Source organism: Ciconia boyciana, chromosome 6 (assembly GCF_034638445.1).
Source record: "Ciconia boyciana chromosome 6, ASM3463844v1, whole genome shotgun sequence".
NCBI classification, from domain to species: Eukaryota; Metazoa; Chordata; class Aves; order Ciconiiformes; family Ciconiidae; genus Ciconia; species Ciconia boyciana.
The window spans coordinates 41,623,366-41,695,454 of record NC_132939.1 but is presented as its reverse complement, the minus strand read 5'-3'; the positions used below and the strand labels follow the sequence as shown (position 1 = coordinate 41,695,454).

The 72,089-nt window shown below is 37.3% G+C and overlaps 1 protein-coding gene across 2 annotated transcripts; it reads right to left on the bottom strand.

Moving 5' to 3' along the window:
* Positions 1 to 16,658: 16,658 nt before the first annotated feature.
* On the bottom strand, positions 16,659 to 64,607 carry ARHGAP5 (Rho GTPase activating protein 5). 2 transcript variants are annotated; one of them, XM_072864342.1, is made up of 8 exons: positions 64,330 to 64,607; positions 56,648 to 56,754; positions 48,712 to 52,610; positions 37,254 to 37,401; positions 30,750 to 30,827; positions 29,440 to 29,571; positions 27,585 to 27,690; positions 16,659 to 21,781 (listed from the first exon to the last, which is right to left on the bottom strand). In XM_072864342.1, exons 3-8 carry the CDS (start codon positions 52,432 to 52,434, stop codon positions 21,451 to 21,453), a joined length of 4,518 nt encoding a protein of 1,505 aa, XP_072720443.1. In that variant the 5' UTR covers positions 52,435 to 52,610; positions 56,648 to 56,754; positions 64,330 to 64,607; the 3' UTR covers positions 16,659 to 21,450. The 2 variants fall into 2 exon arrangements, with proteins under 2 accessions (XP_072720443.1, XP_072720444.1); XM_072864343.1 differs by lacking the exon at positions 56,648 to 56,754.
* Positions 64,608 to 72,089: the final 7,482 nt, after the last annotated feature.

Sequence of the window (72,089 nt, the reverse complement as noted above, 5' to 3'; positions counted from 1 at the left end):
AGTGAACTTCATTCCCCTACAAACTCTAAAGACAGGGATACAAATACTTCAAATGATCCACAGCTCCCAGTTGTTAAGCTGAAAAATCTGGCCTAACTAGCCAAGCTTTGCAATAACGAAATCAGCTTAGCCCTGGTACATACTTGTTCCAGTTCTAATAACTAATTGTCTTTTTGCTTTCTTCTGTACACAAGGTTTATGTGGACACCCTCATAAATAAACCAGAGGATACTGAATCTCACCACCTAGTAGCTGAAAAATTAATCCGTATGCAAAACTGCTCAGTTACTGATCACTAAAATTTTTAGGAAGTCAGAGATACCAAGCGAAAGAAAGAAATACACAAAGGTTTCTGTGTACCTTTTCTCCCATCCTGCCAAAGAGAGAATCACAAGGTATTCATTGTCTGTTTTTTTCTTTTATGATTGACAGAAGTGAAGAAAGTCTCCCAGAGGAACATATAAATAATTTAAATAACACGCAGTGGTTGCCAGTACCCAGCCAAATTCAGTCCGGCTGTAATTCTGCTTGGCTCTGTAGCATTCCATCTCCAAAGCAGATAAACAAATGCATAACAGAGAATAAAGAAAGAATAAAAAATAGCAGCCCTCTCCAGTAACAGTTATAATTGTCTTGATATAGATTTAAAATCTAAGCTGTATTTTCAGAAAGGTTATAAGGAAATTATGTGTTGAACTGCTCTGGGATCTTTGGATGGAAAACACTACATATATTCTAAGTCATTGTTAACTACCACAACTTGCATGCCATTACTTTGAACACAGCCAATCCAAAGTACATGTAAAAGATGTTATAGGAGTATTTTAAATCAGGGCACCAAGCCAGAGAATATTAAAGTATGTAAGCTGCCTTCCTGTCTCTAGAGGTTTTAATATGATGAATGCTTGAACTCCTGTTAGCCTTGTTACAGGAGTTATGATGTAGTAACTGCTCATCTGAGCACAACCAGTCCATTGTAAACCTAAGTAAAATGGATACTACCCTCCAGTGAAAACTAAGCGTTGTTTTTTCTGCTTTGTTTTTTGTTTCTTTCTTGCAAAAAAACCCATTTGAGTTAAAGTTTTCATTTCAACACTACAAAGAAGTTAAAAGAACTTGGTTCAACTGCTGATTTAGAAGACTACATCAAAATGGCTTTTTTTTGGTTTTTTATATCATTAAGGAGTTAAAGGGTTCTTCTTCTTGTGAATATGCTAGAGAACTAAATATCTGCACAAATTAATTTGGAAACAGAAATAAATTTCATTACTTCAAGTAAAACATGGTTTGCTACAGCAGCCCAAGAAAAAACTACATTATTTATTTTTTCCTTTGAACATCATACCAGCTACAATCTGAAATAAACCTGTGTTGGGGGAGACAAGAATAGATACAGTTTTGTCTATCAAAGTCAAAGCACAAACATCATTAAACTTTCCAAACCTTTGTCAGAGGTAGAAATGTTCTTTCTGAGGGGAAAACCAAAACAAAAAATGAAAAATTACTCCTGTTTAAATTCATTCTATGGGATTTTACCTTTTAAGTCTTTTGAAGCTCCTTCCTAATCCACAGCTATAGAGGCATTTCAAACAGCAGCACTCAACGACTAGATGTTTTGTGGTTTATTCTACATATGGAATCATTTACTTAACAACCAAATTGCTTGTGATATTAAGAAATTATTGTAGGGTTTCGTAGCACTATCTTAGGTGTCAAGAAACGTCCTTTTCCCATGGAAAAATACTGCAACCTATAATATGCTCCACTGCTGTGGGTCTTACGAAGTTACCCAGATGTAAGTGTCACTCCTGAACTTGAATTAGCTGCACATAAACAAATTAACGTGGCAGTCCTTAGCCATGGTATCTACGGGAGGAGCTGGCTTTCAGAAAGTTCCAAAGAACACATCTGCCTCTGAACCAGCCACTGCTAATCCTGATATTTCCTAAGGCTATTTAGGGAGAACAGCATCCTTCCCACTCCGATACATCCACACCAATCTGTGAACTCCATTAGAAATCATCTTTGCTGATTCTGTGGCTCAGTAAGATCTTACCTAGGTCTCAATTGCTGCATTATTATTTGTGTCATGTCTACTGCCTCAATATGTGTTCAGTCTGCTCTATCATTGCTCAAGCTCTTCACATGTGTGTGTGTGTGTGTGTGTGTTTAAAATTCAAAAAAGGATCACGAGTGACATTCACATTCTAAAAGTGCGACGACACAGCTCAACATGGACCTGATATGCGCATATGGTAAAAGCTTGCAATTATGTACAAAACACTGTAAAAAGTTAAAATCTAGCACAGATAAAAACCACTAAGGACTTTAGTGCAAATTTTAACCCAGCAAACTCTACAGAATTTTCTCCTTTTGAAAATCTTATAAAACAAATACTAGATGAAACAAAAGTTATTTTATAGCATTCATAGAACCTGCTTTACAAGTATAAAGAACATGTACTATTTATCTGCATGTGAAAGTAATTAAAATTCAAAGCATTAACATGAATAGTAAGAATAACAAGAACTTTAATGGGTCCCCGTGGAGCATAGGCTAAGCTGGTTTGTTTGGCTAAACTCTCTTTCATAAATATAACTGCAGTGGAATTGTGCACACAAGAACAATAAAGCAGAGTAACTGCCTGAAAAAGAGAACCAAATAAAGGTGAACAAAGCAAAAAGTATGAATAAGTGTAAATCCAGTGTACCAAATATTAAAGACGACTGTATCAGCATGTAGTGAGGAAGGCAGCTAAACAAGCATTGCTGTGTCTCAGCCACTACCTTTATCTTCTGCTTCCTGCCTGGTTCATGTCACAAAACCAAGACAAAAGCAATAAAAGTAACTTCTGAAAAAATATCAGATACATACCACAACATCGCACTGAAGCGTCAGCATGTACAAACTGCTTTTTCCAGATGACATCTGAATAGACAGTCAAAAGAAGTTTCCCTGCAGTCCACCTCTCCTGATGCTGTAAACGGACCTGAGTTGGCTGCTTGTTAGACAACTACTTTGCATCAAAGCAAGCAGTCCTCCCTCAGAGGAGTATCGTTTAACAACCTCTTAAGTCTTTTAAGCGCCAATTTTCCAAATATGCTCCAAGGACACAAAAGAAGTCAGTCACTCCAATCCCTGCTTTAACTGAAGGATTTGATTAACCATCCAGAACGTATTACCTTGGGACACATGACAAGCTTACATCTCTCTATCTCCACTGCATGGATTTTCAAACTGTTTGTGAAACAGCTCCCAAAGGGCTGTATTACAGTACGGTTTTAAAGCACATGGAAATGAGTGATGGTTCTCTGTAAAATGTTACATTTTAACATAAAACATAAGCCCCTGAGTCATAAACAGCTTGGACATGGACAGAGTAGGGCAGGAAACTTGGAGAAGTTACTGCAAAAGTTGTCCCAGCGTAAGCCTTTCCTGCTTAATTTCAGAGGCCTGAGAATACCCTTCGTTAATCAGGCTAAATCCACAGTTGGCTTTCAGAGCACCTACTTTTTGGCACTTCACGGTCTAATACAATGCACAGCCTTTAATTGGGACTTAGACTTCCATTATGATGCGTGGAAAGATTTGATAACGAAAAGAGGATCTGCAAAAAACACAGCCTTGGCAGAAGAAATATGGACCAAACTGAGGGGTCATGTCTGCATGGAAGTCACAGTCTTGAGCCTGCTCCTGGAATTTGGTGTCTCCAACAGCCATTGCTCATAAAACAAAACCAGGAGACCAAGTGGTGGTTTTTCAGTTTTATTCTCTAGTTAAATGGCTGCAACATTCATTTAAGACACACAGAAGAGTTGTGTCTGGATCCACTCTCCTCTTGAGACATTTTCAAAAGTTTTGTCCTACCTCCAATGACAGTGCGGGCTGCTTTAACCGCTTTTTGTAAAACTGTGCTTTGAATCTTTGCTTCAATTAACATTTACGTACATAACATTCAGTAGAGCACAGACAGAAAGGAAAAACAGCAGTGACTTGGTATTTTTTTTAAATGTTAATTATTTTAACTTGTTACAAGTCAAAATATTCAAATCATTTCAACATGTAGTAAATGTGTATGTGGGGACACAAAGCCGCAGTACCAACGTCTGCACCAACAAAACAAAACCCAATAATATTAATTTCAATTATTTGTGGTGAATTGCACTGATGCGACACTGCAAATCTTCTAAATGGAAATAATGTGCTCAGACACATCAGTTTATGCTTCTCTCTATAAACAGTTTTTTGCAATATTTACTTTCATCAGCATCAGCCTGTCTGCTCACGCTTTTGAATCACAGCAGGTTCCTGCAGTATAAGAGCCTTAAGAATAATAAAACAAATGGCTTTCTCATTCAAGAGATTGGCCTCTAGCACACATAACCATTATTCTAGCTATAATACAATTCACATCTGGTTAAAAGAGAGGGTCTGTCCATCATGCAGGCCTGATGCATTAAGTCTTTATTTTTCCTGTTCCTATATATTTGCTGTGCTCTAAGGTTCAATGGGGAACATGAATGGAGGTCTCACAGCCCTTTTTTTTTTTTTAGCTTAGAGGTCAAACCTACTGTATGAAACATAGGAAAAAAATCTTCTAAAACTAACCCACGGTGAAGATTATTATTTCTTACGTATTCTATTAAACAGGGATAGTCAGTGTTTACAATAGGGTCATTACTCAACGCAGAGATATTTTAGTGAAGTATTTGCCTCAGTCGCATTGCTGACAAAATAAAGTAACAGTAGCAATGGCAAGTTGACATTTGTTTTCATAAAGATAATTATTTAAAGTGGCAGTAGTGAGTCTCTCGCAGTGGTAGAGAAAAAGAAAAGCTGCTTTCTTTACAGTGCAGACTTGAAGAACTATAGGCACAGTAAGGACACCTCGAGATAACAGCCAACACAAAAATATGTATTAATGCCCTGAGTTCTGGTTTATGTCCTAACCACTACATATGGTCCTTTTCTGACCATGAACAGGCTCAAGCAAAGACTTTTTTTAGATGACAAAGAGGAGGAATTAATCTAGAAATACGAAAATACTTAATTCTCTGGTTTTCCTCACATTCAAAAATAATGCTTAGAAGAAATCTCAGGTTGAGTCATGTGTGTGCTTTTAAGGCAAACAGCAAGGCAAAACTTGGGAGAGGATAAATCTGGATGAAGTCCCGTGCACAGTTTCAGGAAAAGAGTAGAAAGGATACCACACTGAGAACTGAATGAACAGCACTATCCACTTTGCCTGAGGGATTACACTTCGCTTAGTTATGTTGATGGAAAGAAAAAGCTATTTTAGAGTGAGCAAGACTATTACTCTACCTTCCATAAAACCAAATTAGTTAACTCTAAATTCTAGATAGTCTAGAATAGCTAGATGGGACCTCACGAGAACATAAAAACCTCATTAAAAAAAGGAAACTATACCAAAAAACAATTAATATGAGAATCAAAGAAGTGAAACCCCCACTAAAATTATTCATAAATTTCCATGTAATAATGACATATTACCCAGTGTTTCATTGGGTTTGCTGCTGGTGGAAGGGGAAATGACACGACTCTGCACACTAGGCTGCTCAGAAAGTGGCCACACTGGGAGACAGAGCTGATCAATAGCAAATCTGAGATGATGCTATGTGTAACTTTTTTTTTTTGTACAAATGAACATCACAGATGATGAGAATACCTCAGGTGAAATATTAATAAAACATTCAATACAGTTATTCCGGAGTCTTTAATTGAGGGCTAGTCCAGCTGTGCAAGTTGCACAAATGAAAACTGGCTGTACAGTCATACACAAAGCATAACTGTAAATGACATAACGTCAAGCTGAAGCTTTTATCACAACATGGCATCCCAGAGACTCATATTAGCCCCATTCTGTTTAATGGCTATATTGATTAATTGAAAGGAGTATGCCAAGAAGAGTACATGTTGGCCAAATTCTTAGTCAATAATACATCTCATGAACATCGCTGTAACAGAGAGAAGAGATTCAGGAAGGTTCCAGTATTGGCAGAATAGAGATTTTTAGCCAGGAAAAATACAAGCTAATCCATCTGTGAGAAAAGACACCGAAACACAGCGATAAAATACGAGCAAACATTCAGTGGAGCGCTGTGGCCACAGGCGATCTGGGAGAAAGTGAAGAAAGGAACAGAGGTGTACAAATTCTGCAGGGGTCGGTCCTCCAGAGGCGTGCTCACGGCACTCAGCCAGTTTGCTCGCAGGGGCTGGCAGCACGCCAGCTCCCAGATGTTCACCTGGAGATCTGAGTGATGATATCGAACCTCCGAGGGAAGGCATCCTGCCCTCCTCCTTACACAACATATGCACTTGGGGCTATGCGACCTCCTGGCCTTTAGCTGTCTATAATGAACCTGCCTGCTCTTACTGCACATCTCTCTGCTGGAGCATTGACTCAGGTGTATCCTGTCCCCTAGCAAACGTTGTGTGGCTGGAGGCCTGCAGCCAGTACAAACCATCACATCAAAGGCGTAAGAGTTGAGTGCCAGAGAGAGAAGGAACTCAGATGATGTTCCTCAACAACTTCTTTGTGCAAAAGGTCTGCAAGAGTTCTGCTTGATTTGCAGTCCGAGTTTTGCTCAGCAATGCTGATCAGCAAGAACCACTTGGCATTTGATCCCTTCCTGAAAAAAGGAAGGAGAGAAAGGAGGAAGGCATTCAGACTGAAAAGGTAACATGAGGATCACTCCTACATCTAATTCAGCCTGAGGAGACCTGAAGCTGTTGGCAGTGAATGCTTTCAATGAGGAACATCAAGATGTGCAAATCTGGTTAAGAGAAGGAACATGAAAACTGGCCAAAGTATTTTAAGCAAACAGGAAAGTAAGTGATTTTTTGGAATGGTTCAAGCAGGTATGATTTTTTTAAAGTAATAAATTCATTTTAAAAGGAGTAAAATCTCACACATCAAGCAATTAAGTATGCATTTTTAAATAAATTAACATTTTACCTTTAATACATTATTAGTGAGAGCACGTGTAGTGAAATATTTCACAAATCTTATTGCTTCCCTGAAAGCATTATGGCACTTCATAGAGAAGAGAAAGCTAGAAGAAAAGAGAAATCATTTCCTATCTTTCAACAGGAACTTTTTTTTTTCACTTGCCTAGTTATGTGCTTTCCTTTTGCCTGCTTCATTATTAAAAAGAAACTCATTCACTGAGCTCTGAAGCCCAGCTGTGAATCTCAGCTGAAGGCAGCTTACTCGTAGTCTACAGACAGTACTGGCTCTACGGCTGGAAACCCCAGCCCACACGACACCTTATCCTGTCTTCACAGAGAGCACATCGACATCTGCCAACCCAGAACCACCTCGCTGCTGAGGCCCAGCAGTGGGCTGCTGCTCAGAATAAAATAACCACTTGCAGGCCAAATGAATAACACTACATCCAGCTAGCTAGTCATCAGATCCCCCAAGCCACTGAAATGATGATAAGGAATCTTATCTAAACCACATTCACAGCAAGGCCTTTGCTAGCCAAAAGACTTCACGTGGCACTGTTATATATATTATTTTGGTGCCCATTCAAAGCAGCGCAATGTAAGTAAATAGCCTGAGTGCATTGGTGATCTTCCCCTCCACTCCAAACTCAAAGACACAGGACCTTTGATAACATGATCAGTACCCCAGTAAACCCTCTCTTGGTTCCCAGACATACCTTAATAAAGTTCCAGTTGAATACTGATGACGTAATTGGGGTAGAAAGAAAACAAAGTCCTCTTGTGCTAGTATCTCAAAATTAGACAAATGTGCTAGATTGCAAAAAATAAATCAATTTATATATTCTTTATTGTATGCGTGCTAGTGCTTTTCTGCAGTGGCTTTGCAATCAATTGGTCCTATGGTTATCCCACACTTTTGTCAATAAAACCTTCACATTCACACCACAACGGATTGCATTTCTAGAACAATATACAGTGCATTCTATATCATATCACGTGTGCATAACTGTACCTATAAATATGTCAACAAGAACATTAGACAAATATGCTTCCTAATAGGATATTTTTCTTAAAGCAATCCTTTCATGTTATTACCTTTTACAGGTGTACTGTAAGTTGTTTGCTTTGTCATTTAAGAAACTGCTACTTCGATATTTTGGAATGCACTGTCAACACTAAAGGCTGAAGGGAGTGATATTGATATCACACTCCAAAACCAGCATAACTTGATTAATGGCCTCTATTGCAATGAGGAGTCACACTGCAGCGCTATGGATCTACCTTCCTATGAATATAAAGAAAGTGAGAAGAATGAGCGGAGGACAGCTGTGTGTTTAAAAGGCCAAACCACAGACTTTCAGACAGTGGTATTTATTTCACAAATTAAAGGGGGGGGGGGGGGGGGCGCAGTTGGGGGATGGGAGAGTTGTTGCTTTTATCTAGCCCTGGAACTGACGAAGGGAGCCATAAATTTAATAGTCAACAAACCTTATGGAAACATGACATTAAATCTTAAATTAGCGTGTACTAAATGAGATCTTTATTACGGGATTCAGTGACAAAGATATTTGCATTGTTTATACAACACCACATATATCTTTGCAGACAAAGCTAAAAATGCTGCAAGAAAATCCTAATTTCTTTCCATTTTAGAATAAGGATTTATAAGATTTTAATCAGGTACTCTGATAAATGGGAAGTATTTTAACATTTTGGATACATCGAAGTAATTCAGAAATTCATCTAACTTGCATCACCTAACTATATTTCTCTCTTGAATGTTAGAAGCATCCACTAAAGAACAAGTATTAATTCTAGAATCCTCACTGAATGAAGCAGTTTTAATATTTTTTAAAGCAAGCCAGCCATGATAATTGAGGAAAACAGCACACCTGGATTAAGTATATATGCTTTAAGAAGAGACATATCCTATTCCTCACCACTCAAGTCAGTAACCATTTTGAAAGACCGCCTTTGCTTTTATCCAAGACTCACTGTGTCTTTTGTGTTTTCTCTATCATACTTCTCAATGACAGCATTGGATCACAGAGTTGTAGCATGATTTAATAGCTAGTATCTCAGGAGCAACTAATAATAAAACCGCCTGCCTCTCGACTTCTTTGAAAGGCAGAATTGCAGAACGCCTCATCCTGCTTCTCCCCGTCACTCACGCGCTTACTGAGCAGGCGCCTGTAACCCAACAGTTCACACCATTTCAGTTCTTCGAGTGGACAGAAACACGCACCGAACAGTGTAACAGAACAACTTGGGTCTCGTGAGCTTCAGCTAAAACCAGTCCCACTGTTTGAATGGTATCATTTGTAAACTACACACTGGTAATAAAATTCAGGGCTTATAGTATATTAGCTTAGGGGCTGATCGGCCTTACACGTTATTTACAAGATACAAGAGATATTACACTAGTGTAATTTGTATTAGTAGAGTGGTCAGGACTGTGCCCAGTTTGGACCACCAATATACTTAAAAGAAAGGCAACAAAAATACTACAAGGTTTATAAACACAAACTGTAAAAGAGCTTAAAGGAATGTGTTATTTGGACAAAGAAAAGACAGCCGTGGAAAGCAGTAAGAGAGAAATGGGACATAGCAGTCTTCCAGCATCTAAAGATCACCATAAAGGTGACAGTGGTAAACATTCACCACGTCCACTTGCAATAGAACTAGAAGAAGTCGGTTTATCTTGCAGTAAATAAGATTTAGCTTGGCTACCAGGAGAATCTTTCTTCCCACAAAGATACTGAATCACTGAAATAAGACATGGAGAAAGCTGTGGAATCTATTTCACAGGTTTAGAAGAAAAGTATAGATGAATTTCCATCAGAGATACAAGAATTATTAAGATCTACATTTGTATATTCAAAGATAATATTTATTTTTGCAATATCTCCTGTAGGTCAAGAGTTGTATCTCAATACCTGTGTAAATTTTAAAACCTAATGAGCATTTGTATTGATTAAACCAGCACAACAATTTAAATACAGGGAAGCAGTCAAATAAACCCACTTGCATACCTTGAGCTAGAACCCTTATGTTAACACATGCAGCCATTCCCCTCTGTTTGAAGTAGCCTACTTTTGCATCTTGAAGTGGATCTTCACCTTCTTTAAAAACTAAGTTCTTCTCCCTTTGAAGACCCTTGCCTCAACTCTAGTTCTTATCCATTTCCGTATGTGGTTCCCTATTTTATGGCCTTTTTAAAATTATTCTCAATGTTATAATGTTATATAACTTTTTTTTTTTTTTCCCCCCCACAGAGCATACATTTCTTAAACAATCTGTGCAGTCTCCACAACCTCCAGAATCTTGTTATCAGAAAACATTATATGGCCATAGAGGTCTACCACCTAGCAAGGGAAAACAGAAAGAAAATAGGTTGTCACATAAGAAAAAAAGTGAAAGCACTTGCAGAGGATCAGGGGAGAGGGGGAAAAAAAAAAAAAAAAAAGAAAAGGGGGCAGTGAGTGAAGAATCATTATAAGACCTCTCAATTCTAAATGCAGCTCCCATTGTATGCTTATTCTTTCTAGAAAATATACACAAAGTTAATACAGTGCGCTATTGGTATTGTATCCAATGACATTTCACCAATATGATTTACAAAAATCAGCATAATCCCAGCTATTGTATGTGTATTGGCCAGTTTACTTTTTTTATTGTACAGGTGTGGCCCCAGACACACCACCAAGAAGGTGCCAAATGCCCCACAGCATGAAAAGTTTCTTGTTCCAAAAACTTGTGATTTAAGTATAAGGCAAGAGACGACAGCTGGCTGTAACAAATGGGCAAGGCGACATACAGCGTAACAGCGGGTGAGGTGAGTCAGGCAAGGTCATTCCTTGCTCTTCGCTACTTGTTTCATTTGGGGAAGTAGGGAGGGCCAAAGAATTTTTAGCAGTAAGCTTGGTAAGAATATTATTTGCAGTTCTTGTAACAATCCAAAGGGTGAGATCAGATCCCTAGATTTGAGAAGACCATTATACTTGTGCCCATACATTTTTACACTCATCTTTAAAACAACTATTTTTCAGTCAAAAGGAAAAAGGACTTCATTATTTGCTGCTCAGTGAGTATGTGCACATGAAGATCTCATGCATGTATTTGAACTTCCATTTTGCCATTCAGTTATTCTGCAAACTTCTTTACACAATTCTGTATCTCCTACAGCAACTAAAATCAGAAGGATCAGGGAAAGTTTGCAGTTCAGGAACAGAAGTGTGTTCCTTTAAGCCTCTTGAGGGAAAAGGCAAATACTCACACTGCTGATGTGAAACAAGAGGATAGTTTTCTAAACTTATTTTCAAAATCAGAGGGAGACATCTTTCCCTCTGCAGTATTTAAAGAGGGCAGTACGCAGTCATGTACCACAGGTTTTCAAGGATACAACTGCACATGAAAGGCCAACCTTTGAGCCTCTGCCCTGCCTAGAAACAAGACACAAGGGACCAGCTGCCCACAGCGCACCTGGATCTCTTCCACAGACACAGAACAGGGGCCAATTCCCAATACAGAAACTCCCAGATTTTTCTGAAATTCACAGAGGTAAAATCCTTAATTTCCTCCTCTTTAATTTCTCCTCTGCTTCTTGAATACCAACTATATGGATAAAGCATGGATGCTCTCCAGGAAGCAGACCTAGACTAAAAATTCATGCACTTACAGCAAATTTGAGTTTTAGTTTCCAACACAAGGTGGAAAACTCAACATGTTGTGCTATAGATAGCTGAATCGGAGACATTTGGGGACACAGAAATAATAGATTAACGAGTAAACAACAGTGTCAGAGAGCCATTTGCATAACTCTCCGTGCATCTCATGTATGTGAGACTTCCACTGATCAAGTAGAAGCTGCCGGCTGGAGACTTCACAAGTAAATGAAAACTGTAATTCCTTCCTTGCTAGGTGGACCTTCACCAAAGCAGGCAATGCAACATTTCCATCTCAAGTTAGCTTCTACTTCACTTTTAAGGTGAAGGAGAGAAGCATTTCAACAGTAACACAAGGCTTGGTCTAACTTTACCAGATAAACTCTAACTAAAGACTGTTTTCTGACAACATTCACTAAACCTTCTAAATTGAGCTAATACTGCCATTGAGTTAATATGATTTTGTACACGTGTAGACAACTTCTCTTTTAAAAGAAACTGGGTACAGGTCAGAAATGAGAATACAATGAATGTAGGAACACAGGTCTGCCAAGTATTTTTGAGAGACAGGGCAGAAAATATAAATCTGGCATTTATAATCAGCCAGATTATGGGACAAGACTATAGAACAGGCTATGACAGTCATTCTTGTAGTCAAATTTCCAGTAAGGAAAAATGAAGACATGCTTTTATCTGCTTTACCTATTGCTTCTCTCTTTGGAAAGTTGCACGCACAGAACAGGCTCTCTTTCCTTTGTACATGGGTGCTCCTGATGTTGCAGTTGCAGTAGTGCCAGTTGCAGTTGAAAACAAACTTCCAGCAGTTCAAGAAAAAAAAGGTCACCCTAGTTGTTCTTTGATAAGGAAGAATATCAGCTGTCTCCTTTTTATATTCTCAGTAAGAAAACTGGATCCCTTTTACTCAACATCAGAATACAGAATAATCCAGGGCCTCCTATAAGCAGATACCTCCACACAAGACTTTTTCTGAAACTATTGAATGCAACTGCAGTGGTTTAAAAATGGCATTAATATATCTGCAAATAAAATATACTTACACAAAGCCCTAAGAAAGAATCTGGTTGCTAGTCAGAAAATTGTGATGCCACTAGGAAAACTAACAATAAAAGGTTATTCTCTTCAATGGGAATACTTCACTGGTATTTCCAGAGGGTTAACTTAGCTAATTCTAATATTTTCTTTGAATAGTAAATTCCACCCACAAAAAAAAAAAAAGTTGTTTCCGATTCAACCACAAAAATGCATATTAGCGCTTTTTTTGGCCCTCTTTTCTATAAAAAAAGAAAAAAAACCACAAACCAACCCAAAAAAGCCATAGAAACTGTCAAGATTGTGGTTTTGGCCAACCATGTATATTCCCGAGAACTTTGTCAGGGTGGGAAAGTCTCTTATCCCACATGAAACCAGAAAAGACTTCCTGTAAGCAGGCGTTTCTTCTGAAGCTCTTGGTTCTTACATTGAAAGGGAAAAGGCTGGTGAAAACTGTCTTCAGCACCTCAACAGCCTCCTCATCAAGCATACGACTGGATGGCTGTTAAGAGCATTGCAGCACTGGGAATGGAGTGCGTTGGAACATGTCCTCATATTATAAAAATGCAGACAGAAGCCACTGAAAACACTAGAAGGGAAAAAACACCCACCATAAATATTTCCCTTGATTCAGTTTAAAATTTCTAAGCTCTTAAAATTCCCACTTTCTTAGCTTCCTACTGATGAGCTAAACTAGTCGCACATCCTATTTGCTCATATTTAGCACGCTTTCTAGTAGTCCTTCACTTCAGCTGTACGTGCAACACTTTGCAAGAAGGCAATTGCTTACTTTTGTTTTGCAAGACAATTCAGAATACAGAGACATTTATCATCTAAATGAGTTCAGAACATACTTTTTACTACTGTTCAGTGCAAGAATAGCTGTAGGCTTCCTTAACTAGTACATCAGAAGGAAGGAGACTCATAGAGGTTGTAAGCTATTTTTTTCTTTACATTTCTGAAGAAATTTTGCCATCCTAGGGCTCTGGGCACCTGGCCCATAAATTAACGCACAAAGATAAATAACTGCCTGTAGACATTCGCTTCAGCCCACTCTTCCTCAGCAACTTTAGGGAGGGGGAAAAGAAATAGGTTTTGTAGCAAGCCCAGAAGTTAACAAACATACATTCTTGTAGTGCAAAAGAGAAGTGAGATCTAAAGCCAAGTACTCCCAGATGAGAATGCCCTGCAGCAGAATCCCTTCTTCATAGTGAGGGAAGTCCAGCTGAGCAGCTCTGCTGTTTCCAGGGAGGGTAAAGGGGAAGAGTGAAAAAAAAAAAAGAAAAAAAAAAGAAAAAAGGCGGGGGGTAACATTTCAGGAAATCAGACTCAACCTATTTACAGATCAGTAGCTTAAAAACACATTACGGCCAATGTTTTAAGTAGAATACTGGATGCGGGGCAGTGGTCAAAATCCAAAGGGAGCTATGAGACCCTGCCCAGCACCTTATGAGAAGCACGTGGTCTTGGAGAAAAACAGAAGCATCCAGTTCCTCCCACTACTTTGAATCCTAGGATTGGACACAGAAGTCTGCAGTGTCTTTTAGGCTGTTCCTGGTGTCAAATTGCTCATTCCCCATTGGGTCAGAACTCAACTTTGACAATCACATTACATGCACACCAGTTCACCTCCCTTCTAGAGAAAAAAAATAAATATTAAGTTTCCTTCAAAGAGGAACTATAGTCATGACTGAGTGGATAACTTTTTTCCACAATTCACTTACTCTGCCACGGACAGTCTTCCAAATGATTCCAGCAGGATTCACGTCTTCATACACTACTTCCATGTCTTCATTGAATGAGCTGGGCATTTACTTCACGGTGTCACTATCATGCTACAAAAACACACCTCTAACAGATAACAGTTCAGCCCTCTCATTTTTCTTAGAAACTACCTTCTTTGAAAAGAGAGAAAACAAAATACTTGATAGCACCATGTACAAGCCCAAGAACAGAGCTTGATTTCTACTTCCCCAGAAGTATTTCAGGTTGGAGAAGTTTTGTATCCTGGTAAATGAATCTGGCCAGCTATGAGATGTAAAGATGACTTAGAACTGCAGATCATGGTGGTAATACCACTCAAAACTATCTTATATTAAAAAACAACAACAAAAGATTCTCAGGGCAGCATGCTTCAGGAACAGGGATGCTGAGGAACAATTTAAGGTTGGTATGTACGTCCCCACTGTTAGCTGTACCAATTTTGGTTGAAGGCCACATGCTAATCCATGACCCTCCTTCCGTGGGACTGAAACTCCACATTGGACACAGAGGACTTAGTGCCCCAAATTCTGCAAGAACAACACTGGCCCTTGAGGTTAGGGAGAAGGGTATAGGGAAGAGTTTTCTCATCTCCTCCCTTTACACTATCAGTGGAAGGCTTGAAAGCTCCCTACACACAAACCTCTAGCACAGAAATGAAGCCCATTTGAGCATCTTCACCTCACTGGTATACTGAGAACTCGTAATATTTATCCTTCACTATTTTCAAATGGTCTCCTAGCTGCTCTTTCCAGCACTCTTTCATTAAAAGCTGGTTAGGATATGGAAAAGGATCACCCCGATATCTACCTCCTAGCAATCAGAATCTCCAGACGTGGACAAGTGCCACATTGCCCCCCAGGTCCTGCATACCCAAAATAGCAAATGAGTGCACACAGACAAGTGCAGACAAAAGGGGACAAAAGAGTATTGACAGACTTGTATAAACTTTATGTGGGACCTAGTATGTTTTACAGGAGAAGTATTATGATCATGTTATAAATTTAAGTTTTGACTTTAAGACTAAATAAGTCAAAAAGAAATACTAAGAGAAGAAAGAATAAAGAAAGCAGTCATATGTGAAGAGATAAAGAAACTCCTCAACTCTAATACAGTCAAATAAAGGACACAAAATCAGGCTTGTTTGCGTGACCACAGAGGATAAGAAAATTAAACCAATGTTAGAGCTAGACAACTCACAGATAGGATATCAAAATTAGACACATCTGTTTACATTCAGTTTTCAAAACTTAACATCTGAATTGTAAGCAATATTTATCTGTAGCATGCTGGCCACCTGTCACTACATTAGAACCATTGTATCAACATCTACTTCTTTACTAAGTTAAAAAAAGTGTATGTGTACATACATACATATTTCAGTAACGAACCACGGACATTTCATTCTCCATATTTTTTTTCCTATGTTCTACGTTTAATTATTTCATCTAAGTGTTTTAAGAGGCAGTTGTTCAAAGTACATGATTTTTTTGAGGTAGGTTTCTTGATCTCTTCTTCATTCCCAACTTGCACAGGGTCAATATGACCAAGTAAGGGCTGCCACTGCAGAAATTCAGGTTGCACTGCCAACTACCGAGAGTGGAACCTTCAAGGGGAGACCACACCGCTTGTAATTTAATAGCACGACTTGTTCTTTCCCAGATGCTTCACCAATTCATTGCACTCAGTGTCAGTTAACCAAAGAACTTCAACTCACAACTTACCACTCTGTACGTTCTCTACTTTTAATTCAGTAACACCCTGCAAGAGCAATTTAGGAGCCCCTGACAACTCTCATCAGTGGCAAAGCTGAGAACTGCAGGAAGAGATGAGAAGGGCTACTTTGCCTTCCCTTCCCTTTTTCAGTTGTGAAGCAGAAAAATCTGTAAGAACAGATGGATTGTGATACCGTAATTCTGGGGAAAATACAAGCTACAGCTACACTATATAAATCGGTCAGTCACATAAGCAGCCAGAGGTACTCTTCAAGTCAGTGTATCTACCCCTGAAGCACCGAAGCACCGACACGCAGTCCTGGCTAGAAGTACCACCATGAGATTCACTTCCCATCTTAACTCAAACAGCTTGTAAGTAGAAGCAGCAACAGCCTGTCATTATTATCACACTCCAAGACTGAAAAAACACAGTTACTGCACTGTAGGCATTCAGTGAAATTATTTAATTCTCCATATTTTCTAAATCACATCAAACAAAAAACAGTAACGGACAAATTATTATTAATGTAATCAGGTACATTAAACCCTATTCTGTAATGTAAAAGCACCAGAATGTTGGCTAGGCATCAATGACACTCAATTCAGCAGCAAAAATACCAGGTCTAAACACACGTGCATTGTATTTTGTAAGGAAGATGAGAAACATATGGGCAACAGCCGTAATGTGCACCATCTACACACTCGGGAAAGAATTTGTCAATAAGAAAAGGAAGGAAGTGTTTGCTTTCACTAGCCATGACAACAGATTAAATTCATCCCTTCTAATTCATAGTTTCCATGGAATCAGTTGAAGGATCGAATGTGACACAAGTGAACACTAATGTTACACTTTGGATCTCTAGGACAGCTATTCATCAGAAACTTGTGGTCCGCTGTAGAGCCTGAACACTGCATTACAATTCACACTCAGTAGAGATGGGTTTTGATACAGCAATCTAAAAAACGGAGACTTCCACACTGAGTAATTAGAGGTAAGACGCATCCTATTTGAGATTAAAATGCTCCAGTATCTGAAAGTGTTAAGACATACAATAAAACCTGAACAGTGTTCAGATTTGAAGGCTGTCAGGAAGTTTTTGCAGTTATTTCTGCATCGGCCATATGACTCAAGATGCTCTGAAGAAATAAACTAAGCGCAGATGTTGCATGCACAACAACTAAAAGCAGTACTATTATCAAAGTTGGATTTATCCCATACAGTTGGCAGAATTATGACCAATAACGTACAACTCTGAAAATTTAAAGCTGACCTCAAAACCCAGTTTTTACTTCAGGTTTAAAAATTCCATAGGAAAAATAATTTTAAGAGACCCATTCCTTTCGCAAGGTAGAAATCTGAAAAACTGATTTCCATAATCACAGCCTTTCTTGCTGAGCAGCTCAATCAGGTGAAAAATGTAAGAGGTCACATGAACCACAGAATTTCACATGCACTGCACAGTTAAATAGAACATCTTGCATTCTGTGACTTTCGAGGTCTGTTCCCTGGTGTATGCACGTATCCATCTTGGGGGGGTGCATTACCCCAAGAGTCTTCACCCTTGTGAGAATCGCTTCCAAAATTCGGCAGTTTAAAAGATGTACAAAATGTAAGGAGAGAGACACCCTCCCCCCCGAGAATGCCTTAAACACTTGGTGCATTCAGTTTAGCAAGATTTACTGCTAAATTTCATCTCTGTGTATGTAAAAGATAGGGTGCTTTTGCCTTTAAAAATTTAGTAGGCAACTAAACTGAACATTATACACAGTAAGCATCTTAGTATTTTATTCGTTGCATCTTTTATACAGAATAAGCTTCACTGATATTTAATTCACTGCAGTATTCTGCTGATGTAGCAACAAAAGATTACATTATAAACAAAGAACAAAATTTTGACTTCAAAATTTTTTTATATGTGTATAATTTTTTCAGTTGACAAACAGCATCACAATTACTGAAAAAACCTGAAATAAGCACGTAAACTAAGGCCAATTTTTTTTTCATCTCCAATTGATAGTTTTTCTATATTTATCATAAATATTGGAAGCTAAACTCCAGCAACTAAAAATAAACATATCTATAATTTCCTAGCAACCAGGATTCAAATAATGGCGAAAACATACAACAACAAAAAAGTTTCTTTTCACTTAAGTTGACATCTGTGATCTATTTACACTATATATGCTAAAATTCCACAAGATCATGGAAGGTAAGGAATTCTGAAATAACCTGTTAAGCATTACTTAAAATGGCACTTCTGTAACTCAGGTCTGGGATTTTAAAATTGCTAAAACATTGAAAGACAATACACTGCAGTATGTCTATACCAATATTACATAAAAAAGACAAACTACTCCATAAAGTGTCACTGAGATGCTCAACCAAAAATAATATACATTTGTATCTTTATCAAGATAGATATTACTGTAAAAACGCTCACATTAAAAAATATAGTTATTATTGTTTGGATTTTCATTAAAACTAGAAGGGACTACATGAGCCAAAGTATGAGGAATTTGTATATAATGACATGCTTCCTCATTTTATAGCACTAATAAAAATAATAATAGAGAAAGCTCTATTATAAATCTTTAATAACGATGGTATAATTTCCTAGTATCTTTTAAAAACTTTACTGTGTGGGTGTATGTGCATGCAAGTCTGTGCACATGTGCTTGTGTACATAAACACACAAACACATAAAAAATATCAAAGTGTATATATTACACATACACACATATCCACATTCCTGCATATAACACTTCTATAATGCAAACAGTATGCAGGGACTCTTCCACGTGACAATCAAGCGCCACATGCCATGCTTTCTTACTATTTCGCTTTTTATGTTTTATCCAGTAAATGTAGTAACACTTTCATATTTGGCCAAATATAAGTGTTAAGATTTTTAAAAATCATGAAGTGATTTAGCGATAACATCATACACAAGAAATAAATGATACCGCAAATACTTCTGATCACAAGTTCAACATGAAAGTTCGTCATGAAATGGAATGTAAATTATTCTAAAAATTAGTATTCAAAGATTAGTTAAATATTATGGCAAACAACTTGGAATTTGTAGAAAGTTTAAAATGTAATTCACATTACAGACTGGAGATACTTTATAGATAGAACTTTTAAATATGGATATGACTGGCATTTATTTTTAAGCTTACTTCTATTAGAAATAGACTTGTTTCCTGTACAGGTGATGCTTTGTCTATACCATATACAGTAGAAAAATAAATTCTTTAGCAACCTAGAAATAGTTTATAAAACTCTTGAAGTTTCATTTTCTTTGCTAAACATGCCAAGATTAGACTGACAACTATAAATAAAAGCTATATAGACAACAGGTAAAGTAGAACAAGTTAAGAATACTACAATTTACAGGACAGACTTTATTGTACTATTAATTCCTGTGTGCTTTGCAATAGGAATAGTGTTGACTTTTCTTTTTTGTTTATGTTTTCTTAGAAAAGATAATTACTTGCAAGAATATAACACAATATCAAGATAATTTATAATATACATGTACTTCAAACAGCAGCCGGGTTTATGGTATCATAGTAATCTAAAATGATAATCCAAGTCATAATTAGAAGTACAATACCTAGGACATAAGTGGGAAAGGCAATTTTTATTTTGGGAAAATGGAGCAAATCAAACTCTTAAAAGCCTTAATTCTCAAAATCATCTATTTACTATAATACATACAAGACGATCTTAAATCTTGTTATAAGTGAAGATTACAACAGTGACCATCATAAAGCTTTTTTTTTTTTTTTTAAACTACACAAAACATTCTAGCAGCTGAACGAGCCAAAACTTTTCTTCTTTGCAGACCTAAAAAGGTATATTTTGAGCATGAAAGAAAAAAAGCTGCTATGAAAAGTCTCACAGGTAGTGTTTATCTATGGTCTCCCCTTTGCTACAATTTGTAACCTTCTAAAATTTTTACCACTAACAAAATATTTAACCAAAAGATTTGTTTAAATTAAGCAGCATTCTTTTACAGCAAAATTGGTACCAATGTAAAAGGAAAATAAATGGAAAAAAAAAAGATAATTTAAAAATATGGTGGAAAAAAAAAAAAGAAAAAAAATCAGTCATTTGAATTTTTACTACAACATACCACAGGAAAAAAATATGAATACAAGTTTATGTGATTTTATATATACACACTCCAAAGAGGTTAAGTGTCAGTACCCAAAGTATTTATTGCTATGTATTAGCAATGCATTTTTGTATATCTTTAAAGGGTCACATAAAAATAGATTTAAAGAATAGATTAATTGAAGTCCTAGATTAAAACATTGTTTGGTTTAGAGAATTTTACTACAACAAAATTCATGTTTATGTATGAAAAGTTATATAACCTTATATGAAAATGTCATGAACTATTTTCTAAACACTACATGTATTCCCAAGTGGGAAAAATTAAAATATCTAAAATATATTAGATTAAGTTTACAAGACCATCAATGATCTTTTAAACATGCAGCTGTTTACAGAATTAACAGTTTTACAAAATGTTTAGTTCAGTAATGGAACATAAAGAAATAAGTAGGCAACATCAAAATTTTTGTACAATATTTGAAACTCACTTTTACAACAAGCATGTCCTTGGTATTGTGCTGTAAGAAATAATAAGCAAGTTCACCCACCCTTAACAAACTGTCCACAGGTTTACTTACAAGTAAAGATGGATGGTGAGGGATTGTAAAATTCTCAACAGTGCATTTTGCATTCTTCCATAAACCATCCTAAGCATACCATCACATAAGTAGCCAGGAGATTACAAAATAAACTATAGCTGGGCTTTAGTTGTTTACACAGAATGCTTGAATGTGAATAAAATTGCCAAAAATAGCATGTTAAATAACAAAAACAGCCATAAAGCAGGCTGTAAGCATTGAATGTTTCATAAATGTAATTTTTTAAATCATTAAATTTCTATAGAAAAATTTTATTCACAATATATTGTGACAAACCGTCACAGGAATGATATAGTGATTGCAATAAGGTATCATGCAGCAGCAGCTTTGTACTTTATAGCTATTTTTGCTTTTAAAAATTAAACCTCTCCAGTCATGCTTATCACATAGTTTTTATCTGCAGTGTGTACAAATGAGGAACACAGTACGGGATATAACAAAAAGATGTCCAATCAGCTGGATGGGAATTATTTTTCATAAATATGAAGTACATTACTGTATCCTGAAACATGCATGTCTATAGCTTGACTTTACTGTCCAGTGCCAGGCTGCCTGCAATCATCTTCTATTTATATAATACCAAGAGGGTCTGCTGGTAATTGTGACTGTATCAGCTGAGGCTGCAGTGGTGGTGGTAACTGAAGAGGTACCATTGGTTCCACCATCTGCACTGCGTTGGAAGGCGGTGGCTGACATGCCACTGGGTTAGGTGCTTCTACGATCTCTCCGTTGTAAAAGAAAAATTGACACTGTTGAATGAAGGTCTCTATAACCGACTGGTGGATTTTGGTGGTAGAAAGAAACTCTCTGTTTTCAAAATCAGGTCTCATCAAAGTAGGCCAGAAACAAATCGATAAGTTATCTGCAGTCATAAAGTTGGTTTTATATTGCTGACTAACCCTGAAATGAGAACAACATGCACAGAATGAATTAAAACCGGTATGCAATCAACTAAAAGTATTTTCATAGCTCTCTAACTGTAAGCATTATTATTAAACAATCTCAAGATTTTTGTTACTTTTCTCCAGCTGTCCATTAAAACAATCATTCTTGTTTTCTTTAAGCAATTATGCGGAAGAAAATTTAGAAACCATAACTTTTCCAGATTTGGATAGCTAACAAATATAAATCTGATTAAGCTTTTAATTGAGAAAGAAAGTCAACATTCCACCAACACTTTGAAGTGACAATAATAAACAAACTTTAAATTTCTCAACCAGCTACAGTATTTCATAAAATTAAAATTTCATCCATTAAAATGGATGAAATTTGGAAAATTTCATTAAGTTGAAATGAAAATGGAAATGAAAAATGGAAGAAAAATGACAGAAATGGCTTCTTACTGCAGGACAGTCAGATATTAACTAACATCTATAGCACTCAAAGAAAAAGGCATCACATTAGATCACGCAAAATAAAATAAAAATAAACACAAAACCAATAGAGTATTCATACTGGCCAGCAACAGAATTTGGCCAAGCTGTAAAGAACATCATTAGTGGAAATTTCACTAATATCAACACACATTAATTTTGTTTTATTTTTCAATGCGTAACGCAAAGGTTTCCAACTGGGTTTCTCTTCCTAGAAGTTTCCTGCTTTTAAGCAGGGGCTGAAACAGGTTCTTCACTTATGATCTAAATTCATTATTACAACACTATTACAAGAAAAAAAAACAACATTAAAACAACAAACAATCCTGTTTCCAAATTTATCATCTACAATTAAACGCCTCCTCAGAAAAACGCACTGCTTTTCATAGTAATAGGCTAGAAAGAGCCAGGATATTTTGTTTTCCAGAAATACCCTGCATTCTAAGGTAACATCACAATTTTATCTAGAAGTAATTAGTGAGAGATACATGAAAAATCGTGTGTTAATAAATCTAACAAACACCTAAGATATTCAGCTAGGAACATGCAATTCCTGTATTACAGTAGACAGCACAAAGGTAACTAAGCTACAGTTGTCCTGCAGAAATAGATGGAAAATAAAACTTCAGCAACTTGTCAGTTACAGTTTTGATGATTAACAAGAGCAGACTGCAAGAATTTCTGACAGCTGGCTGTAGTCCATAGATTCAAAAGCTGTGAAAACCATAGTAAACACTAGAATTAATGCTATAAGAAAATATTTTCACTCATTTACAATGCATGTATAGTGGTAACTATAAAGGGTAGACTTCCATTTTAGCATGCGCATTACTTATTCCAAATAGTGTGAGGGTACACAAATATTGCCTCTCAATCTGTTTTGAATAAATTTGGTCCAAAGGATATTTGGACCCTATTTCTCAGGGACAGTAATATTCATATTCTCTTTCCTAAAATAATTACATTTTAACTTCATTTAAGGATTAAAAAACCCCGAAAATATAAATGTAAGCTTACATTTTGCTTAGCATTTTTATTAGAGTTTTCTTCCTATACCGAATTCTTCTGTGTATAAATTCCTCCTAAACTATACTCTAGAGATAGAACAATGAGTGAGACTCTCACCAAGAATTAAATAAAATTTAAGTGTAAGACATTGTGATGGGACAATGAATCTGTCAGAGTTCTGAATCAGAACTGCCTATACCTTTTCCCTAAAATGAGTACAATGAAAAACACCAAAAGGGATTTCAAACTCTGTAATGGTGTTTCATCAGAGAACAAACTTCAACGAAGTAAGTTATAAAACTGGGGAAAAAATAGCACCTGCTATGTAATAAAACTGAAATAAAAGCCAGATCATCTATTTTGCACACTGCTTTTTTCCTGTCATTTTTGCTCTGAATCATTTTTGCTCACATCTTTCAAGGGGCTTCTTCGGTTGCACAGGCTAAAACGTATACCCTCCAACATCCTCAAGCATCTCTAGGATTGAATTATGTGTTTGGTCTTCTCATGCACCTTTCTTTCTCCCCTTGTCATGAGTTCACTGCTTGCTGTGTCTCTCATTGTTTCTTAAATCTAATCTGATCTAGTTGTAGACTGCTGCTGCTGTGGACAACAGGTGAAATTTCATTCTTCCCCTCTTCTCCTTCTCCACCAACTTTCTGGCATCAGACCACAGGGTGGCCACAGGGTCTCCAAGATCAGCTAGTGTATTCTGCAGAAAATTAGATTTTCCCTATTTCTGTTTTCCTTTAGAACATGCTGCAGCTGAATAATCATCAGATCTCACAAATGAAGCTGTGGGAACCTATGGCTAGAAGTGAGAAAAGGGGAAGAGCATTGCACCTCCTTCCCAGTTGCAGCTCACAGTAAGATTACACATAATGAACAATCAGCCTTACCCTCTCCTGTGTTTAAACTTTACCTTTGTCCTGTCTAAGGGTAAACAAAAACCTACCAACCTGTATGCCATCGCCTACCAAACTTTCCCAAACTACTTCAGAAACTTCTTGTAAGTGCTTAGCAGATGTCTATTAACCTTCATTCAAAATGAAAAATGAAGAGTCTGTTTCTCTTGATCCTGCCACCTTCCTCCACTGCAAACTCTTCAGGAACTTCAGGCTGTAAACCTGCTCTATGATCAGACTTTAAAAGCCATACACCTACTTTTTCTCCAGACTTCAGAAGCATATTATGCCATATTAGCCCTCTGTATATAAAGGGAGTCATTATCAAGACCAAACATAAAACACAACCAGTATCAAAAAAGCCAGTGTCAATCCAACACTGTTTCAACTCCATCTTTAAAACTCACTTCTGCTTACAGTTAATCAACCACAACTAGATAGACAGTATGCTCTGAAAGGTGCTTATCACACTACAGAAAAATTCATCTCACTGTTGCCATTTATTATATTCTCATGGTTATTGGTCTCTCATATTTCAACAGCAAACTCATCTGGATAATACTTGTATTTTTTGTTTCAATAACCAAGTCCTATGCTTGTGTCCACAAGCATAGATCAATCACCGACCACTATTAACACTACAATACCACATTTCTTACTCTAATGACATATGATGTAAAAACTAAGCATTTAAGACATCGGTTTGTGATGAGGAGAGAACTCTTCCGTCATGTAGAAGAGAGCTTTGCCTCATTTAACAAACAATTCATTTGACGAACATTTCCGTTTTAATTATATACTAGCAGTAATCTACCACAAATCAATCTCTTAAAAATAAATAAGACTGTAAAGAATTTAGTTACAAGTTCCTTTTAAGATCCTGTATCCATCTATATCTACCTCTATACATATGCAATTGCCTACGCTCAAGCACTTTTCTTGTTGAATGGAACACAACTACCTGACACTGCAAATGAGACAGAAAATGAAAGCCTTTCTTACTTAAGTTCATTTTGTTACTAGCAACCTGCAATGTAAATCAGTCATCATTAAAAGAGAGAGAGTGGACTGGAGAGCAAAGGCCAGTGTACATCACTTATGTTCTCCAGTAAGTTCTGTGATTAATATATTTGTCTGTAGATATGCATGCATTAAAACCTATTCAGGATTTAAAAAAATTGTATTTAGCTTCTTTTACTTGCAGCAGTCCAGGTACTTGACACTGTACATTCAGCTGTGTTATGCAAACAGGTGACCATCTGAAGACTTCTGACAATTCAGAGATTGTGGCTCTTCCACTAAATTCAAGTGCCACAAAAATTTCTATCAGGTCCATTAAGAACTATTGAAATGCTTCAGGTAACTAATAACTGTGTCAAGTTTGAGATGTTTTGGTTTACTTCAGATACATGCAAGCACATCTTGCAATTTGTAATATGTAAATGCATGGATTATATCCATTGATATGATGTTATCTATTTTACGGCTGAATTTGTATTTGGCAAGACTGCAATGGAAAAATTGATCCATTTCCCTGCAACGGAAAATGGATAACTTTATAAAGCTTTAGCAAGTCGTATTTGTGATAAAGTGTCAAAGTAGGTGCCTAAATTCTAAAGTTTCTCATACATTCAGTGAAAAGAGAAGACTCATTCCAAACTGCAATAGAGAGCACCTACATTCTCTCTGTTGACTAAACAGGGAAGTTAAAAGGTCTCATTTCTGCTCCCATATTACATTCTCAGTTACATCGTTACAAATACCTCCAAAGACACAAACACACACACTAGTCTGGAACAATGTAACAACTTAAACGTCACGAAAAGCTTACTGGTGTATATATACAAAATTCTCTGGCTGGAAAGCACCATTGCAGAGAATGACCTGGAAGTCCTGGTGGACAACGAATTGAACATGAACCAGCAACGTGCACGTGCCCCTGTGGCAAAGGCGGCCAACGGCATCCTGGGTTCATTAGAAGTGCTATCAGCTGGTCTAGGGAGGTGATCTCTCCCCTCTACTCAGCACCACAAAGGCCACGTCTGGAGTACGGGGTCCAGCTCTCGGCTCTCCAGCATAACAGACATACTGGAGCAAGCCCAGCAAAGGGACACAAAGATCATTAAGAGATCGAGGATCTCTCAAATGAGGAAAGCCTGAGAAAGTTGGGACTGCTTAGCCTAGAAAAAGCTCAGGGGAAGTCTTATCATTGGATGTAAATATCCAATAGGAGGGTGTAAAGAAGATGGATTGAGACTCTTCTGAGTGGTGTCCAGTGACAGGACAAAAAGCAACAGGCACAAACAAACACAGGAAATTCTGTCTGAGCATAAGAAAACTTTTTTTTACTGTGAGGGTGACTGAGCACTAGCACAGGTTGCCCAGAGTGATTGCGGAGTCTCCCTCCTTGGAGATACTGAAAACCCAGTAGGACACGGTCGTGGGCAACCTGTTCTAGTTGACTCTGCCAAAGCAATGGGGTTGGACTAAACAGTCTCCAAAGGTCCCCTACAACCTCAACAATTCTGTGATTCTGTCTAAAAATGCAGAAAAAAATCTCACAAGCTTATCTTTAAGTGACAGATTACTGGATAACAAAGTTTTTTGTTTTAAAAAAAAAGTTATTTTAGCTTTGGCAATGGTTATTCTGTTTTTTAATAATGTAGTTAATCTGATTCAGTGGATTTCAGAAAATAATCCCATTTTAGCTAAAAAATAAACATGAGTAAGCTGGTCTTTTTCTTCCTGTTTTTTATGACTGAATATTGTACACTTGTGTGTACATAAAGGGTCAGATTATGAGGTAGTATACATCTACTAATATCAGATTATTTTAGTAAATAGAGAAATAATTTTTAAAGAGAAAACTATTAAATTTCCATGCAAGAGGCAAGATTTAGGAAACAAGTGTAACCAATTTACTGTTACTTATAGCTTTGTTCTACATCCTACTTATTCAGCAAGGTTTTTGGGTGCTACATTTTAGATTCTCCTTGAAGCTAGCCCTGCTTTAAGGGGCGGGGGGTGGGTTTAGGCCAAATGACTTTCAGGTCCCTTAAAACCTATATTTGTCCATAATTGTAATAGCTACTTCTTGAAGGGGGGAGGCGGAGAGGAGAGAGATCTGTAACTGGTGCATAGTTATTCTTTCAAGCTTTTTTGTTATGTACACCAATCATTCTTGTAATTTTATAGTAGCAACAATGCCAGACATTTATACATCAATAAAATCTGAGAACAGAATATACAAACCTTTTCTAATCACCCTCTAACTCCTGGTTTCATTTTCTACATTTATACTAACAGATGAGCAATGCAGCATGACATTTTCAATTCTAGTAGTCAATTCATTGTTACTAACACAATCTTTTTTGCAATTGTTACAACAAACAAAATTTTAGTAGAAAAATACTAAACCTGTTTAGATGCGTTACTACATATTTGAAGACATCATAGTTCACTGGGTGGAATTTCTTCACAATTTCTTTTAACTCGTGTAGCCGTTCTGTCTTATCCACGATTTCTATAGAAATAAGTGACACTTTGTGATACATCTAGAAAGACATACTGAAAAGTGTTGCTAAGTCTTTTTCCTAGTATAATGGTATGTCGTGGTTTAGCCCCCAACCACGGTTGATAAGATACCCACAGAGAAATACCAAGTGAGAAAATACTTGATAAAATTCCTATCTGCATATACTACTGAACAGAATAACTTTTTTATTACACAGGTAACTATTTAAACATAAAAATATTTTTCTGTAGTTAAGCAGAATTATTTATCTGTGTTTAACGGCAAAGAATCACATTATTAGCTCATTGTTGGCTTGTAGAATGATAACTAACAATATGACAAGGTCATTTCTTGTTAGATTTTCCTTTGCTTGCAAAATATTACAACTTAGATCTCTAAGATTTATTCAGACTGAAGTTTCATAAAGATTTGGGGGAAGGAAGACGTTTACATGAACTTAGAATATCTTAAGCTTATCAGTTATTCAAATAATTTTAAAAATTGTGAATGAGCCTGGTGCAGCTATTTTAAATATACTGTTTAAAGGAGAACTACAATTTTCACAGGCCTAAGGGACATTACTTATGCTTCAAAGAGGAAATAAGCAATGTGTAAGAAAGGACTATGGAATAAAATAACAATTTTTTTTAAAAAAACAACTAATGCTGCTGCTAAAACTATCACTAAAGTATTGTAGAACCATACATTCTGCAGAATAGACTACTCTTCCATGATGATTCATATCATAAAAAGGAATATAAGCTCACTTCTATTACTTGACTGCATTGCTAAAAATAAATTTGATGTACCTAGTACCATAGAAATAATGTTAAATATGCTCCAATATATCCCAAACAGAAACTTAAAGCAGTATTAATGGCATTTTAAAACAGTAAGTCCACTTCTATGCTATGCTATTGCATGTTTTGACTGAAATTTAACTGATACACTTTTAAGAAAAAATAAAACCTAACTCATTACATTAAACAAGCTATTTGCCTGAAAAGTACAGCAGAAATACCACAAATACTTATCTACAGATATCGTCCAAAAATACAAAATTTCTAATGGACTATAAGTTAATCAAGTGCAGGCCCAAGCCTTAGGTTTACACTAGTATTATCATGTGTTGAACAAAAAAGCATTAAGAATACTGTATGTCACAACTGTATCCTGCAAAAATGCGTAGCAGTCTTTTTCTGAAACAGTTTGCTGCCAATACAAGACAGATATTCTTTAAAGAAAGGGACCAATTTAGTAATCCCACTTGAAGGTGTCTGAAAAATGTTTGTAAGGCAAACAAAATTAAGCATTCCATCTTACAAGGATTTCAAAAAGAATTTGAAAAGCATCTAAAAGAGAATTCTCATAACATTCCATAGATGTGTCTGATTTCTAAAGCCTACTCTGAATGTAAGACTTTATGAATTCAAGGGTTTTTTCCCCTGTTAACAACTGCAATGCAGTTCCAAGAGCTTTCCTCATATGCAGTGCTAATAAAGAATGGAAAAAAAGTAGATTTCTCCAATTATATTTTCTAGGAAAAGGGGAAATAATAAGCCACAACTTACTTAGAAAAAATAACGTATTACATTTATTTCATCATGTAGTTCTGTTAAAGAATATAAAAAATGTGCATGTCTAAGCAATTTAAAAAATATTTCAGTGCAACTACTCCTTTCAACTTACAAAGAAGTAAAAATAGCAATAAGGGGAATATAACATAATTAGATCAAGACAAGATTGTTTATTACTTACTTGATGTTTCTAACAACTCTTGATGCAAAGAGTAAGGAATTAATGGATCTGGCAGATCGGCAAAAAAAGCTTTAAGAGCCCCAGCCACTGCATTTACTGTTACTCCCATAGACTCCAGACTGATATTATGATCTGTAAAACAAAATTAAACGGCAGTGTAAGTAAAACTTATAGCTATCATTCCCCATAGTATTTTATGAAACAAGAATTTATTCAAAACACTGAAAATGAAAGTGTTGCCAAACATTTGTTAAAAAATGCACTAAAAGGTGAACCTATGGATATGCTGCCATCACTTTGACCCACATGAAACCAAATATAAGAAAATCTGACAGTATAAGAAAACAGAAGAAAAATAAAGTTGCCTAATTCTCCATGCAGACTTAAATGCTTTTCTATTTGCCATTGACTGGCTTCTGATTAATCAGTTTTGCCCAATAATAAGTTTTAAATTCTATTTCCCAAAATTTTTTTAAAAACCGGTACATCAATTTGCAGAATGCATGTGATTGTGTTCATGTGACCACATGAAGCCTTTTAAAAAAGGACAACAAAACATACCAGTGACCACACATGGACAAATCTAGTATTATACACAGATTATATGAAAGAGCATAGTGAGGCATAAAAAAACCTAGTATCTTTATTTTCCTTATCATCTAGGAGGAATTTTACTATTTTTCACAGGCTCAGCTTCATGATTCATAACCAAGAACTTTTAAGAAGTGTTTTCATTTTGAAATATCAACCGAGATCATAAATTAAATGACAAAACAGAAGGAAAAAAAATAACGCTGACCCTCTCTTTTAACACAAAGTGAACAGCATAATCTACCAATCACATTCCAGTATATTCTAGCATGAGAAAGGTTGTGTTAGAAATTTATTATCAAGGTTTAATTGTTAATCCATATTATTCAAGAGAGCTTTCAATAAAGTAAGTATCAAGAAGTACTACATTTTGGGGGGATAAAAGGGGGGGAAGTGAATGCCTTAGTGCCTAGGACTGATGAACTGTTAACACAAGGAGCAGCTAGGACTGCATTTAAACTCTTGTAAACACTAGTATACCACCTAGAAATTATTTTAACAGCACTTAAAACCAGCTGTAACAAGATTCTATCCCATCTTTGGTTTATACACAGCTTCACTGGTAATAAACTGGACTATACCAATACAACCTACCAGAGCATAAAGTACTCAGTGCATGGAAGTCAGTTTTAAAGTGCAACCCTTTTATATTGCACTATGATAAATCCATGGAGAATTCAAGTTCTGTTTTGGCTTTAAATAATAAAATCTGTCATTACCTTGATCAAACTGTTTCTGAATGTTGTCTTGATCTGTTTTATTCCCACTAACACGGTACAGGCCTTCAGTACATAATCCTTAGAAAGGGAGGGGAAAAAAAATATTCAAAGACACATGTATATACTATAGAGCGAAACAGAGCCAGTCATAATTACTACTTCCAAAACCAAAAGTAGGAATAGAAATCTTAAGTGCCTAAAAAATAACGTTAACCATTATAGTGATACAGGACTATCAAAATGCAAAACACTAGTTGTCTATTGAGTCCACTATTCCATTAAATATGAGTCAGAGGAAACCACATTGTAAGATAACAAGAACCTGACTGCAGGCATTTGTGGAATAATTTAGCCAAAATTATTCTCTTCCTGATCTCTACAAGACTGTTGTTATTTGCATCTTTTTTTTAATCATCAAAAAATCTCAATTCTGGGGTTTGATACCCACAGAATTTACATTTTTAAAGACTGTCTTCACAATTTGGGCTTAACAACTTACTATGGCAAGCAACAATACACTAATAAAATACTCTGCAGAAAAATCAAGCATTTGTAATTGATTCCTGATTTTTTAATTTCATAGTGTAACACACTCCTGTATGAGACAAGGACTTAATCTTCTAACACACTTTCCCTTTTACCATTTATATCTTATAAACTTTGCATCCATTTCTCCTCACTTCTTTTCTAAGATAAATTATCACGTCATTTGCAAGTCTTTCTTTAAGGGGCAGGGGAAGAGGGGAGAGGGAGAAGGGTGTTAGGAAGCAGAGGTTCTCCAGGCTTCTCATTATTACTTTGTTTTACTATGCATTATGGAGTCACCATAATTACAGCAGCCATTCTAGGTAAGCATTTAAAAAAAATACACCTTTATTACGCACACACACACGCACACACACTTGCTCAGTCCACTCCAGTGATTATGCTTCCTATCACATTGCTATCTTTTTTGCCCACAGCTACTCAGTGAATGAAAGCATCCATCCTGCTAATCACACCATTACCCAAGATCTTTTTCTTTGTTAATTTAGAACCCATTAAGGAATACAAGCAGTTTATAGTTCCATAATTCTCCACGTTACCTTTATGGGTGCAAAACTATCTATATGCTAGATCTCCATAACAGTACATGGTTCTATTTAAAAATTCACAAGTTTTAGAGCTTTATGAAATCTCTTGGCTTTTACCATCACAGCCCAGTAACTGAATGCATTTTAGATTATCAGACCAATACATAACTCCTCTGCCACACCACAGTCACCAAGTGTGCCTTTTAAGTTACCAAGAAACACTAGGAATCCTGTTACAATGCTCAAAGTACAGAAAGCACTTAACTGCTTCATACTGCTGGGAAATTTATACCAATTAATTTGATATCAACTCTTTTAACTCAATTTTTCCTTCTTAATGCCTCAACAATTCACATGTATTTTTACTGGCTGCATCAAGGCTCTTTTAGTAAGCTTTTCTTCAATAAACTTTTATACCTACCATTTAGCTTTCCAAATGCATAGCTAGGAGTTTTCTCCTGTAAATATATACCTAAACAGTCCTTTCAAAAAAACTGAGCCTCATACATTGACTTCCTCAGAAAGCACCAGGAGGTATAATTTGGTGGTACAGGGCAAAAAGTGGTTTCAATGTTTCAATGGCTTCCACAGCTGGAAGGGGTTTCAAACCTGTCTTCAAAAAATGTCCCAAATGTGCTACACACTATCACAGACAGAAACACTTTGCATTCCTCTTCCAGAAGTTGTAAATAAAGAAATACAAAAAATCACTGTTAGATAAGAACAAGCTAGGACCATGATTCCCTTTGTTTAGTATGGGAGAATTCTCAGTTGGAGACCCTACAGCCCCAGGGTATTCTGTGTTTTATCCAACTACTATTCAATTTTTTTCTACACAAAAGGAACTGAATGTACTGCAATAGCATTTTCTGAGAAGTCTGATCCAGTCACTGTTTAGTAGGAGTGTTTAAACCTTGAATACTTGAACTGGGCTGCTCTGGAGACAGAGATGCACTGTTGCAGTATCTGGGCTTCCCACCCCCCCATTACATTATGTAGTAGACACCTCTTTGCTCAGACCAGTACAGCTCTGAGAAACGTAGAAAGACAACTTATAGTACTTCAGAAAATTTTCAGGTTAAACAAGGAGATGCCTACTGAATTTAGGCATCTTCCAAAAATAGCTAAGTGCTGCAATTCTGGATTTGTCTAATAAATTTGTCTTTTAAATTCCTCAAGCAAAAATAATTTTCCTTGCTTGTATATTCTAGAAAGTAACACTTCATGAAACGGTTGGTCAACTGTCATTATGCTGTTTCGCTAAGGCACACAAGGAGACGAGTTTAATCTGTTTGTGTGCGTACACACAGCTAGAAGTCTGAAAGTATAATTTTTAAGTAATGCTTCAATTCTCTCTGTTGTTTTTTATTATCCAACCAGGTCTCTGCAATGCTTGTTACAACAAGATCTTCATCAAGTATAAGACACTCCAGTTCACTAGTTCTAGCTTTTAAACTTCTTGCATATCTATAATGTATGTCCATATTGAGAGAGAGCATGCAACATTTATTTTTTTCTTGACGGCTTTTTAAAAATTCAGTTCCTTCATCTACAAGCCCATTGATTTTTTCAGAATTCTTATCTATGTTCTTATCCTGCTTCCCTTCTGGTCCAGCTGTAGTTTTCAAGATATCCTTACTGGACACAATGGCTATTGTAATATTATATATCAGAATCATCTGATTTATTTGCTTCTCTGCCCTGCTAGCTTTACTACACCTTTAGGTTTAAAGAATTAGATCCTCCCTATTTCACAATAGCCTATATTTATTTCAAGACAGAGCTCATCTCCTTTGTCTAGACTATTCCTTTCTCAAAGTACCTCCTAGTGCCTAATGAATTCTCTTCTTGCACCTTCTTTTGTGCTGCTGGTTGTGATCAGGGTTCCATCCCACCTAACTGGAACTTCACATGGGGTTCAAAGCATTTCAAAGAAAATGAGCAAGGTGGATCTGCATCTATATGCATATTTAGTTTTCAGGACACTTCCATTCTTAGGCACCTACATGTTTCACAACTCCTGGTTCCTCCATAGAACATACTAACTTCAGCACAAGGGCAGACCAAAGTCTACCTGGTACAATATCCAGTTCCCACACCAGTAAGTAGTATATGCTTGAGGAGAGAGGTAGAAAGAATAGGAGGGAAAAAAAAAACCCCAGCAATTTTTCTGTGGTATATCCTCCCAGCTTCCTGCAGATGGTGGCTTACATAGGCCTTTGCATAAGGTGTTTTAATAGCCACTTGGGGATTTATCGTCCACTAATTCGTCCAAACCCCTGCAAGTCATTTACTTGTGGTCTTTACAACAACCCACGGAAAATGCAGTTTTGTAATTCAGGAATGTACATCATGAAAGCACATGGGGTTTATGCTCAGTACCTGAAGTTTTCATGAAATCTTTTTTTCTTGGTTAACAAGAAGCAGTAACTTCTCTACTCTTTCCCAGCACCAGTTTTTTAAATTTATATCATTTCCCTTCCTCAGAAATTTTCTAAGCTAATCAATTCAGTCCCTCTTTATCCAAGAGTTACTATTTTTGTCACATGCAGCATCTTTTCCAATTCTTTTCTACTCTAAGACAGACTGACCCAAATTGTAACCAGTATTCAAACTGCGTGCATAACATGGAACTACATAATAGCATGATTTTTCCCCATATCACTCACTCTCATAATTCTTTTAATTCTTTTTGCTGGCTTGATAGCAGGTACTGAGAGTTGAAGTTTTCAGACAGCTGTCTATGATGATTTTAAAGCCTTTTCCTGAGTGACAACAGCTATACTAATATTTAGCCCACTGAAAAGTCACACAGTATCTGCCAACTTGACATTGTAGCCCCGTTCCACTATCACTGTTCTATCTACATTCCTAAATACATGCCACCTAATCACACCAAGTCTGTCCTCAGTTTAATTCCTTCCCCTACAGTGACCAATCAAACTTTTCAAGAATCATTCTCCACTACAATAGCCGAGACTATCATTCCCACACTTACCGTTGTAAATTTTGTGATCTATATCATTCTATAATTTTATTCCACAGATTGGCCTGGTGTACCTCTTCTCAACCCCTATGCTCCCCAGACTACACAAGACTAAAGGAACTACCACCTTACCGATCCAGAATAGTAATTTCTACGTACACCTAGAATATATGTAATTACAGAGCAAAGAATCCAAACTCTTTTCAAGTAAGAAGACTCTAGCACTAAATTTACTTAGATAAAATACATTTTTAAATCTATATTTAATGTGTTCTTATCTCTGCCTATCAACACTGGCATTTAAATATCCATGACATTCAATTCACACACTGAAAATGAGAACCAAAAATAAGTGTCTTACTGCTTCTTGTAACAAAATAACTTATAGAATATTGAAATGTTCAATAAAAAGTAAGCAGTGTAAGAAAATAAGCAGTACTTTTAGAAAGACTCAAAAAATAGGAAGCTGTCATCCAATGCTGAATTAACATTTCTATAATTTACATTAACCAATTATTAAACAAGCTCTCAATCATTTTATAAAGTGTCACTCAATCACATACTTCATGGCCTGTTCATTTCGAAAAAGAATAAAAGGCTTCAATTAATATGACATGACAAACATGCCTAGGAAAAGGTAGGTGCATTCTTTACTTCATTAAAAATGGGTGACATCTGAAGATACTCTAATTTTCCAGGCATACAGCTGTTTTGAGCCTGGAGAAAACTAGGGGAGTAAGAGGAGCAGCATAAGTACCATAAGTATCCTGCAAAAGATACTGACATTTTGGTCCTATCTGCATTGTTTAGGATTTCTTTATATAATTCACATGATGTTTCCTTTGAAGAGATACCTTAATTAGCAATACAGCTCAAGTGCACAACATGTGTTTATGAATATTTCAAAACATATTTGTTTACAGTTTTCAGTGATTCTCACACACTAATAAATTAACGCATGTGCTCCTCCTCCATCCGTCTGGTAGTCAGTCTTCCATTAGGAGAAACAACTGATGCCTGCCTTCCCCTCCTCTCAAGTGTGGACAGGGTTTCCTCCCTGTTCATTAATTCCAAAGTTGCAAAACACAAACTGGTGTACAGTTTCCTAAATACCGAAACCTATTCTATGCCAATTTTGAAGTGATCACAGAAGGGATCCTCAGGAGGCCATCTAGTCCAACCTCCTGCTCAAACATAGGTCAACGCTGAATTCAGATTGGGTTGCTTATCTAAATCCGATCTTGAATATCTCCAAGGACAGAGAGTCCACAGTCTCTTTGGGCAACCTGAATCAGTGCTTAAATAACCTTCAGAGCAAGACTTTTTCCTTTCTTTCTAGTTGGAACCTCAGATTTTAATGAGCATTGTCTCTAATCCTCCTGCCATGTACTTCAGTACTTTAGCCTGGCTGCACCTTCTCAGCAACCTCCTCATAGGTATGGGAAGCCACTTTTTTCTATCTCCTCAGCCTTTCCCTCTCCAAGCTGAACAAATCCACAGGTCAGGAGCCCCAGCCCCCGACCCTCTTCTGCTAAACTCAATCAAGTTTGTCAACACCCTTCTTGTAGTATTTCAGATGAGGTCTAACAAGTGCAGAGTAAAAATGAATAATCACTTCTGTTGCTGTAGTGCCTACCCTTGTGTTCGGACAGTCCAATACAGAAGGCATCATTAGCAGGATGCAATACTGACTCATGCTTAGCCTATTCTTCACCAGAACCCCCAGATCCTTTTCAGCAGTGTTGCCATCCATCCAGTCAAGTCCCGAGCATGTACCACTAAACCACAGGGGTTTAGTCCTTGCAATTCTAGTTGCAGGACTTGGTATTTGTCCTCACTGAATTCCATCGGGTTCCTGTTGCCCCATTCCATGTTAATATTTTACCTTAAACTGGAAATCTGCAAGTTAAACAAATTGCTTAACGTTTTTCATATAGAATTACACAGTATTTAGAAAATAAATGTTTCTGTCTCTGCAACAAGTTAAAATGCAAAACTAGGTTTACCAACAAAATAAAGAAAGTAAGCTGACTATTTAAGCCATACCAAGTACCTGTTTTCTGCAACTGGAAAAAGTGGATTTCAGAGCTTTTTAATATATGAAGTAAAAAACAGTGGCAAGTGGGACATGTAAGACTGGAATGCCATTGGGTTAAAAGTCATTTGTCATTATAAAGTGACATCAGTTTTCTAAATTACAGGAAACAAATGTTAAACTTCAAATGTTTGTCAAGAAGAAATTAAATATTTCTGTAAATAAAGACAAAAGACCATCACATATTAAGCATACAATTTAGTGAACATATTCTACTTTTAAAATGTGCTTTTCCCATAGTTATTTATTTCTAGGATAAAATTCTAAAAGTACTTTAAAACAGAAAATGAGAGGCCTTACTCATTATGCAAAGTGGGAAAGTCTTTCCTCCAATAGTTCTCCTATCTTACCTGTATCTTCAATGAATTGCACACATTTTTCAACAAACAGAGGTATTGGTTTCTCAGGTGTAACCAGATCCTGTAGGGGCATCCCAAAGTAATTACTTTCCCAGTTTCTACGGATTGGAGGATTGAATGTCTTAGTTTTCTTTTTCGGCTACAACAAAACAGAGTTATTTAAGTAATAGTCAAGCAATATTTTAATTAACTCATATTGCAACCATTCAGTAAAAACAAACAGATCATATATCTATAAGGCATTAAAATTCCTCTGTGGCAAAGTGAATAAAAATAAGTGTACTTTTAAAATAGCATACATCAGATAAAAAGCACTCAAATAACTTCTAATAGATTTGGCCACTTTTGTATTACATTAGGAACAGGATGACCCAATGCACCAGTAATTGAAATACTATAGGAACAAAAATAAACACACCACTTGTTTAGAGTGCTATGACAAGTCTTTACACACTAACTTTCAGCACCACTCACAACGGAGTCTACACGAATCACATTTGAACCACACCTCTATAGAAATTTTTAGATTATGAGTTTCATATGGAGTTTTCTTGCTTGTTTTGATGCCCCTCCCCCCGGGACTTTTATCAGTTCAACTGATAAGTCACCTCTGGATGATTACAAGAATTATATTGTATCAGATACCATGTTTCATCTCTGAATGTTGATGAAAATGTTCAGAGATGGCCATATAAAGTGGTCAATCAATTGGCTGCACAGTGGCAACTGAATGTGGAAACTGAATGAACATCACCATTAAAATCTAGCATTTTATCTTTATATACAGTAAGAAGTTAGTTAAAAGCAGTTACTTTTTCATATAAAAGCTCTTCAGTCAACATCTAATAGTACAAAATAAAAACAAAAAGCACAACAGCCAGAATTAAATTTAATAACAAAGTTTCTAGAATTTTATAATTTATAAGACTACACCTCAATTAACTATTATGAGAAAACATGTCTCATTTCTCCATTTTACATCTAGAACAGTCTTGAATTTCAATCTCTTTATGTGAAAAAAAAAAGGGTTAACTTCTAGACTTTTGTACCATCAAATGTACTTAATCAATCCTTACAGACTACCTAGAACTTCAAGTTAGCAAGGTACATATTAACGACTTGCCCACTGAGAATTAATGAGCTGAAGTTGAACTCTAGGAGGGAAAGTGGAAACTACAGCCTGAAGAACATTTCTCCAACCATCACCCTACAGCACCTGTGGAACTTCTCCAAGACTTGATAAAAAAAAAATCTGTTAATCAAAGCCTTTCAATAACCTAATTAAACAAGTAAGGCATTTTATGTGGAATGTCTCTTTGTAAGACAGCTTGTCCTTCTTGAAATCAGCAACAGAGTACCCGTGACTGACCACGGTAACAGAAGGCTAACAAAAAATTGGGCTTATCTTTCAAATTTAGAATTTCTGTAAAAGGTTTGGCACTTATAATTTAGAAGGAAGGAACATTTATTAAAGAATTCTTCAAAATATTAGAAAGAAATTGCTCTCCAGCAATTCATTTCTCCCCAAGTTTTACATTAACTGAAAATTTAATAAAAACTTTAAGAAAAAAAAGCTTAGGATAAAACTTTAGGATAAACTTTCAAGACTAAAGCAGACAATATCTGAAAACATTATTTTCAACTGTCAACTCTTTGCATAACTTTTATTCATCTTGGATAAGATAGCAATGGTTCAACCAGTATGTGCCTCCAGATTAGAAATAGCTTTTTCTTCCTTCCTTCTCAACAGTCCCCACTTTGAAGTCCCCAGTACTCAACCTAGTTCATTGGCCATTTTCTCTTTAGTAGCAAATTCATATTTATTTAGGCAACAAATGTATCCAGTTCTGATTAGCAGCAGCTGAAAGAGCCAAGCTGAAGCTTAAGAACATACAAAACTCAGTAAAAACAATTTTGTCAAATGCTGAATGAATTATGATTTTAGAGATACATATATTAACACAATGAAAAAAGCAAAAACAAATTGAAATAATTTTTTTTTTCCAAGGTGTTCAGTGCACATCCCCACCATCTTAGAATAAATGGAGCAACACTCAAGACTGTGTATTTCAGACCCAGCAGATAGAAAGACTGTGTGTGTCTCTGATTAAGACATAATATTAGCATAACATAATTAAATATAAACAAATTTTGTTGGTGTGAGTGGAAAGCAGTCTGGTTAATGGAATAATAAACTAGGATTTTACAGAATTTTTATGACAATTATAATAGTAATGAATATTATTATCTGTGTAGAATACCTGGAAATTGTATGAAATATCAAATATGTCTGCAAAGCCGGAATAAAGAATGTTTTTCTCTAATAATTGTCCTGCATTTATTAGAATGGTTGTAAAGGACTGAGATATCAAGTATGACATTATACACTCAAAAAAACCAGAAACGTTTCTTAGATGAAATGTCTACCTGAGACAATCAGTTTAATCTCCAATTTGGAAAGTGAGAATTTGTCTAAAGAATTTAAAGAAGAATAAAGAATAAAAGAATAAAGAAATAAAACACTGAAGTCCTTTTCAAACTGATCTAGAAGCAGACTACAAGAAGCGACAACTGTTGCAGGGCTATTCCATAAACATGAAATTAGGGTTTCACAAGGCAGACAAAGATACAATAATAATTTTATCAGCTATTTCCCATTATGTATCACTATGTATTTTGTCTCTCTCCTTTCCAATATTTATTAAAATATCTCTCTTACGATTTCCCTTTCTTTTGGGACATGTGAGCGAGTAAACTCTCCAATAACAGTGCAAATCAAATCTTCCTGGAAATAACACTATCTGCATGATCCTCACAAAAAAATACTTCTGCAAATTAACAACAAAACTTTAAGATATTAAAAAACCACCCTGTTATTTCCTTATTTGAGACTTCCATACTTTAAGTTGCACATCTAGACTTCTTAAGTGGAGAAATTATTCTGAACGAAAAAGCATGTCACTGTGCAAAAGACCTGATCTTTGTCAAAAGGTCAACTGACTTCAGGAAAAAAATACAGGTCTTATTCCTAACAAAAATAAACTTCAGGGAAAGCTTTTTTTTTAATCCCTGTCCCCCACTTTGGGAAAATAGCAGCTTTTCTGATCCATCAGTCAGAGCATGGAACTTTTAAATCTGCTAGTCAAGACAATGAATATCATAATTTTTTCTGTGTACAATTAACTTTTAAAAATTCTCTAACGAAACAATATTTAAACAAAAACACTGTTAAACATTAAATTATTGATTTAAACAGTACCTGAAAAAGGTGAATCATTTCTAAATTCCTAGATTTTGGCGGAGAGATTATGATTTTGCACAGGTATTTTTAGTTCAATAATTCTGCCCAATACACCTACTCCCCACAATACAGCAGTCACCTAATACTGCATACCGTGAGCACTAATCTAGGCACAGCCAAAGACAATTTTCTATGCTGCTTCTACATTATAATAAAAAAGGACTAATAGGCATCAAGTTAGAGAAGGCAAGAACCAGCACAAAAGTTTTGTTAGTTAATCCTAGCAAAAAACTCATTGTTTCACATACCACTATTTCATGTTAGTAATTAAAACACAAGCCCAACACCATAAAGCTGAAATCCTTAGTTTTTATATAAATGTTTTTTTATAATTGGTTGCTGCACTAATGTTGAGCTTTCTAGCATGGGTTTCACCCCTTGCTTCTTGCCAAAGACAACTTCTCTTCATACTCTAACAGAGGTTAATGCCAAACCTCCAGCTGATCCTTATATATTTTGGCAGGAAAGCATTTTAACTCTGAGAATCCTAAACCTGCCTTGCGTTGTCGATACCAAAACGGTTTGGACTTGATGATCTTAAAGGTCTTTTCCAACCTATACAACTCTGTGATTCTGTGAAAAGCATTTACCTGCAATATTGCTTTAATTACAGTAGTTTAATCACTGAAATGTGTGTTGCAAAAGATCAGCTGAAGTCCCCTTAATAAAAGACAAGGTAAACATGAAAACATGTATTCTAGCACAGCACAATATCCATTTCTTGATTTCAAAAGTAGAAATATTATTATAAAAAGCATAAAATTGTGAAAATGTAGATTTAAAGTATACTCAAGATTAACCCTCTTAACTGTAGGTACAAGGGAACCAGCTAAGCAGCACTCATCTTCTAGAGAGAAACTAGGCTGAGACTTCAGCCAGCTGTGAGTCTTGAGACTACAATGCACTTAAATACAACCTTTTAAAATTAACTTAGAAAACTAAAAAACTGCCCAAAACTATCTGTCAAACCCCCTTATGGATGGGCTGCTTACTCTAGCAAGTCCTCTCTGTTCAAGAGGGGCTCCCCTTCTTTTTTTCCTCTCACTTCCATCCCACCAGGACTACCCTCATAATTTATTTATCAAAGGGGAAATCCAGCCACTTCTCTACCTCCCACACACTTCACTACCACTTTTAATACAAAGGAAATTTTCTGCCTGCTTCATTTGCAGTCAGCCCTAGGGTCATGAAGGGCAAAGTCAATATTTTCAGGACTATTAAAATACTTCATAAAACCACATACCATGAACAGCATTAATTTTATAGGCTTAATAAAGTATTTGTAATCTCTAATTCATGGCTAGCTTGTCAGAAACTATATGACATCTGAATAATGCAGATGATGGTCCCTAACATGCTCTCTCTTTCTTCCCCTCATGCCTTCTGCCATTTTTAGAGTTCCAGCTTGTTACACTAAGTTTTAAACTACAGAGGCTCAAGAAGGCATATGGCTCCAAATATGCATTTTAAGAGTGTTAACTTTGAACAGATGAAAACTGAAAGTACAGATTTTGATATTTCCTATACTCCTCAGGAGAGGGGAAAAAAAAAAAAAATCACTCCACATTCCAGTCTGAAGTAGACAGTACTTTGCTAAGTCAACCATTGAATTTACACAAGAACAGATGAACAAAAATGTAAGCTGATCTCCCACTTGTCACATGTTTACCATAGTCTTATTAAAACTGAGATCAACACACATGGGCTATACAGTTCCTGACACTATTTCAGTACTAGTTTCAACAGAAAATTTCATATAGTTTTGAAATTATAATGAGAGCAAACAAGTTTAAGCACAGAAAAATAGGTATCAAACCTGTACTACAAGTCAGAGTAAGATATGTGAGAATTCATCCGGTGCTAGTGCATTTTTCTTGCTGAAATACTGAGACAAGTTTTCAGATTAATTTAAATTAAAAGGCATCTTACAATCATCTTGGTGTAAAGGAAAATGGAAAGAATGTAATTCACAATTGTCTTTGGAAACAACAAATATTGTTTGCAAACAAGGTTACAAGGTATAATGTTTTAAAGTGCTGTTTTTCAGATTTAATTTAACAACACAGCTGGAAATTCCAGTCACCAAAAAAAAAAAAAAAATCAGACCTTGAATAATGAAACTATTAACTATTGGTCAAAGAACAAAAATAGTGAAACTTTTTCAGATTTAATAACTTCTAATAATGGCATGTCAAAGAATTATCACCGGTCAGTTAATTTACTATATTGTTTACAAGATCTATGTAGTTAGGATTTGTTTTCAGAAGCTTCAAATAATTTCTTCCATACAAAAAAATGAAAGATACTCACAATAATCTTATTCCTACTTTTACAAATGTATTAACAAAATAATTCTTCCATAACAAGGCAAGAAGCCTGCGGAATTTATTTCAAGATGAGGCTCTGCCTTTTGCTTTGCAGAAATTTATTCAGGATATTTGCTGTTCTTGATATGCTGGGGAGGATAAAAACTAAAACAACTATACTTTATAAGAGGGGGAAAAAAATACAGCCTAAATTAGACACTCAACATATCTCAAAGTGTTCACAAAGATAAGAGCTCTAAATTAGATGGGTAAATTTTTAATACTCATCAATTCCATAGTAAAGATAAATAATAAGGGTATTAATTGTAACTATATGGAATAGCTGCAGGTTTCCAGATCAGGCAGGCTTCCTGCTGTACAGGGAATTACTAAATTAAGAACAAGTGTCAAAACCAACTTGCAAGTATTTAGTAATAATAATAATAATCGATAAATCAATAATAATTGGTAATGACTTAAAAAAAATTTCTATCCAGCTTGTTTACACATGAGAAGAAGATGGTGAGAACAATGAAAAGCCAAGGAGCACTGTGGTTTGGGCCTCATATCAATGCATAAACTGCATGACAGTTGCAGCTTTAGGGTTACTGCACACACATGAAGAGGTTCCTCCTCTCTGAGATGGAAGAAGGCTTCCTCCAGCAAGATCCTTATCCCCTAGGAATGTTCACTGCCCTTTCATGTCCTGAAATTGTCTGCATTTTCCCTCTGTTGCTCCATATCTCCAAACTCATCAAGTTAAACTAAAGACAAAATTAATTTATTATATGGCCTGCAAGGCTGCTGCTTTTGAAGCAACTGGTGTGTACCAACACACAATAATGTTCTATACTAGTCCTTAGTATTGCAGTGTTAAAAATTCTAATTGAGATAAGCATCTACTTGTAGTTCCCACTTGCAATTTTTGAAAAAAGACATGGAGATGAACAAGCATGCATCTCAGCTGGAGAGGTCTAACTTGGCAAAGCAGAAAAAGCTGAGGCAAAGTTGCCTATGAATATTGTACTCTGTGCTTAGCTCCTCCAAGTTTGTGAACACGGATAAGGAAACAAATAATCAAACATAGTAAGCATGTTGATACAGGGGAGAATTCACTCTGGAAAATGCATTTAATCTGAGAGATACTTTGCGTAGTAACAGCAGAAAGGATTAGGTGCTTTTTCATAAGAGAAACTTTTTCTGTAAAAGTTCCGTAGGGAGAAAAAAAAGCACATCTTAGCTTAACATATATTGGCACATAACATGCACTTGAAAGCTTTCGAGCACAGCGTGCACGCACAACTCTGTACCAACTTGGCTAAAAAGTCCTATGACTCTGAAGCCAGTCTGCTTTCTTTTTTCTCCTTCTCTCCACTTTTCTTCATATACTTCTCTACCAGAAAAAGTTTAACAGTCCACTTGTTAGCAGCACATGCAAGGCCATACAATAAATTTTCCAGAACATTTAGAAACATGGTAATAACATAAAATAGGATAAAGGTGGATGTATCACAATTTAGACTATGCTAGACTGATTCAACCTTCTCCATTGAAAACATGTATTCTTTTCTAGAGGCAAAGAAACCACAATGATCAGTTGGTTTTACCAATCTGGACATTAGTAAGGCATTTAATGGTGGCATATAGGAAACTACTGTGACAGCTGGAGTAACAGAAACAGGATGATATTCAACAACAAAAAGGGCAAAGTCATAGACTAATGGAAAAATCATGCACTGGAATGTGCATGTACTATAACCTGTACTATGCAGTAGGAACGTGCATGTACTATAATGTACGTGTACTATGTGTATGTACTATACATGTGCGTATGTACTATAATGTGCATGTACTGTAAACCACCTGTACTATACAGTAGGAAGTCATTAGCTGGAAATTACCAAGGACAAGAATAGGCCAGAGGTTCCTAAAGTGACAATAACTGCAGCTAAGAAAAAGTTGGGTGCAATCACACATTTGTGTCAGGTAGTAATTTCTAGTACAGATCAACAAACATTAAGATTATATGATGTACTGCTATGACATTCTTTGTAATACTATACACACTTTCAGTCATCCTCATCCCAAAACGTAAGTTCAGAGGGAATTACAAAACCTTTTTTAATCTTCTTAAACTCAGGTCAAGAAGCAGCCATATTCTGTTCACCTGTTCGGAGGTGACAGATATCACAAAAGGCAAAAACATTTCAGGAGAAAGGTTACCACAAGGAAAGGTGAAAACTGGAAACTGCAAGAAGATTCCTCACCAATACAGAGGAAATAGAAGTTCTGGAGGAGTTTTACAGAATAGTGAGAATGAGGGGATAAAAGTTTTCAGAGGAATTATTTCTGTGATAATTGAAAATGGAGCTTAAGGATGGTTCTTTCCAGTTCCAACTACCAGTATATAGAAACCAGATCTGAGAACACAAACACAGTGTTACAGACAACAACAATGATCAAATAATTCAGACCAAAGCACACTTACTTAACTGGTCTCATTTTTAAAATGTTTCATTTCCTTTGATAGTAAGCAATGTTAGAGGACCTTGCAAGTAATGTTACCTGCTCGCCACAGATTTGTCATTGCTATACTTTCCACAGTAAAACATTTTAATTTATGCTTCGAATAGCAACAAGTAGAACAATTCTGAGTATTTACTTCTGCCCTTAATAATGTGTTCACAATAGATTTTTTTAAAAGTTTGGTACATATGTGTTAGCAGATCAGTCAAACTACAGCTGTTAATTTCAGGGTTGTAAAAAGGAGCTGTTGTTTTTCCTATTCTATTGTTTGCCAAAACTCCCTTCCTCCTTCCTACCTGTCCAGCTCTTGCCCTCTTCCCTTTAATTTTTTACCTGAATCCTACGATCACTCTACACCCATCCCCTGCCTCCCTGTATCTCTCCTGGTGCCCATACCTTTATATTATTTCATCTTGTTAGGTGTGATACTGGGGTCTGAAAGCGTCAGGACAGAATGAGCATCCTTCAGCAAGGTCATGTCTCTTCCTTGAAACACATTAACTTTAAATGTTTTCTTATTCTAGGCCTGCCTTCAAAACATTTTCCAGAACCTCCAAGAGGAAAGTAAATACCACTTTAAGAAACATTCATTGTGTTTAACTTTAAAGTAATTGTCATAAATGGGGGGGGGGGAAAGCCGAACCCAAAAAAACCAAGACAAACCAACGCCCCCCCCACATGATTTTAAAAAAAATTCTAAATGTAAAAATCTGCATAGGCAAATTCTGTCTCCAGATGAAACCTGCTTTGCATAACTGAAAACTGAAGTGCAAAAACCACAAATGACTCTGCATAGGAGCTTTCTGCAATACCACACAAGAAACCCACCCAGAAACACCACATCTCTAACTCCTCAAACCAACAAAGACGAAAGGAATATCAAGAATGTTACATCCTATTTGGGCTTTAAAAAGCAACAGCATACTACAAAGCTGATTTTAAAAAAAATTAACTTTAAAAAAAAAAAAAATCAAGTTGTAATCTTTGACGGAGACAATGAGGATCTCAGACTTCAAACGTTGAGTTTTTCCAAACAAATTCATTTTGTTCATAAGATTTCTGTATTTCAGAATCACTATAATCATAGCAAGAATAGTTACACATGTATCCTATGTACCCTTTACATATAGCTGAACAATTTAGAAAAAGCATCAGTAAGAGCTTTAAGAAATATTCAGAAAGGAGTACAAAAGTTTTATTTATCCCTTTCACATTCAAGGGGTCAAAATTCTCAAAAAACCAGCAAGTAATCTGTAAATAGTGGTGCACTAACGTCCTTCACATGGACTAAATAACACTCAACAAGGAAAATACCATTTGAATCATTTTTGAGTTTTTGTAATTAAAGACTGCTAGCTCCTTATCTAAAAGAACACAGGAAAACATGGTGAATAAGTTCCAAAACTAATAAAACTGCACCTCCATTCCAAAAAAATCAACAGTTAAAAAAGCCCAAGAGTATATTACAGACTAGAATGACTCATCACATGAACTGGAACTACTCTCACTTCAACATAATGCAAGTCAACACACATAGAAGTCAGTACTTATCAAAAGCACTAAGCACGCAACATTCTTAGATATTCTGAATGCTTGCAAACATTTTAGCTATCAAGTTAAATTTGCTTTCTCCATCCTTACAATAATTTGTATTTCTACTATTAAAAGTTTTCCCTGACTAATTTGAAAGTATCAGCCCTGGACCACAACTTGCAATTAAAGAAAAAAAAAAAAAAAAAAACAACAAACCAAAACAAAACCAAGAGGTACGTTAAAGAAAACTTGAAACAACTCTTGTACTCTTCAAGAGTCTTAACCACTACAAAAATTTAGAACAGCCTGAAACTTCCAACTCAGGCTGCCCCTCAACAGGCCAAAGCCAAAAGTAGAAGCTTTGGTAAGGATATCAGGGGGTTTCCTGACACAATGCCATGAAGAGAAGATCCCACTATACTAGGTCTACACAGTTTAAACATAAATATCCAACTTGGAGGAACTTTCTGTCAACTCAACACAGCTGAGACAGTAGGAAGATTATTAATACTATATTTCAATTTCCATGTAGCAAGATTATTTCAGTCAAAAGTATATAAATCATTGTTTTTAAAAACATATAAGTTTCCCAAAAAGAATAACTTCAAAGTATTTTTAACCGTATGATTTTATACCCACAAGACATCATTATCTGTGCTTACGAGTAAGCCTTAAGAAAATGTAGTGCCCTTTAAATCAGTTGTGTAATTCAAATCACAGCTGCATACTAGGAAGTGCAATTCAGAATTTAATCCATTAGTAAAATTAAACTATGGTCTACTTGAACAAAACTTAGTACTTGAATAGCATTTAGAAATATCAGATTTAAGCTAAAAGGGACGTTTTTAAAATGCTACAAAAGACAATATTTAAAAGGTCAACTTATTTTGAGACAAGATTGAAAATATCTAACTGACCAAGAACACTCCTGATCTAATGTTAAACAAAAACTATATGCAAGACAATGATTGCTAGCCTAAAATTAAAATCTAAAGAGTATACATCCAGTACCTATACCACAACACTACCTTGATATAATAATTTCTAAAACAGTAAGTCAAAAAATAAGTAACTATCAAGCATAAAGATCAAAATAAAACTTAGATATTTTTCAAGCAGAATGTCACATTATTATTTAGAAACCCACACTGGGCAGGCATTTTGTTCCCTTTATTTCGTTTGAATAGAGAATTGTACAGGTAGCACAGCTTTCAACTTGATTATTTGCTTGCCCACACTAGAAAAATGCAGCAGTCAGTAAAACCACTATACAAAGTTTCCTTTTCGTGCTCTTGTTTTAGAATTCCAGGTAGACAACTGAGAATTAAAAAGAAACCACCCCTTTCATTCACCAGCCCTAAACTTCATTCCAACAACCACAACTACAAGAACTGAAAGAACCGGTTCTGCCCAAGAACTCATAAAGCAGCCTTCCCCCCCCCCCCCCAAAAAAAAATGTTATGATTAACAAAGAAGGATCTGTGGACCAAATTCCAAATTCTGCCTTCACTTACTCATATGGAAGGGAGACTGCACATGTACATACAGAGGTGAAAAGAACTGAAACTTACTGAACAGCGGATTAGGTAGACAAACCATCTCATTCCCTCAGGTTTGCTAGTTCCAAGCAAGTTAAGTAGAAACTTGGACAAAAATCAAACAACGCTACATCAAAATTTTAAAGCACCTGTCTCAAAATACAGTGCAACTCCTGCATACTTTGATTCTTCCCTTCTTACAATGCAAGAGAAGTTGTAAATAAAATTTAAATCAATTGACTTACCTTCTTATCTTCTTTTGCTTTGTGGGTTTTCTTTTTCATTTTTTTATCATCCAATTCTTGATCCGATGTAATAGCAGGGTTATCTATGCCACCCTTCCATGTTTCAACAGGAGAAAGAAGTGGATCTTCTTCACTTCCACGATGTCTTCCTTTTCTTTTAGTTTTAGAGGTGGTGAAAGCCTCATCATCACTTGCATCCGAATGAGTTCTCCTATAGTAAGACTTAGCTTTGCTGAACAGAGTCTTAGACTTATATTTGTATTTTGAAGGCCTTCTTTCCCCATGACTTTTGGATATTCTATCAGAAAACCCATTTTCTTCCTCACTTTGGGTATTTATAACAATTGAGTTTCGAACTTTAATAATACGATTCTGACTATCATCTGGAACCGCGTAGATATCATCTGCAAAGCCTTTATGTTTGAAAATAGTGTCAATAGGTTCAGCGTAGTTGTCAGACTGGTCTATATCTTCTGGTGGTGCCACAGGCAGTCGAGAAGGTTGTTTCCTGGGGTTTTTGCCAATACCTGCCTCAATTGTTTTCAGGAGGTTAGGATCCAGTTTTTTCACATTTGTTCTTGGAACAAGTGGTTTCGGTTTTATCGGAGGAGGCACTTTATGGTTGCGTTCATGGTCATGACAATTGAGTGGTGTACTGTGAATAGGATATTCATTTCCTTCCAAATCCAAACGGTACTTTGAACGGTCACTAGGTGCTGGGAGTAACCTTACATCATCACCAATTGGACTGTAAGGTGGTGGTCCTTCAGTATCATCCTCTGAATCTGGATAATTATAGTCAAGGGAACTTCCTCTGGGAGACCTTGGAAAAACATCTTCACTTGTATGCGTTGTTTCCCTTGTGCTGTCTGTCATATAAGAACTTTCAATCATGTTTTTCTTCTCTAATACATCACTGAAGAACAATGTGAAAACCTCAGTTTGACGATGATATTGAGATAATGAATATAAAGCTGTAAACTTAGCAGTAATCTCTGTTGCTATGTGTTCTCCTTCCGTCATGAGTTCCTTGATTGCTTCATTCTCAAAGAAGTCTGCCTGGCTATCAGTCACAGCCACTAACTGGACAGGAATTGTATCCTGAACTTCAGAAAGAAATGCCCGAAGCATTCCCATGGATGCCTTCCGCTTTGCAGAATAGACCAGTATATATCCATGAACAAGTTCGTCTTTCCTTACACCAATTGAAGAATGATATGATAATATAGTTATCTGTATTCTACGCCTCTTTTCACCTATTATTTTATCAAGCATCAAAGAATTATTCTGGCCAGCCTGAGCAGCACTACAGGTGTGAGAGTCAAGGAAGGGTGAAAGAATAAGATCCACACTAAACGGATCACCACACATGGCACACATGACGATTCTTAAGTCAGCTTCCGACAGATCTTTAATGGTGGGAACTGGACTTACAACATCAAAATTGTGTTTAACTGCTTCCAGTACTCCTCTCAGAGCTTGTTTTATTTGGGTCTCATTAAATTTGCGTGGATATGTACCAGCAGGCACATCTACAAAAGGACATTGTAATTTATTGGCCAATTGCTGTCCCTGATGTCTCAGAATAGGTAGATTCTTGCTAACACTGTCCCTCTGGTTAGCCAGTATTAACGTAAATGGAAGATTAGCCATATACTTGTCTCTCCTTATCTGAGATGCTTCAGCCCTTATTTTTGCAATGCACTCCCCAATAAAATTCAGTGATTCAATAGAGTTAAACACACAGAAACAACCGTGTGGTTTGAAGGTTGAGGTCCACAACTGAGTCAACAGGTATGGGGATTTTGCATCAACTGGCCTAAGATCTAGTTCATATATTTTTCCATCTAATGCATATTCATCATCAGTGGATTGTGTCCGAATTTCATTTGCCAATTCTTGTGCAAGGCCATCTTTGCCCAAAATGAAAAGATTGACTTTATCAATGTTGGCACTATCATGGTATAAATTCGAGCGGCCATGGTCTAGTTGCAGAAGACTGTTGGCAAGTAACTGCTCTACTTTAATGTCCATGCAATTTTGGCCACTGAGACAAGTTTCTTTAGTTGGGTGATAAACAAATCCTATGTGTTTAAGCAGAAGAGATTCTCTATCAGGTGCAAGTTTCTGTAAAGCTTTGTATCTAGGTTCTTCACTCAGAACTGCATGAATTTCACTCATTTTATCTGAGCTTGGTGTTGCATTAAGATCCAGGTCATAAAACAGCTCTGAATGTTCAAAAAGCATTTCCTGAAACTCTTCTTTGGCTTTTTCAACAATCTCCCTCTGATGCCTACCATACACTTCCTTACTATCTGCATCAGTGATGTATTTGAATGCTTCGTCCTCCACTACAAAACATATAACTTCTTCCCATGGCTGTCCGGGTGAAATGAACTGGATTTTCTCAAGAGTTTTTTTGAATTTCTCCTTCATTTCTACCCTCCTTTTTTCAGATATAAGATGCTGCACATGGTTTTGATAAACTTTTTCTGCCTCTAGTGTAGTGAGAAGGTCAAATGGAATCCTTCTGTCATTCACTTTATCTATATGGTCAGTTTCATCCCAGGGTGTTTTTTCAAGCACTACAAAACAGGACTGGAAGTCAGGCCTTTTCTCCATTAACTTCAAGGCTTCTGACCAGCTCAAGTGTTCAATCTCATCAAGATTTGACAGAAGAGTATTAAGGGCTCTTGGCAATGCATTAATGTATTCTTCTTTTCTTTTTCTAATATGTTCCTGTTTAAGCTGCTCTATGTGTTTTGAAAACGTATTTTTGGCCTTTTTTGTTCCTTCCAAATTTATGTACTCTTCATAATCAGGGTGGTTTTTCAGTTTATTACTAACGGTTTTCCAAGTTGCATGATAGTCTCTCACAGTTTGGACAAGTTTTTCAAACTTATCTGTTGCTGTAACAACTAACTGTCTTTGAGTTTTATAGGCATCCAGATAGGGGATTATTTTAGGTTTACCACGAGTTTTGTCCATCATTTGTACCAGTGCAGTAAAACATGTTTCAACATTGACGTTGAATCTTGCTGATGTTTCCACTACCACAAGGTTCTTCTTATTCGAAGCAAAGGCCTGAACCTCTCGCAGATAATGGTCCACACATTCATCACATTTCGTTGCTGCTATTATTATGGGTTTTTTAGATTTTGAGAGCTGGATATAGAGATTATTCACAAATTTAAGTTGATCATCAAACTTCCTATTGCATCCTTGGCTTACGTCAATGCACAATAAAAACCCATCTATGCTTAATTTCCCTTCAGGCATTTGTTTTTGCTCAAAGTCTTGCTCCAAGCCTAGCTGATCTGTGCAAATGTACATTAGTTTTTCTGCTGACTGCAGTTTGGAGGCAGCTGCACGTTTTATATATGGTTGTAAATTCGTACTTCGATGAGGCAAGAAAGTCTGGTCATCAATGAACTCAGTCTGTTCAATTACATGAATTCTGCACTCAATTCCATCCTCACCACTTTGTGTTACGTCACCCCAGTACAAAAAGTGATCATTGTTAACAACTCTTCCTCCAAAGTCAATTGTGCTAAGCACAGAGGTATGCTCAGGATAATATTCATCTGCTTTTGAACGAACGAATCTATTGCACAAACACGACTTTCCAACTCCACAATTACCTTTATCCTTTTCAGTTCCAGACAGTCCAACAACACTAACAGCATAAGATGGGGGACGTGGCTCTTTGTTTTTTGCCATCATAACTTTCCTCTCATCCTTTTGCAATTATCAAGGTAACTGCATGTGGTTTTCATTCTGAAAAGGTTCCTACAAATTTAAGTTGTATATCCAGGGTTCCAGAAATAGCTTTCAGTTGTTCTTGCTTTAGCTTGTCATTGAGAGAACCTCAGATAATTAGGATGAGGAGCATCATCTTCCTAAAGAAAACAAAGACGGGAAAAAAATTTTAAAGATTGCAGGTATTTCTTTCTAATATTAATGAGAGAAGAGATTTTAAAAAGCACTTTTGCTTGCTCACCCTGAAATTGTTTTCTATGTATATGAAAATTTTACCACTACTTTAAATGAGATCTTAAACTCATAATTAATTCATATTAATGCTATAAGTTTAAAAATAAACAGTTTTTAGGCACAGTTTAATAACAGTTCACCACTTATTTTGATAGGTGACCAGCATACTTCTAAAAAAAAAAAAAACAAACCACACCTAAAATCCCAAATTGTCGTCTTCCTTCATAACTTATGGGCACTAGGCACGAGAAAGCATTTTCCACTACAATAATTACAACACAAAAACTCTAAACCAAACACAATATTCACATACCCATACTTCTATTCATGCTCATACTTCCACTAGATAGCATGCCTACCTGCATGAATAACATGACTTTTGTGTGCATTTGCAGGTTTGGTTTTAGGTTTCAGTAAAGAAACTTTCAAAATAAGAAGCTGTAAAACCAGGAAGTTGGCAATGTGGCTCAGCTGCTACCTATTTGCAGAAGTAAACTACTTTATTTGTAGTAAAAAATATTTACTTTATTTACTACTAAAAGTAAACTGCTTATGCCTGAGATTTTAAGATTACAAGGTAGTATCACTCTTTGTGTCTCTAGGAAAAAACAAAACTTTTAATAACTGTAAACAAAACCTACTATATCTATACTCAAACTTCCACAAAATCATTACAAGGTTCCAGTGGTTTTATTGAAACTGTCGTCAAGTATAACAATTACCACTAACTCTCAGTTATTAATCAGAAGACTTTGCTTACAGACATACTGCAAATTGAAAGATATTTACTGGTTTAGAAATAATTACATTATGAGGAAAACATAAAAAATTGAATGGTTGCATGACTGGGCCCAGCAGGTTGTGATCAGTGGCATGAAATCTAGTTGGGGGCCAGTAACTAGCGGTATAGTCCGGGGGCCCATACTGGGTCCAATACTGTTCACCTTCCTCCTTAATGACTTGGATGATGGGGCAGAGTGTACCCTCAGCGAGTTTGCTGATGACAAAATTGGGAGGAGGGGCTTATACACCAGAGGCTTGTGCTGCCATTCAGGGAGACCTTGACAGGCTGAAGACATGGGCTGACAGGAACCTCGTGCACTGCCAAGTCTTGCATCCAGGGAGGAATAACCCCAAGTACCACTATACGCTGGGAGCCAACTGGCTGGAAAGCATCTTTGCAGAAAAGGACCTGGGGATCCCAGTGGACAGCAAGCTGAACTTGAGCCAGCAATGTGCACTTGCAGCAAACAAGGCTAAGAGTATCCCAGGTGGCATTAGACAAAGCATTGCCAGCAGGTCAAGGTAGGTGCTCCTTCCCCTCTACGCAGCACTGGTGAGGCCACACCTGATGCACTGTGTCCTGTTCTACAGTACAAGAGAAATACAGAGCTACTGGAGAGAGTCCAGCAAAGGGCCACTAAGCTGATTAAGGGACTAAAGCATTTCTCATATAAGGAAAGGCCGGGAGAGCTGGGACTGTTTAGTCTGGAGAAGAGAAGGCTGAATATGTACGAATATTTGGAGGAAAAGTGCAAAGGCGGCAGAGCCAGACTCTTTCTGGTGGCGTCCAGAGACAGGACAAGAGGCAACGGGCACAGACTGAAACACAGAAGGTGCTATATGAACATCAGGAAACACTTTTCTATTGTGAGGGTGACTGAGCACTGGCACAGGTTGCCCAGAGAGGTTGTGAAGGCTCCCTCATTGGCGATATTCAAAAGTATCCTGGACGTGGTCCAGGGCAACCTGCTCTAGGTGACCCTGCTTGAGCAGGAAGGCTGGACAAGACGACCTCCACAGGTCGTCCAGAGGTACCTCCTACACCATTCTATAATTTTGTGAAAGTATTTTGATAAAAATACTTTCCTCATTTTCTTGGTAAAAAGAAAGCTATCACATGGCACTATAAATGAAAGGTACAGACTACTGTACTTAACATATCTGGTTTTACATTTGTGGAGTACAAAATAACAACATAAATGTATGTAAACAAACCTGTAAATAGCCCTTATACGAAGGAAAAAGTATAACAAGCATCAATACTGAAATTTTAGTCTCAGTATCTCAGCTTTATTTGTTATGTATTTTGTCATTCTTAGCAACAAATTATTGATAATCGTACTGTAGTACCTTCTTTTAGTTAAAAAAAAAATGTGTAGGATATGTCACCCAAAAAGCTCTCAAAATCTGCTTTAATACTTGTCAAGCTACTTTACAACTGCTAAAACACATCTGAGTTTGAAGTAAAAGAAGTATTTGTATCACTAAAAGTTGCAACAGAAGATGAAAATATTGAAACCTTTAATATCTTGTATAGAATCAATGCCTGGCCAACAGAGGTTTCCAACTTACTAACACCTAGAAATAGAAAACTGACATTCTGATCAGAAACATAATATTTATGTAGCAATATTTGTAATGAAATTCATTGACCAAAATATAAAACAAAAACCCCCCACATATAAAACCAGCTTTCAGTTATAGAAATCATTGTCAAGGAAAGCATTGTTTTTATAACAAAGTATCAATTTCATTACAAAATTAACAGGAAAGTATACTCGGTCTAATTTTTACACTCAAGAGTTTTTATATTGCAAGAACTGAAACTTTTATGTTGTGTTTTAGGAATGATAATTTTTTGTTTGTTTAAATCAGTTTACTCAAAGACACATTCAGAAAGATAACTTGTATCTTAAATTTTGCTTTTTACTGTTTCCACTGTGTTTTTTATATTCTTAAAACACAGAAATTAGCGCTAACAGAAAATGGCTCTGGGAATAAAAATACTTAGCAAAAGTAAATCCTTCACAAGCAGTGTTTATATTACTACAAATAAACCCAGTGTTTTCTTTGTAAAGCAAAGCTTATCATAGTAGCATCGTTCAAACTATTAGAGTGAGAAGTTTAGTCAGCACTTCCACTATAAAATGTTTTCTGTTTACCACAGCACAATGCAGATTTGACATGGACTAAACTAGAACACAAAAATCTCCATCCACAGGATTATTTCATTTAATCAGGAAGACGCTGTCAATTTGCAACTAGTTTATAGGAAATAATCAATACTTTCAGATACTCTACATCCTCATGTAGCACAGGTTCCTCCTCCTCCAGCAATGAATGTTTTGTCAAATCAATAATTTTTAAGTGAGTAAGTACAAAGAGCAAGGTGAAATGGGACACTGACAAAGTGAAAACAAACACAGTCTCTCACAAAATTTCTGACATAGAAGATTTTCACCATAGTGGGAGATGAATCACTAAAGATATTTAAAACCAGCGTGGTTTTCTTTTCATTTTTATACAGTTTCTACTCTGCATTGATTGTATAAAGCAAAGTCACAGAATGAAATCTATGTTAATTTAGTAATAAATCTGGTAAAAACCTGACATTGTAATGGCTTCACATTTAATATGTAATCATTATTAAATTGCTCCCCAAATGGAAGATTTTTCTTTTCAATATACCACTAATTTAAAGGTACTTTATAGTTTTGTACAGTTTTAAAATACACACACTGGAAATTCATGGTAAGTTAGTTCAATTATCTTACTTCAATACCTAATCTGTTAAACCTAATTCTGTTATAACAAATTGAAAACAGTCCAATTCATCGGCACCCCCCCCCAGCCTTCGTCTTTGTTACAGATTCAGGAGGGGTTGTTTGATTTCCCCAACTAATTTCAGTGCTCGAATTGAAAATAATAGAGCGTTTCTATGTCTAAATAGAAAAATTCTGAAGAACTACAAAAGACACAAAGTGTATGACATCACTGCAGGAAGAATCTCTGACCTACAGTCACACCATAGGACCTTGTCTCTACAGGCTTTCAGATTTCCAAATGTAGTTATAAAGAAAATAAGGTGTATCATTTTGTACTTTTTCACCCACCTCCCCCCTTAAACACAAGATTCTGAAGACCTAAAGCCCAAACTTACCCTTAGGAAAACAAGGTGCAAAGCAAGATGATTATCCTGCTGTGATCTTCCTGCAGTAATGTCACACATTTAAACAGTGTCCTTCAGTAAGTCCTTCCCTGAGGGATCTTGAAACAAAAAGTAAGATTCGTTAATAATTTCGAAATTATGAAAGCAGAAGTAGCAATCAGAAAAGGTACAACACTTCACCTATGCATGAGGATTGTTTTCCTCATTTTAAACCCACAAACAGAACTCAGAGCTCACGCTGGTCTTCCTCTAAACTTAGAGGGTTTAAATCCTGTAAGCACAGCTATTAATACCTGGGACAGAGAGGGCACAATTCTTCTTAAGTGACTGTGATTTCATAAGTTCAACTTGGTATTTTAACAATACCTAGGTTGCAGAAGCCTCTTCTGAAAAAAATGAATATAGCGTCTCAGATAACACAAAAAATGTGAGATATAAAAATCACTAATCACTTGTAGAATAATTTGGAATTCTAAAATATCTAGAAAACAGTTTTGTAAGATAAGTCGGTATAGTCAGTAAGTACAAAATATATAAAATGAATGTATATCTAAATACATGTATATAATTTATTACTAGAAAAAAAGTACAGTCTACCTCAAAACCCTTTTACCTGTAGTACAGCATTTCTAAATTAAAAGGTCTCACAGACTGTGACAAATCAGAAATCGAAAGCATAATTATATTTGAAGATTGTGAATTCTCACCTAGGATACAAATTATTAGTATAACCTTGGTAAGTGGTGATTTTATGGCAGGGATGCTGCTACAAAGTAACCAAAAATGGAACTCCTTCAGTTCGCATCCACACAAAAACCAGACTTTGAATGTCAGGACAGGGATGCATATATTAAGATGCACAAAAGGAAAGGAACTTGAGGCACTTGCACTGGATCAGTCACCATCCCTGGAGGTATTTAAAAGATGTGCAGACGTGGCGCTTAGAGACATGGTTTAGTGGTGGACTTGGCAGTGCTAGGTTAACGGTTGGACCTATTGATCTTAAAGGTCTTTCCCAACCTAAACAATTCTGTGATTCTATGATATAAGCCACTTTTAACTAAGGAAAGGTGTCATTTTTAAGCAAGATGCAGCACCACACTGTGTATGTGCTAAACATAACATCAAGAACGTATGGCAGAGCTTTTTCTTATTTTTGTCACTTATGACTATATTCTTAGTAATTCCACTTTGCTTCGGGAATAGTATAGCTAACTGAAAAAGTCTAAGCTTTAGTAAACTTTCTTTTGGACAAAAAAGGTTCAGCAATAGTGATAGGCAATATACCAATACCACAATAATACTGCAATTCTCAACTTGTGGTACCGAACAACACCAAAATCATTAGGCAACAGGCTAAGGAGAAGACAAGCTAAGTCACATTCCCTGCCCCTTACCTCCTAGCTGTGGCACTCCTGTACATCCACAGCTAGGTGGGCAGAGCAGATAGTTGCATGTGAGGAAACAGACTATGTGACTCTGAAGAAGAGCATGTGGAAGAGCAGACAGACTGAGAGAAAGGTGTCTCTGCCTGCCAGAATACATCTGGGGCTTGGGGGAGGGGGACACCAGCCATTTTGCAATGCACACTGCCACAAGAGAAAGCTCAAAGGCAGGTCCCCACAAGATCAGCTAGAACCATTAAGAGGCCAGAGAAAGCCCTGTTTTCAAATACATGTCTCCCAAAGTCTTCTGAGCTGAATTCTAAACATTAGCATGGAATGCCTTATTACTAGCAACTAGTAAATACTAAAATAGTTATCACCTATCATCATTTAGTAATTGTGGCTGCACAGGAACTTGTAGATGGCTCCACAGCCAAGAAAACCACTTGCAGATAAATACTGAGTGTTTCTGAATACCTTCCGAAATTGCTTTCTGAACCTAAAAATGTTTACCATCTGCAGACCTAACATGGCTGAAGCAGAAATGTTGTCTGAAAGAGTCTACAGAATTGCTCATGACCACAACAATTTAAGCAGCTGCAAACAATGCCAACAGGGAAAGTAAAAGTGTTTTCCCACAGTCCTTTACTCACTCTGTAACGTTGTCTAGATGCAACAGTTTATGGACCAGTATTTTTCAGGGTTAGTTTCAATTAGCATAGTCTTGTTGACAGTGTTTGTAAATTAGGTGGTCAAGCAAAGAAAAGCACTAGTGAAAACAAGGGCCATCGCAGTCTAGTCTGCTTTGCAGGGCATATGAATACACCAACAGAAAGTTACTGTGACCTCTACAGCAGATCACAAAGTAAATTCAAACACATTAGATATCACTGAAATGGTTTGTAGGACGACTTTTGAATGCACAGCACTTTCAAATATCAAGGACCATGATTCCAAGGAAGTTACAGCTCTGGATTCAGGTTACTGCTGACAGTAACTTTTTATACCGAGTCATCCCTCACTTCACACTTTTTGAGAACCAAAACTTGGCATTGGAAAATATTTAGTATGGTATCTGAATTCCAAGACCTATCAGCAAACGAGTAATCACAGCGCTACCCAAAACATACCAGAATAACAATTCAACCATTTTAACTTCAAGAACCAGTAAAAAAATCTAATGTTGATGTAGCTTGAGGTAATGTTGTTACTTCTCATTCAATATTTACCAAGGGGTATCTTTTTCACTCAAACAAGCATAAGAAATCTTCTTTTCAAATCAAAATCCTTTTTAGAAACTAAACCAGATATGGAGTACACCAATGTCAACTTATCAACAATTTCAATTCACCAAAGCCTGTTGAGGTCCAAGCCACTTAATGTGTCCTGTCCTCTTTACTAACATGCCAATATTCTTGCCTTTAGAAGTGCTGGTAATCTTAATTAAGTAACCGTGCTTGAAAACTTATTTGGAAATAAGGGTAAATACAATGCTCCCTGGTAAAATTCCACAAGTACCAGCCAACACTAGGAGAAAAAGATTCAGATTGCTTATCAGGCAATACGCTCAGTCAGGCAATAACAAGATAGTAAAGGACAATGCCTTGAAATGTCTTCAATAGTGATACTCTGACTGAAAAAGAATACAGTTTAAGTGGTATGGTGATTAGTCATGCTAGGTAAATGAAGGATGAGAATGGATTACCCCAACCACTGTTCATTTCAAATTCAGTTAGCATGATGGCCAACTAACATCCCTAAAGGAGTTATGTAGTCTAGATAATTCTTTGCATACAAAAGCAAAGTAATCAATTAATTAAAAAAGAGAAAAACCTGACTGCCCAACTTCATATTACAAATCAATGCAAAACTGTGTTTAAAAACAGAAGTTCAAAGCTCTTAGTTCTTACTAAGTTTACCAATTTCCTCTATTAATACTCTGAAGACCTCCAGTGTATTACCCAAAATTAAATCAAGGCCTAAGCTTCATTTCTAAATTCAAAACAAAACATCATTCTTTAGCTGGATTCTAGCATTCCAGGGGGCATCTATTATCATTGTTGCTGTTCACAAAAAACAAACAAACAAATAAAACAACCTACACAAATTAGATCAAGGTACAATAAACAGCTAAACTGCAAAGGTTCAAATTAGCAGCATTGCACTAGTCTGAACTTAGGCCTCTTGAGTTACTTATCTACAGATTTCTGAATATCTGAGAGTATTCAATATAGGTTCAAAGCCTGTATTTTAACAGCAAAGGAAATAGTACAAGTTCACAGGAAAAATAAATTCTTAATTCTTTTCACACGGGTATAGCTCCTACTAAAGACATGCATACTGCTCAGAGAAGCTTCTTATTGCAACACTACCGGATCAGGCTTATTTACAAAGTTATTCAGGAAAAACACAAAAGAACTAATGGAGAAATTTTACAAAGGGGATCCAAGAAAGAACTGATAAAAATAGAAGAAAGAAAAAGAAGGAGATGAGGAAGGAGGGATCAAGGTAAGGGCAGAAAAAGGGAAAAAAATGCATTTCCTGCAAAAACAGAAATTTACATCCTGGCAGCAACAACTTGAACAAATTTCACTGATCCACCTATCTGGATCATTTCATGTTATTTTGCTTGGTGAGGAATTGCAGTATAGAATCCAGGACCTGATACCTTAAGTTTTGAGACTTAATTCAAACAGTAGTTTCTTGTTTGACCTTGTACAAGCCATATGTGTAATTTTTACTGGCGTAAAATCAGAACACTGGTTATCCACTTATTTTTTAAATTATGAAATGAGCAAGTGAAAAGCCATATGTAAGCAGCAATAATATTCTACATAATAAGTAGCCAGCTTAAATAAATTAATGCCAAGATGCAACAATATACACATTTCCAAACTTGTGCATGCAGGTATTGGTTTTACCTTTTTAAATGCAAATGTTCTTCTGTTATGCTTGTATGTCAACTGATGCAGAACTGCAAAAACGGGTGGGAATTGTAACCCAAAGGTGAAGAAGCAACTCTAATTTACCACAAAATGTAATGTGCAGAACTAGCCACAGATTAATTAAATCAGCTTCCAATAGGTGTTAGTGACTAGAAAAGCACAGTTAATACTCAAATTCAAAATAACTTCACTACAATTGCTTCAGATTTTCCTGCGAGGAATTTTGGACACATCTTTCTTTAAATATATCATTAAAATCCTCAAATATAAGGAAGTGATGAGAGGGTTCAAACAATAATGTAAATGTAATACCCTTAAAGTACTTTTTAAAACTGATGGAAAAACCCTAGACTATTCCAGCTCACTTACCCTGACCTTTAGGCTAAAAATTCTCGGGGTGGGGGGGGGTGGGGGAACAAAACAAAACAAAACTATTAAGAGTATTGTGTGCCCATTAAGTTAGAAATAACACAGAGAGGAAAAAAAAACAACTTGACAGTCCTAATACAGAATTCCCAGTGCTACTGGGACTACCTGAAACTAAACTTTCTCTTATAGTTATGAGTACAGTGGCATACTTGAAAAACAACGGGCAGCTTAGGTCAAACACTGCGCCGTTTCCTTCAAACACCGTTAAGATGGACAGAGCCGGAGCCAGCCCGCAGGAGGGCACGGCCGGCCCGGCTGCCCCGGGACGGGCATGCCGACAGAGCCCCCTAGCGGCGACGCGCCGAGCGCGGGGCAAGGCGCTCCCGCCAGAGCGGGGAGCCCTGCCCGAGGAGCGGGGAGCCCTGCCCGAGGAGCGGGGAGCCCTGCCCGAGGAGCGGGGAGCCCTGCCCGAGGAGCGGGGAGCCCTGCCCGAGCGACGCCGGCACGGTGAAAAGTATTCTTTCGGGTAGCAAGAGCGCATCAAGGGCTCTACTCTTGTAGGTACCTCACATCCATAAACGTGACTCCTTTCAGTTTGCTCACCGGCCTAACTATGCCAGCAGAACTTAACGCTTCACAAACCTCCCCTCTTTCAGTGAAGGTCAGAGAGCATCAGCCCTGAAGGATGCCTTGTATGTGCACTGTGAAGAACACACCACGTATTAGTCGCCTAAAAGTAGTGATGTGGAGTGTTTTGAAGTTTTATGCAAAATACTGAAGGATGCCAGTACACGGCATTTATCTTCTGTTAAGAAAGTACTTTTGGAAGTCTTAAGATACCATCAGCATCCTTTTAATATCTTTATTAAACAGAATGCAATTATTTCTGCACCATCTACTCAAGTAACAAGTCCCAGAGGGGAAACTTATATGGAACAATCTATTACTATGATCGGTGCTTTTCTTTCCTGCAAAGTTTGCACACGGAAAAACACCTACGGCTTTAGGAAAGCACATTTTACCTTCAACCTCAAAAACATGTGCAGCATTTGATTCTGTTAGTGCTAAATATAGCATTTTAAAACAATTTAGTCTGAGCCTAAAGTATTTAATTGGATTATGTTACACATGTAACACCTTAGCTAAAATAAAGTCCAATACCAGGCAGCAGTAGGCATTTGCTTGCAATTATTTACATTTTTACAACCTTGGCAGCTGCTTTATATAGGGATACTTTAAAAAAAAAAAGCACACTATTTAAGCTCAGTGTGTTCCAAGCTTAAAAGCAACTTGTTATATTAAAACAAGCTAGTGATAATGTAACAAATGCTTAAACAATTTCTGATACTTTAAGTACTATACTCTTTTAAAAAACTACCATATTTACATCATACTTCCTAAGCTCTAGTAGCACTGAGCTTATCAGTAGAGTACTATAAATAGAATTTTAAGAATTTTAGCACTTCTTAAAAATAATTTTTGAAGAAGCACAAAGGAAAATAAACCCTTATAAAAATGCACCTGGATGAATATTTGTAATATGCTTGTTTTAGATATGTACTATAAATTTTAAATATGTATGGATTTTTTGAGAAAGCACTTAACTCTGGTCACTGATGTCACTGCTGAAAACAGCTGTCATACTAAAGAACCTTAGGAAGGTAAGACAGCATAACAGAAAAAAGCTACCTATTAATTCCTCATTCATTTATGAAATAAGTATACAAGTATCAGTGCTGCAACTGGCTTCAATGCACAGGTTTAAAATGGACGTCCAATTAACCAGCAAATGCTGTTCTCTCTTTACTGTTTTTACTCTGCAGTGTAGTTTTTAAATTTCTGTCAAGGATCTTCATTAAGAGAAAAAAAAATCCTCCAGTTATCTGCATGACACTAAACTAAAGAATACACACATACCCCCACAGGCCTATTTTGGTCTAGATTAAAAATGCTTCCCTCCTACTTATTAAGGAAATATTCCATGCTGATATCAAAAGCGATACAGGAGAGGGCAAAAGGGGGGTACAGTGGAAGGGTGGGGTGGATTCTGGGGGGGATGGTGACAAGTATGTCTTCCTTTCAAGTAAATGGTCTTTCTTCTATTTTTAATTAAAACAGTGTTTTATACTCCCTATGTCCTATATTTACAAGACCATGGCATTATATCTGTATATCTCTGTTGCTTTCCTTGGGTGGAGAGAGTCTAAAGGTTATGCTGGTTGAAGGGATTCAAAATGCTTGAAAGCTGCAACACTGCAACTGGCCACCCTATTTCAAAGCCTTAAAATCCACCTGGTGGAAAAACAGAAATGCACACACGTCATTAGGAGAGTGAAGTTTTCTGAAATTTAATATCGAGCAATATTTGAAGGTGAAAGGAAGGAGGAGAGGAATTGACAACTGTTCAAATTTAGTAGAGAAGGAAAAGAACAGAGAAGACGAAAATGAGTAGAAGGGGGCGATAAGGAGGAAAAGTACAGAGAAAGGAGAACAGAAAAGAAGGGGGAAAAAAGACAGTGGGAATGGAAGCAGGGAGGAAGCTAAAGGAGTAGGGGGAAGAAGGGAATGAGGAAGGAAGAAGAGAGGAGCAGGGAAGCTCCCCTTCCTGCCTTCCTCCCTCCCTGGAGAGCCGTGACCAGCTGGCAGCCTCGTACAGCAGGCTCAGACCCTCCCATTGCTCAGGCCTTCATCACCTGTCTGGGACCAGGCACTCCGCTCCCTGCCCTTCCTGCCTCCCCTCCCTCGCGTGGGGGTGCCGAGGGGGCCGAGCGGGGAGTGAGGAGGGGGGGCCGGCTCCCCTCTCCCCACGCCAGCCCCAGCCCTTTGAACTGGTTACAGCCAGCGGCCGCCGCACCAGCTCGCCGGGCTACAGCCACCTCCTCCCCCCGCTCCCCTTCCGCCTGCCGGGCCGGCCGCCCCGCTCCGGGCCGCCGGGCCGGGCGAGGTCCCACGGGACCGGATTCCTTCCCCTCACCTCGCGCCGTCGGGATCCGGCTCCTCGGCGGCGGCGGGAGCGGCAGCATTCCCGGGACGCTCTCTCCACGCCGGCGCCCCCGGCGGCTTTTCCTCCCCGCGGGGCTCTCTCCGCTCTCCGGCCCGCAGCTCCCGAGCGCTCCCGGCCGCCGCAGCCCCGTCCCACCTCTCCGTTCCCTCCCCGGCGCTCTCGGCTCAGTAATGGCGGCCGCCGAGCTTCCCCGGCTCTCGCTTCGCTGACGGAGTCTCTCTCTCCCCCTAACTTTACCTCAGCAGCTTCCCTCCCCTCCCCCCTCCCTCCCGCCGCCGAGCTCAGCGCGCGCCCGCCCGGCCAGCTGCGCGTGCGCGGGGAAGCGCCTCTTCCTGCTGCCGCTGGATTCCCTGGGAAGCCTGGGAGAGTGCGCGCGGCCGGCCGCCAGCTGCGCGCGCACGCGCGCCGCTCCGCCTCCCCTCCCCTCCCCGGCCCGCGCGGGCGCGCGCGCGGGGCGCCTGGCTTGTGCCCCGGTGGCCGCAGGGGTAGCGCGCGGAGCCGGGAGGCGGCGGGCCGCGAGTTCTAGTCCCGCCTCGGACAGCGATGCAGGCCGGGACGCCGCGGCGCTCGCTACGGGAGAGCGGCTCCGAGGTGTGGCCGTCCGCACGGCGCCCAGGGGACGACGGGGCTTGTTCCCGAGCGCGGCCGGCTCCGCGGAGGGGACGCGGACAGCTGGAGCCCAGCCTGTGCTCTCACCCAGCAGCGGTGCCTCCCAGGGAGGAAAATGGCGGTTGGCTGGGATGGAGTTAAAAGATACCAAAATGCTGCGTTGGTCAGCCCTGTTCGCCCACTTCTTTCTTGCTAGGCTGCTTGTAACTTTTCACAATGTTTCCCAGGTTTAGGCAGTGTAACACAGCACTTTTTTTTTTTTTTTTTTGGAATCATTAAAAAAGTGAGGAATGGCAGCAAGAGCCCGCTCTGGGGCCTACGGATGTAACCTGCGTATCGCCTGCACAGGAGGCATAGGACATTGCTTCGCAAAGGATACCAGCCACCGTGACAATTCAGGAGTCAGATTAAGCAACCAAATGTGATGCATGCTTTTCAGCGTTCTCCCCACATGCCACCATTTTGCAGGTGGCTAGCGGGAGGTAAAATCCCTCTGCCACTCTCAGAGGCCTCCTGGGTGGTAATTAAGGCCCGTGAAGCACTCGCGGAGTGATGGTGTTGCAAAGCGGCCAACGCGAGTATTTGTGCTTCGGCCTTTGGAGCTGGGTTTCCCCAGGCAGTCGTAGGTGAGGCATGGGACACAGCGAAAAAACTAATAAGTAGGTGCTAATCTATACTATCCAATTCAGGGGACAGGGCATATGTGGGCATCATGCACGTACACCTTATTTCTGCATACGCAGAAATTCATATTCTAGGCATCATTTATTATTAAAGATTGTTTTCATGTGTACATACAAAGGAACAAATATTTTGCTAGCAACCTTATTCCTGGCACAGTCCAAGTTTTGAGTGTTTTACTTGTAACCATAATACTTAATAACAATATGGTCCATTCTGTGCAATTTTACAGCTTGCAAGCACATCTTAAAAGTTTTACATCTGAAAATTAGGAAATTAAAAGGTTTAAAAATTCAGATCCTTTCTAAAGACACATTGCCTGTAAACTTGAATTTTTGAGAAAATTCTAACTAGCTAAACCTTTTTGTGCTAAATTTGAGCAAAGAGCCTTGTGTGGACGCTGCCTCACAGGAGAGTATTTCTAGAAATACTCATCTTAGGTAGGTCCACACTAAAGAGATGTAAAATTATTTGACACTGTAATCGCAGCATCTGCTCAAGAGTTTTTGCAGTTCTCCTAGTTCTCAAAAAAAAAAAAAAGGCAAGCTAAACAAGCCTAAAATCAGAACTGAATTTTAACTTGAATTGCCTGATTTTGATTGAGTTTCTTGTATTTTTTTTGTTCAAAATACATACCTTGGGGTATTAAATCCCCATTTCACATAACCAGAATCAAAACCTTATATTCATATGAAAAAAAAAACTTTTGAGATTTCTTAGCTCAATAAAATAGAAATTTAAAGGAGTGAGATCTGTATCCTTCTGAAACTCTGCACAGGTATTAATTACCTTAAGCAGTTAATATTAATGAATTTTCATAAAGTTCCATCATGTAGAAGACCTTTCATGTAGAAAACCTCTCATGTAGGAATTGATTGTATCACTTACTGTGATCCTGATACGAGTCAAAAAAAAACCTCAGCAAAGTGAGTAGGCTTACATAGGTATAGATGTAAAAAAAAAAATTAATGAAGCAGGACATGAGCTTGGGAATAGCAGGAAGCCTTTCCCAGCAAGCTCAAACCTGAAGCATGCAAGGACAGCGAGGAGTGCTTCAGTTAGAAGCAGAAGGCAACACCATTAGTTACAGGGAGGGTGGAGGTACTCTCTTCACAAGGATCCACAGCAACCGGACGAAAGGCAACAGGCACAAGTAGCTTCCTATGATGTTAGTCCCCAGTAGACACACCATCAGCTCCAAAAGCAGTCCTCAGTGGAAGAAAGGAACAGGTTTCCAGGCAGAATTAGATCAGCTAATTCTTCTTCCTCTGACCCTAAACAGTCCCCCCAAAATTAATATAATAGAGGAAGACTGTAAAGTCAGAAATTGATTTTCATATAGACTTCCTCACTTCAGATCACTGCAATAAGAAGAAACTGATGTGCAGAAACTCCATTTGCTTGTTGCCTTCCAGGAAGCACGCAAAGTTCTGGCAGGCTACAGTAGGCAGCTTGCTATGATTTTGCAGAGCTTATTAAACCTTTTGATTTTGGATAAAGCTACAAAAAGTCAAGAATTATGGCCAATGAACCAGCAAGCAGGGTTATAAGCAGATTTATGACACAGTGTTTTTCCTAGACTATGAAATTTATAAGCTTTGCAGTTTAATGTTAACTATTGGGTAGAGATATACACATCGTCCATTTCAGATGCATATTAAGAAGACATGCAAGGTTTATAAAGTTTCACAGGGAAAGTGGTGAGAAAATTGCAAATCCATGAGAAAACAGCAGACATACGGGTAGTTTTATGCCCTTATTGAGAGCACAATAATTAGAGTTTTAGGGCTACTTAAAGATTCCATGTCACTAATGAAGAAATAAGATAAACGAGAACAACTTGAACAAAGTATTTTTTAATATGAAATTTTATTAAAATAGGTCCAAAATATTTGTGAATATCTGTCAGAAGAAATCTTTCAAAAAATCTTTTCTGAGACTGAGAAGAATACAGGGAGCATTATAACTTAGAGAAGGCATAAAAATAAACTATAATAACAAAATCCAATTAATAATTTAGCTAGGTTAGTGTTTTGTTAATTATACTGTATTATTTGTATATTCTGTAGCAGATTTCCCCTTAGAAACACCCTCATGCTGCAAGGGCTGATTATAAACACAAATAAAGTAAGCACCTTCTAGATATCTAGAAGCCTGTGCAAGGCGAGCAAAGAATGGATAGTTTGCTTCTGTCTTTCCTTTTGGACAGCATGGCCCTAGGAACAGAAAGCAACAGCAGCAGCAGCAATCCACCATTTCCCAGCCTCTTTCTGTCTCTTCAAGCCAGGCCCAACGAGAGAAAAGTTCATATCTCGCTTTCCCCATGCTTCTAGAATTAGGGGATTTCAAACCACAAATCAGATCAGCAATGCACACACTTCTCATGGGTGCAGCATTTTCTTAATTGCCTTCGCTCTTCCATCATTGCTTTCTTTACACCACTTGGAAGTGCAAAGCAAGCAATCTTACCAGTGTACTGAACCAAAAATCAATGGGGTGTTGTTGGTTGTAGAACATGAAATCTGCACATATTATTTTACCACAAGCTGCTTTTCAGACCTCTTCCCCAACATCCCTCATTAGACAGCAGAACTGCCAGGTCTGTCTCACTTCAAGGAAAAGGCACTGTTTTGCATGAAGTTTAAGAATCAATGTTACAGCACCTTTTCTGTGAGAAAATCTGCACACACTTTGAGATTGTTCTACTATTTACGCTCATGTTAATTCATTGCATTGAGTGTAAAAGCGTTTGCATGCAGGAAGAGAGAGTGAAACAGAAGCGTAAATACTTAAACCATCATCTCAAATTATTAAGGAAAACCTGTTTGGTTTCTAAGAGGAATCATTCAGATAAATGCATTCACTTACTAAGAGACCCGCATGACTGCATAATTCCATGGTGTTAAGGGGAATAATGCTCACTAGCATTATTGGTTTCCTGATCATCAGTACACCTGACAAAACAAATAGCAGGTAGAATATTCCCCTTTTTTTACCTTTCTCCTTATCTCCACTCTTGTTCCAGTTTAGGGGTTCGGGTTTGGGGGTTGTGGGTTTTTTAAACAAATCTTTTATTCATTTTTAAATTTAATACTACATTGATCACCATTTTTTATTAATTTGGATGAGCTACCGTTTCAAAGGAACACCAGGAGCATGATCAGTGATTGTACTGAACCTGACTTATGCAAAATCAAGCATTTTTTCCCTGCAGTACTCTTTCTCTTAAGGATTCTTTACATAAATACAAAAAGCTATTAATAAACAATCAATTAGCCATAGATCATTGTTTGAGTTTGTAGAAGTCAATTATTTTGGAAATAAATTATGGAAGATTTTCTTCCCTTAAATTTTTATTGACTTTTTGTGCAGCAGAATGCTATTTTATCTATTGAAAACTGAAATGTAAATAAATATTTGAATATTGCAATGCACTGCTTTATACAAGTTGGCTATTTGCAACAGTGTTTCCTAAAATCGTAATTTTGTTTAATGATTTCAGTGTCAAGATTATTATTAGGTATAGTCACAAAATGATGTACTTTTTTCTCATTCCATGGCTTCACTATGGTTTAGTTAAGTGTGGGTGACAGAACCATCATTCCTTCCACATCTGTAAGAAAACCATGTAACATCCAAAGGGTTTTTTGTTGTTTTTTATTTATTTTTTTTTCCCCACAAAATCCATTATCTTAGATGATACTGCCTAATAGTGGGCAGCGTGTAGACAAACCATAGGAAAGGGAACTGAGCGTGGTCAGTACCTCTGCTACTGCTTAACAGGCTTTTTGGTCATCCTCTTATAGATGCCAACACATCGCATTCTTGTCGTCCTGATCACTCCTGTGGACCAGCATGGTGGTACATAACCATATTTCTATGTACTACCGGAAAAATATTCACTTTGTAGGGCTAAAAAAAAAGCAATTTTGAAGGGGACTTTGAGCAGAGCATGTTGTACAAGAAAGCTCTTTTTCTTGTCCCCCTGTACTCCTTAGCAAGGCACAAAAAATTCTGCTCGTGGAAGAGTAAACTGGAATCTGCCATACAAAAGAAGTCATCCCATGATTTAAATTGGACTAGCGATCAAAACATCTATATCACACTCCAATACTGGAATGGCAGCTACCAGAGTCACATAATCAGCTCTTTGTGCCATAGCTCCCTGCCTTTTTCTAAGCCATGCTATGTTCCACTCTGCCAATACGGAGTCCCTGACTCCTGAAGACTGGAAAATCCCAGAGGAGTGCAGAAAGATCCAACAGAGCGTGGGAGAGAGTGTGTAAAGACATAGAATCCAGTTCTACTTCTAAAAGTTAACTGGAAAAGAAAATTAGCCGGACACCTTACCTGTTTTAGTTTAGAAAAAGAAAGAAAAAACCCCTTTCAGAATAAGTTTAGCACTTATGTATATACTAATGAAACCTAAACACTCGGGAGAGAACTATTGCCTAGCTCAACGTAGAGAAGGAAATGGCCGATTGTTTCAGTTTGGTATTTTACTTATAATGAGCCAGTTTTAACTCCTGCTCCAAGCCCCTGGGTGCTCTAGTCCAGCCTCACAGAAGCCTTGGCTTCAGCAGAGCACTGGGCCACCCGCAGCACCCCACACCCTTTGCTGGAGGCTTGCAACAGGCATGCCCGCAGCATCCTCTCCAGCCGACAGCGGCTACTGCTGTAATCCACGCAGGTTTGGATACCAGTTCCTACGGACTTACTGATGATAATTCGTTTCAGTACAGGTGTCAGTCTGATGAAGGGAGAGGAGGATAGATTTTTATGAACAACACCTCTTCTGTTGCTTACTTGCTTGTTGAAATCAGTGAGTGAAGCACTGGGAGCTGCTGAGAAGAGATTACACTTATCACAGGTGAACAAGAAGAGGGCTGCGAGGAGAAGATACCAGAAAAGACTCCTGGGGACAAGGGCATAAAGGAGGCTTGCTTTTGCTATCATCATGTCTCCCTGTGTCCTTTCAGACAACTCAGGCTTTTCTGTTTAGAGGCACATTGGTTGTAGGAGTAAGGGGAGAAGAGAGAGTTGGGAGTAAAAAGATTTTCTTGATTGCTTTCTGCTAAGTAATTAGTATCGATATGTTTTTGTTTCAGATGCCTCAGGGATAATAGAGCTTTAGGAAATGGGTGGATTTCAGTTGCTGTTTGCTTTACAGCTATAATTGAGAATTTCTTTTTCTAAAAGGGGGAAAAAAAAAGGTGCTAAATGTGCCTCGGGAGAGGTGATGGAAAATATTATGACACTAGTCAAGATGATTGCAAACACGGTAAGGCTGAAATGTGTTCAGCTGACCTAACTAAGCATGAATAATACATTGCTTCATTTGACTACAATATTACTGGTCAAGTTCCAAACATATCAAGGTGATTTCAATAACCAAGTTGTTGTAGTATCAGATACTAACAGTTTAGATGTTACAAGAAAAATATGCTAAAATATTAAGTTTCTAAAGCATTAAGTACTAAGCCTTGTGTTTCAAAGCAGTCTTCCTTATAGGGCAGGCACCGTTCCTTCTCTAATAAAAAGTTGTCAGACACTGCAGTTTTTTAATATGACAAGAAGAGCAGTTTCCTCCAAATTGCAAACATCTGAGAAGATTTAAAGGCAACAAATTCTATGGGAAGGGGTTACACCACGACAAAAGAGCAGAGAGGACATTCATTTTACCAACAGATTACAATTGGAAAATGATCACGCCATTGATTATATTGACTTCTACTATTGAAACTGTCCTTGTAAAGATATTTTACTTATTTAGAAATTGTCTTGAATAGCAAATCTAACAGAAAGAAAGAATGTTCACCAACTACCAAGAATCTTATTGTAGACTGCAATACTTTCAAGCCAAATTACAATTTTAGGGCTGTACTTCCCTGTGTCCTCCCTCCTTGGACATAAAGGGAGAGCTAGGAAAGAAGTAAGCTGGAAAGGATTGCCGGATCTTGCATTATAGGTTGGAGAGGCTGAATAGCCTTTTGTTTTATATACGTATCAGAATCCTGGGCAAAAGCAAACAAATACATCTACAAAACACATCCTCTGGAAATCTACTGTTTGTGCATATGTGTTCTGTTTTTTCACCAAAAGCGTATGTGGCTCTTTTTTCAGTGTGAAGAACACAGAACAGCCATTATTTTCCTGATAGGTGTTAATTCCCTTCAATAGATATGCAGTTCTGTTCTTTTGCCCAGTGGTATGAATCCAGTATGTAGTCAGATGAGACTACATTAGAAGAATTCAGGCCATTTGAGCTCATAGTAAGTTAACAAAACATTAAGAACGTTTACTCCTAAAACTTGGTTTCTGAGCTGTGACTCTGAAATGGGTTCTCTATGCCTATGCCAAATACTTTACATCTAAATCACACATTAAAACACATATGCATGAAAACAGTCAGCTGAGCAAGCATGTCTTAAAAGGTGTTG

Excerpts from the sequence above, each read along its gene's own strand:
- ARHGAP5 (XM_072864342.1), bottom strand. The coding sequence starts at position 52,434 with ATGATGGCAAAAAACAAAGAGCCACGTCCCCCATCTTATGCTGTTAGT. Across the intron at positions 37,402-48,711 it reads AAGCAAAAGAAGATAAGAAG|CCGAAAAAGAAAACTAAGAC; the intron begins GTAAGTCAATTG and ends GTTTTGTTGTAG. Across the intron at positions 30,828-37,253 it reads GCAATTCATTGAAGATACAG|GATTATGTACTGAAGGCCTG; the intron begins GTAAGATAGGAG and ends TCCCTTTCTAAG.